The sequence below is a fragment of the Lactuca saligna genome, chromosome 6 (assembly GCF_052625555.1).
Source record: "Lactuca saligna cultivar CGN05327 chromosome 6, ASM5262555v1, whole genome shotgun sequence".
Taxonomy (NCBI): Eukaryota; Viridiplantae; Streptophyta; class Magnoliopsida; order Asterales; family Asteraceae; genus Lactuca; species Lactuca saligna.
Window position 1 is genome coordinate 157,237,345 of NC_136422.1, and position 72,089 is coordinate 157,309,433.

Here is a 72,089-nt window from a genome sequence, read left to right on the forward strand (position 1 = left end):
ACTCGGTACCCTTAATAAACTACCCCTCAATCGATGTGCCGGTTAACCACACACGCTCCATCGATACTATGATAAATATTAAGTCACCCTTTACCTACCTTGTTAAGTCCAAGTTAGTGTGCCGGTTAACCACACACGCTCCACTAACGACTTAGACAAAGTGTAAAGTGTAATTTCATGGATTAGCACCTTATTCACATTTTTCCTAAAGTAACTAAGATTGGGAATTTAATAAAACATTTAGTTACTTTATAATATTCATCATACTTTTAATGAGAATTTATAAGTCCTTATCTTACCCGTTCGGCTAACGACCCTCCACTAGTCAAGCAAGCGGTGGGTGAGAGTGGACACCCATTAAGTTGCCATTTTATAGGCAACAACCTTATACCCACCTTATAGACTAGCTTCGTGAATGAGGTGTACTAGCGGTAAGATGACTTTGATCTTATACATATACATATACATATATATATATATATATATATATATATATATATATATATATATATATATATAATTAACTTATAGTATTATAAGTATAAGGGTTGAGTTTTAATTTTTAAAATTCTAAGGGTTGGAACTAAAGTAGAATATGACTTTACTTGTTCCAAAACTTGAGGGCAAGTTTTGTAAACTTTCAAAACTTTTCATTTCTTGACACTTATGAGTTAAATAGAGTAATAAAAATGAAGACTCTTCATTTTTCTAACTCTTGTGTTCTTTTAATGGTTGTAATTCAAGTGTGACTCTTGGTTTTCCATAACTTGAGGACAAGTTATGGACTCCATTAAAACACATTATGATCAAGAATTAAACTACCACATAGGTTACAAATAATTCCTATGATCATCTAACATCATAAGATCAAGAACATGAATATGAACACTTTCATGAATCATAAATTACACATAAAACTTTGTAATTTTGATAACAAGTTGTTGTAAATGGATTAGCAAAGACATTACACCTTCTAAACAAGTTTTCAATTACCAAAACAGTTTAGGGTAATGTTTCTAGTCCATTTCCAGCAACTAAAGTCGAAAATCTGCACCCTGTCGCTCCTACTCGTCGAGTGCATAAACCTACTCGCCGAGTAGGTTGAAGATACACATGAACTCGGCGAGTCCCCCCATGGACTTGGCGAGTTCAACTGGCAGACAGAAAGTTTTTTCGACTTTTTCAACTATATTGCATCAAGTATCAAACAAACAAGCCTAGGCTCTGATACCACTGATGGGTTTTGAGCATTCTAACACTTCCTAAGTGTACATGCAACCCTAATAAACCTTGGATCTATGTTTGTCTAAGATACATGCAAATAGTTATTTTACCAAGGTTCATATCCTAACTAGCATGGCATGGGGAACATGAATCAAATAAAGCTAGTAGAAATACTTACCTTGTAGTAGTAGTTGATTGCTTCGAGTTTTAGAGCCTAGCACCAATAGTGTGAATGTCTCAAATGGAAATCACAAATCACCACAAACTTGGAACTTTGAGAGAATAGTCACTACTATCTTGAAATCGGCCCTCACCTTAACAAGTGTCAACAAGTGTGATTTCAAGAACCAAATCCTCCTTTATATAGTGTGGTGGATTAGGGTTACATCCATGTAAACCCTAATACCCATGTCTCTTCATTTCCATGGGATCCATGGGTTAAAGCTCCATGGAGTATCCATGGACTTTTCCATGCAAGCCTAGCCCATTCCAAATAAGCATTAGCCCACACTATATAAATATAGAAGCCCATATTTAATTAGTAATATCTTTGATCTCTAAATTAATCCTAGATTAATTATAGATCAATACTGATCAAATAATATGATCTTATATTAATATATTAGAGCTTATAATATATTAATAAATCATAACTTGTACTATTCTCAAATATTATCCATAAATTGTTCGGGTGAAGTGCAACCCAAATGGACCATGTCAGGTCGGGTCAAGTACATACCAAATATAGTTATGGACTTAGACACTATATCCAACAAAGTGAACCTGTTGTTCAGAAGCCGAAACAGAAGGAAAACATTCACAAACATCCTAGACAGGTGAAAAATCAGAAGCACCAAAGGAATCTGAGATACAAGAAAAATCTCTCAGAGCGAAACCAATTTTGGCGCTCCCAAAATCCTAACTACACACACTTTAACAGAAACTCCAAGCCAAAAGGAGAAGAAAATAAAGATAAAAGGAGCTTTGGTCGGTTTGATTAGAAGAACCAAAAGAAGACTTTTGGGCATACAGAAAGGACATGATCGAATGAATAGGTTCGGTTCTGATAGCAACAACAACCGAAAATCCAGTTTCGGTCCAGAGCCTCACAACAGCCGAACAGGTAGTTTCGGTCCAAAGCCTCACAATAGCCGAACATGTAGTTTCGGTTCAGAGCCTCACAACAGCCGAAAAGGTAGTTTCGGTCCAGGGACTCACAACAACCGAACAAGCAGTTTCGGTCCATCAGCAAATAGCAACCGAAGGTACAGCTTCGGTCCCTCAAATGATCAAATCCAAAAGGATCATTTCAAACCAGAAGTTAGGAAAGATTCTCATTCTAAACTCTATTCCTCTAATTCTTCTCTCTCTCTCTCTCTCTCATTCCTCTTCTAAGCCTAAATCGTATCCTACGCAAAGCTCTCAATCGACGAAGGATTCAAAAGGAAAAAAGCAAGATTTCTTCAGCTAATGAAGACAAAAAGCAAGCAAAAGTGCTCTCTTCTGAACCTCAATCCAAAACACTTGAAACTAACCCTAATAAAATCAAAGTGTTTACTATTAAGAGGAAAGATAAAACAACCTTAATAAAACAAACTTATCTTATTGATGCTTTTCTTGCTATTCCTGTTTCTGTGAAAGGCTCACAAGGACCCAAGAAACTTTGGGTTCCTAAATCTGCTTAATTCTTGCAGGTTATAAGTGACGAGCAGTTCAACGAAGAATGGTACATAGATAGTGGCTGCTCGCGTCACATGACAGGAAGAAAGGAAGAACTAAGGGAGTTTCGATCCCTTCAAAACGGTGGCAATGTCAAGTTTGGTAACAACTCCTATGGAACGATCAAGGGTTATCGGATGATAACAAATGGGGATTTTACAATCAGGAAGGTGGCTTATGTAGAGGGATTGCAGCATAACCTCATCATTGTGTCTCAACTGGTGGGAGGTACCGGACTTAAAGTTTCGTTCGATGACGAAGGTTCAGAAATAATAGAGAAGAGAACCAATAAAGTGATTCTAAAGTCAGAACGAAAATGTGAAATGTTCCCTCTGAACCTCAATCCAATCAAAGGCAAACCAGCCATATGTCTTTTGTCTAAAGCTCATTCAGACGAAAGCTGGTTGTGGCACCGAAGGCTCTCGCACCTCAACTTCAAAGACATCAACAAGCTTGTTATCGGTGATCATGTTTGGGGTCTTCCACTGCTCAAGTTCGATCGAGAACATTTATGTGCTGCTTGTGAAATGGGGCAACAAAGTCGCCAAAGTCACCCAACAATCATAAATACAAAAGTTGTTGAACTACTTGAGTTGCTTCACATCGACTTATGTGGTCCATCATCAATTGAGAGCATTGGCGGTAACAAATACATCCTTGTTATTGTTGATGACTTCTCAAGGTTTACTTGGCTGTTCTTTCTAAAACTCAAATCCGAGGCAACTCCCAAGCTGAAGATCTTTATCAAGCAGGTTGAAGTGCAACTGAGAAAAGTTGTTCGAAACATCAGAAGCGACAATGGACTAGAATTCAAGAACAAAGAATTAGAAGATTTCTTAGCAGACAAAGGCACGAGTCACAATTTCTCATCCCCCTATACTCCTTAACAGAATGGAATTGTCGAAAGGCGAAATCGGTCCCTGTGTGAGGCAGCCCGAACCATGCTAAGTTATGCCTCTCTTCCTCTATATTTCTGGGCAGACGCCATTGCTGCAGCTTGCTACACTCAAAACAGGTCTTATCTCAATAAGCGTTTTTCTCTTACTCCCTTTGAGATTCTTAATAACAGGAAACCGAATGTCAAGTTCTTCCATGTTTTCGGCTCTAGGTGCTTCATCTTCAATTCCAAAGTGCATCGCAACAAATTCGATGTCAAAGCTGATGAAGGCATCTTCCTGGGATACTCTCTTACTTCAAAAGAATAAAGGGTTCTGAATAAGCGCTCTAAACACATTGAAGAAACCTATTATGTGACGTTTGATGACATTTATGTCATGAAGATGAAGCCTACCGAAGGGACATTTGGAGAGATTTTCTCTCAAACCAGTCAGGTCAAAGCATCAATCGCCAATCTTTTTGACCAATTCATGGATTTATTTGATGAACCTGAGAAGGCAATTCATTCTGAAGCTAGAGCTGCAGACAACAAGGTAGATCACCTTAAGAAGATTGTTGAAGATGCAGCCAAACGAATGTCAGAAGAAGAACCGGTTGGAAACGAACCTCCTCAAAGCAACACTTCAGTCAAGGGGGAGAATCATGTTCCTTCAGATCGAGATGACTCACAAATCCAGGGGGAGAATCCATTCTTTGAAATACCCGAAAGTCCGGGTACACCCGGAAGTCCTGTAGCAACCAAAAGAAGAAACAGAAAGACCTACAACACCTGAAGGTCCGGTACAGCCCGCAAGCCAACAAGAAGACGGATTTTTTAGATCACAACCACAAGTCTCATCATCTGTTGAGTGGGAGCATTCTGATAAGCTTTATGATGATGATTTACAATCAGAGTTGGAAGAAGAAGTATATGTTGAGTTGGATCCCTCTTATGATCCAAATTATCCTCCTCTCATCAAATGGAACAGAGATCACCCAGTTTCTCAAATAGTAGGTGATGCCTCAGAAAAGGTTCTAACGCGATCACAACTAAAAGTGAAGCAAACAGCTCTGTTCTCCAAAGTAGAATTCATCATGTTTAACTCATTCATATCCAAAATAGAGCCGAAGACCATCAATAATGCTCTCGATCATTCAGATTGGGTTCAGGCAATGCAAGACAAACTCAATGAGTTCGAAAAAAATAAGGTCTAGCGACTTATTCCAACTCCTGAAGATGCCTCAGTTGTCGGTCTCAAATGGGTATTCAGAAACAAACTGGATAAGGAGGGCAATGTGATCTGGAATAAAGCTCGGCTAGTGGTGAAAGGATATTCCAGGAAGAAGGAATCGATTACGAAGAGACATTCGCTCCAGTTGCAAGACTGGAATCAGTTGAATTTTTCTTGCCTATGCCACAAACAAAAACTTTGAGGTCTTCCAAATGGATGTGAAGTGTGCCTTTCTGAATGGCGAACTTGAAGAAACTGTGTACGTGGAGCAACCTCCTGGCTTTATAAATAAAAAGCATCCAAATCACTGCTACATCTTGGATAAAGCTATTTATGGTCTGAAACAAGCTCCTAGGGCATGGTATGAAAGTTTAACTAAGTTTTTAAAGATGTCTAAATTCAAACAGGGTTCGGTTGACCCAACCTTCTTTCATAAAAAGGAACGTAACCACCTCATGATTGTTCAAATCTATGTCGATGATATCATCTTCGGCTCTACGAATCCCAGCCTAACAGCTGAATTCAGGAAGTTGATGGAGACTAAATTTGAAATGAGCTCAATGGGTCCAATTAACTTTTTCCTTGGCTTAAATATTAGACAGGGACCCGAAGGCATCTTTATCAACCAGGAAGCATACACAAAGACTCTCCTTGCAAATTCGGCATGATGGGAAATTCAGAGGTCAAAGTCCCTATGGCGTTCGGAACCAAACTCACACCATCTTTGGAAAAAACGGCAGTCGACATCACACTATATTGCCAAATGATTGGTTCCCTAATGTATCTCACAGCTAGCAGGCCCGATATAATGTTTTCAGTATGGTATTGTGTCAGGTTTCAAGCAAATCCTCGCGAACCACACATGCTGGCAGTGAAGAATATTTTTCGATATTTGAAGCGAATCACCTCTCTCGGTCTCTGGTATCCATCAAACTTAGGCTTCTTTGTCCAAGCCTACTCAGATGATGATTTAGGTGGATGCGGTCTCGACCGAAAAAGCACCACAGGAGGCTATCAATTTCTAGACGGAAAGTTAGTTAGCTGGCAATCGAAGAAACAAACTTGTGTTTCTCTATCTACAGCCGAAGTAGAGTATATTGCAGCTGCCTCCTGCACATCACAAGTAATTTGGATCCAAAGCCAACTCCGGGACTATGGACTCAGTATGAAAAAGATCCCACTATATTGTGACTGAGAAAGTGCAATTAGGATCTGTCATAACCCAGTGCAACACTCCAAGACCAAGCATATAGCACTAAGGTATCACTTTATTAAGGATCATGTGGAAGATGGAAACGTCGAAATACACTTTGTCCGAACCACTGATCAACTGGCCGACATCTTCACTAAAGCCCTTCCTGAAGCAAGTTTTCATAAGATCCTGCAAGGCCTAGGTATGATAGAATCGGAGTCAGTACCAAAAGCACCATTTCAAAACTAAAAGTTGAAAGTGAAATGAACCGAATGCTCGGTCTATTTCGGGTTCAATCCCACTATACTTGTATTCACTTATCTCAAAAAGGTGTTGTTTAAAGGTTGTACATTTTTGTTTTGTTTCTCTCTTTTTTAGAAAATTTCAAAAATCCAAAACTATTTTATCTTTCTGTTTTTATTTTTTTTCATAAAATTTCAAAAATCCAAAAATATTTTATCTTTCTATTTTTATTCTTTTTCAGAAAATTTCAAAAATCCAAAAACATTTTATATTTCAGTTTTTAGTGTTATTTTTCCAGAAAAATTCAAAACTTTCTCTAAGTTTTATCTGTCTCGAATGTGTGTCTGGTTTGTTTGGTGTATCTCTTTATTCTTCTTAGGTAATACGAATACAAGTATAACCGATTGTGGATCTAAGACATGTACGATTCAATTTCATAATGCACTAGTTAAGGGTACCTAGAAGCATGCCACTGCATGTTATCTTAAGCCTCTACGATCTTGAGTAGGCCTTAATGATTCGATCTATACCTATCGTTTCTTCCAAATCAGGCTAATTTATACCACTTGGTATAGAGCAACCTTACTCTCCTCATATGAGTTAAGAGTTTCTCTGCTCTGTCAGGATTATCTAGCAGAAGGTACATTCGGTCCTTAAGCCACCTCCTTATATTCTCCATCTACTTTCGATTCACCAACGTAACCCTTGAGACTCTCGGTATTTACCACTGAGGTTTATGGTTACACAATCTCTATGTTTATGATCTTCGCTTCGTGTCACTACATGCTAAGTGAAACCCACAATTCAATACCCACAATGCATTGACGGTGAACAATTAAAATTGCTCTAGCTTTCACAATAACATATATTAGGGAGATCATACGGCTGCATGGTATTCCCATATCTATTATCTCCGATAGGGATAGCAGATTCACTTCGAGATTTTGTCAGTCGCTGCAAAACTCCTTGGGAACGAGGTTGGACATGAGTACAGCCTACCACCCGCAAACTGATGGATAAAGTGAGAGAGCCATCCAAACCATGGAAGATATGCTACGAGCATGTGTGATTGACTTTGGTAAGGCATGGGATACCCACTTACCCCTTGTCGATTTTTGCTACAACAACAGTTATCACATGAGCATCAAGGTTGCTCCATTCGAAGCCCTATATGGCCGAAAGTGCAAGTCCCCTCTGTGTTGGGCTGAAGTGGGTGACACTCAATTAGCTAGTGGACGAGCTCCTGAAAGCACTCTCACAGGTACGGAGATCATTCGAGAAATGACATAGAAGATCATTCAGATTCGTGAATGATTGAAAGCCGCTAGAGACCGACAGAAAAGCTACGCAGACAAACAAAGAAAACCCTTGGAGTTCCAGGTGGGAGACCGAGTCCTTTTGAAAGTCTCACCCTAGAAGGGATTGATACGCTTTGGAAAGCGTGGAAAGCTGAATCCAAGATACATAGGGCCTTTTGATATTCTCGCTAGATGTCACACCCCCGAACCAGACGGCGGAAACGTCCGGGGGCTATCGTGACTCATTGAATACCATAACAATGCATACACATGAAACATAACATTATACATCACCAACATTTGGAAATGATACAACTGGTAACGTTTACGTTCATTACATTGTTCCAAAAATTACATTCAAAGAAATAACTGTTTGGTACTACTTAATTCACAGCAAAACGTCAGCGAGTACAAATCATCTTCACTTTATCTGTTACCTGAGAATACAAGTATTTTGAAAAACGTCAACATATGAAATGTTGGTGAGTTCATAAGTAGAGTTTGAAATCCAGTGTGTTGTTTGAAAACCTTTAGAAAATCCGATATTTTCTAGAAATTGAATGGTGTAATAAAAATAGGTAATGATCCATGAGTATGCTTGTTTGAATTCTATAGATGTAAGCGTAAGAGTTGTGAAATTCGACTGGAAATTCGTAATCGTTATTGAAATCCTAGGAAAACCCGACGTTTTCCTATCGTTGTATCGTTGTATTCCGGAGGCATCGAGAATACCGAGAGTGGTGAAGTGTTGGGACATGCGTTAGTGAAAACGTCAAGTCAACAACCTTACAAGTGATCCTTTTAGGCGTCACTCGTAAATCTTCACGCGACTCGATCCTCCCGGACTTGTAAAGTCCCACGACCGGAGGGAAGGGAGAAGGTACGAAACCTTCGGGGTTTCCCCGCGTCGTCCGAGACCAAATGCAATTGCGAAGGGCCCGAAGCCCAACTCGCAATCGTGAGTTACAGACTTTACTAGCAGCACTGAAGGACCCTTGGGGACCAGCAGCATGTTTGCCATTGAAAGTCCTTTTACGTTATGTCGAGTCAGTAAAACCCAACACTTCGTAAGAGAGAGAGACCTTCGGGCCTTAAGATCAGGTCGTTGGGCTAGCTAGGCTCAACAGACAAGATTTTACACTTTTGGGGCCCAAAGATGGTGCGTAGACGTCTGTGCACACTCGCATGTAATCGTAATCGTTATGGTTATGAATCGAAATGTCGTAGCTTCGTCGTGTTAATGATTTTGGATTTTTATTGGTTCGAGACCGAACCAATTCGTTTGACAACGACTTTTGGTATTGTAGTATATTGTATTTCGTCGACAAGCGTGTTACCATCAATTGGTCAAATTGCATATATTAACTAGCCTTGAAGATTTTCTGTTTTCAGCCCCTCCTTAATTGAAGAATTTACTCTTTTTACCCCTTTATTTAAAAACTTTCCGGTTTGGTCCTTAAATCAATTTTCTTGACATTTTTATACCAAAAATTATTGACATAAGTATTTTTCCAGCAAACTTATCATAGAAAACAGTTTAAGCCCTTGAAACTTCAGTTTTCTCGGTTATAGCCCCTATTTTTCGCAACTTTTACATTTTTGACCCAATTTGGAAAAATTTTACAATTTTGGTCCCTTTTAAATTTGGAAAGCATTTTAAACCTTTGAAAAGCATATGGAACACTTATAGCCCACTGTTTTACAGAAAAATGCAGTTTTGGTCCTCCAATTTAGAAAATTCCGCATATTGGGCCTTATTGGGCCGAAAATGTCATATTTAGCCCAATAAGCTTGGAATTTATGTTTTTAACCCTCTAAATAGTATATTTTCAGAAAAATACATTATGTAAACTGTTTTGGTTCATCTCACCCATCAGATTTCGAAATGTTTCATATTAGGCCCTTCAACTTTGTATTTTCAACATTTCTTGTCAAAAAAATGAGTTTGTAGCCCAAGTTAAGTGGTGTTAAGCTATTTAGCCATTTTCTTAGTATCCTTTGCATGTGATAGTCTATTTTGTGCTATGATAAAATATATGTCTCGGTTTTTAGCATATCACCCTAGATCTATCAATAAAATCATACAAAACATACATGTAAGCATAGAAATCAACCACAACATACACATAATGATGGATCTTCACATTTTCTTGTATTCTCCCCCATAAAAACTCATAAAAATTCGAAAATAAGGGGATATGAAACTCACCTTGGGTGTTGGTTCGGTTTTTGAAGAAAGAATAGAAGAAAGTTTGGTGATTTTTGGCCTTAGCACCCTTGATGAAGTTTTCGAGTGTATGAAGCTTTCTAAGGTGCAAAATCACGGTTTTTGCATGGATTAGAAAGGGATTTGATAACAAAAGAATATAAATCATAGATCCATGCATAATCTTACCTTAGATGATGTTAATCTTGCAAAAATCCCCTTGAAATCCTCTTGGAATTCTCGAAATTTTTGGAGAGGAAGGAGAGAGTTTCTTGAGAGGATTTTGAGAGAATTTGTGAGGTGTGTGTGTGTGTTGGTTAGCCTCGGCCGAAACAAGAAGAAGGGGGAGGGAGAGAGAGAGAAGGAAGAAAAGACCTTGAGGTGATGCTTGCATGGATGAATGAGATTTTGCATGGAGATCCTATGGGTAAAAATGAGGTGGCAACCCAAGGTCAACTCTCCCTTTTTCCTTGGGCTTGGGCCGAGAATGGGGAGAGAAGAAAGGATTTTTGGGCTTTTTGCCCCTAAGCCCAACATTAGAGGTAGTGTGGGGTGCTTATTGGCCTTATAAAATAAAATTGTGATTTTTATGCTTCATTAAGCTAGGTTAGGTTAAATTATGGATCAAAGCTTGTGATTTATTTCATTCTAGGTTCCACCTAGCCCAAAATATTGAAATAAATGAATGTGGGTCCAATTAGAGCCCAATTAAGTTTCTAAGCTCATGATAATCTAATTGGAAGCTTATTGGTCCATTTGGATCCAATAAGGAAGTTCTAGTCCAAAATGGACTTAACAAGAACTTCTAGGGTCTTCCAATTGTTTGATGACTATTTGTAGTATTTGTATAATGTATTTGATTGAAGTTTTTGATTCACATTAGTTTGAGTGTATGGATTACATGACACAAAATTTCCAGTTGTGACAATAGAATCGACCACGTAGCTTACAAACTTAATCTACCTCGCGAGCTCATCAATATACATCCTACCTTTCATGTTTCGAACTTGAAAAAGTGCCTATCCGACGAGACTCTCGTAATCCCACTCGAAGATATTGAGATCAACGATAGCCTCAACTTCGTGAAAAAACCTGTGGAGATTATGGACCGAGAGATTAAATGAACAAAACAAAGTCGCATCCCAATTGTGAAAGTGCGTTGGAATGCCAAACGAGGACCAGAGTTCATTTGGGAGCGTGAGGATCAGATGAAAATTAAATACCCTCATCTTTTTGCTTAAATATTGTGTAATAACTTAGTTTCTAGAACTCTAATTTCGGGACGAAATTCCCTTTAACGGGGGGATGATGTGACAACCCGAAATTTCTTTCTTGTACAAGATATCAATTGAATCCAAGTTAGACTCATTTGTTAGCTTTCAACATTATTTAGGGTCTATTGGAGCGTTCTAAACGTAATACAAATGAGGCTGGAACCTAGAAACCGGATAACACAATGCATATCAAGCAAAATCGAGCCAAGCACTCCAAAACATGGAGTGTGCGGCCACACACTTGAGTGTACGGCCCCACACAGGTGTGTGCGGCCGCACACCTGTTTCCAGCCACACACTCACCTCTATTTATAGGGGAGGACCCCCTTCATTCATTCTTTCCTTCTTTGGCTGCACTTTACTTCTCTCTCTAAAAATCTCGTTTAAGGAACACTCTAAGGGCCTCAAGAGCGTGAATCACCACATCAATCAGCTTGTTACTGGTAAACCATCTTAATCTAAGCTTAAAACTTATAGTGTTCTGCATGTGTTCTTCATCCTTTGAAGGAGTGCGGCTGCCCACCTTCATATGGTGGCCGCACACACCTTAAAAAAATCTCCAAAGTGAAGATTTTGGTCTTCATTTACTAATAAGACTTAAGAACACCTCAAAAATTGACATTTTCGGCACTAATTAGGAGTGTACGGCCGCACACTCATGTGTGCAACCGCACACACACATTTGTTGTGCATTTTGACATACACTCCCTTGTGTAGTCATATACCACTCATATACAACCTTATATGGTTGTAACCCTTCCTAATAAGTGTTTACTAGTCCCTAAAGAGGTCCCAATACAATAAATAGTCATTCCAAACACTAATTACACACACACACACACACACACATATATATATATATATATATATATATATATCATTATGGTTAATAGGATCCGTTTGTGCTCAAGTCCACAATTGACACTCAACCTCCTAAACTGATCTTGCCATCGCATCACTCACTACAGGTGAGTTCATACCCCTTAATCAACCTTGTAAATATTTTTATACGTTTTATGGGGGGGATACAAGTTGAACCAAACAAGCTATAGTTCTAATCATATGTGATTTACAACTTGTTATCAAAAGGATTTTCTATATTTTCAAATTACCATGCCAATAAAGTTGTTTTAAACGTTTATCAAAATTATTTTCATGTTTAATTATTCTAAAAACTATTTTCCAATGCTTTAAAAACTGTTTTTGTTTTCAAATCATATCTACACCAATATATTTATATAAGTGAGGATTTAAGGCCTTAGAACTGATAGCTCACCTTATTTTCTGTTCTTGTTTGATTGTGGACTTAGGGTATTCTGCTATCTGTCCGACTGTCGTTGAATTCTTAGTTATATATCATATATATTTGTGTTGAATATAAAAGTCTTCGCTTCATTTCAACACCTTTGTGTATCAAAGGCATTCAACTAACATCTCTATTTAACTATAATAGGTATAGTTAATATGACAACCCGATATTTCGAGACAATGAAATGTAACACCAGTAAAATATAGGTAAAAATTTAACTTTCCTAAAATCTTATTTGGGTTAAATAAAGTGCTAGGAATCATATCAAGGTTTTCGTGCATATAAAGAACACTAAAATCCAAGTTATAACGAAGAAGTTATGACCAATCTAAGATTCGCAGCGAAAATCGGCAACACAGATAGACGTAAAACGCGAAGTTTCAATACAACAATTTTTATCCTTAGGTATCTAAATGAAAGTTTTAGATATCATTAAACCGTAAACGTACATAAAAAGAACGTCCGAATCTGACTTCGTATGAGGAAGTTGCGATTTTTCGAAGTTTCAGACATAGCAGTAGACAGCTAAAAACTCGAAATCGAGATCGAGCGGATTTTTGCCAACATGACATAAACGAGAATCGAAGATCTCATCAATGGTATTACAACAGTAAAAAGTCTAGCGAAAACAGACAACAGATGAAGGAGTTATGAAATTTTAACGGACTTTTCCTGTCCCGGCCTATTAAAAATATAATATTAAAAATAAAATCAAAACTAGCCGATGGAGTCTAAACGAAAGTTGTAGATCATAGTCTCACCTACGTGTGGTTATAAAGAACGTCAAAAACGGAGTTCGTATGAAGAATATATGAATTTTTGAAGTTTATTAATAATTAAAATAGTTTTCTAATTAAAATCCGGTATTATCCGAAGGAGGAGTCATCGGACCAATCTAGGTTACGCCCAGCATACCCTCGTACGCCCAGAGTACTCGGATGCTAGGCTCCGCTTTGTCCACGTCGCTCCGATGCTTCGACCGAGGATGCGGTCATCCATGACGTCGCGTACACCCCGCGTACAAGCGTACGCCCAGCGTACGCGAGGCTTTCAGCCTCTATAAAAAGGATGCGAGGGTGCCGGCCATATTTGCTAATTTTCTTCCCTTCTCGCGCTGAAGCTCTGCGTTTCAACCCTCGGAGCCATCCCAAAGTCCCGGTTTCCATATCCAAGCTCGGAAGGAAGTTTTACGCTCCCGAGATTTCCGAGATTCCCGAGGATCTTGAGAGATCTGCTCTCTCGAGTAGAAGTTCTGCTCGGTTTTCGTCAAGCTTTCTTCAATTAATCAAGTGAGTTCATACCCCTATAAACTACACTTTTAAATGTTTTATAAATACTTTTATATGCTTTTAAGGGCGGGGGGATACAACTAAAATACTCGATTATTATCGTGTGTTATATAATAAAGTTTCATTATACGCTTTTTATCAACGGAATCATATGTGATTTATAACAATTATAGGGAAACTTTCGTATGAAAAATATATCACGATAACATCATAACTTTTGAAATGAAAAGTGTTGTTATATATATATAAATCAAACACTTTGCTTATACGGTATGTATATGTGTCCATCTTTGGTACTACAAACATACGACTATTTTGGCACGAAAAACATCAATCTTTTGCGATACTTGCTGTTAATAAATCAATCATATGGGATTTATAACTAGTATACAAATGGATTTATTACAGGTTTAGCAGTTTTACTAAACATATTACTTCAAATGACTTTCTTAAACGTTTTTACATGATTAAAGCTCTTTATCAAACTGTCTTACACACTGTAAGCTTCCTTTCAAACTCAGTTACAAAGGTGTTTTCAAACAGTGGTTTTCTGTATACTTAAATTGTCTTATCAAACAAAATACTTTCAATCGTTTTATAAACTGACATCAGGTCATCGTTTCTTATTATTAAACTTTTCAAAGGTTGTAGAAAACTTCTTTTACGCTTTTATATTGTCAAATGTATGCCCATCTATGTATAGTTGTATGAATAATGTTTAAAGGACTTAGGACGGTTAGCTTACTTTATTTCCTTTCCTCGTTGGGATGTGGCCTTAGGGCATCGGTTGTTCGTCCGAATGTCGTCTAAATATTATTTATATATCATGTATACATATATAGGTATAAAGATTACATTAATCAGTTCAGTACCTTTGAGTAACAAAGGTATACTTCCGGTTATACTCGTACATTACTAGTAACTATAATAGGTATAGTTAGAAGATACTACTTGCAATTCCAGGTACAAGGAATCACACAAGATTTAGTTCATTCATGAGTCTATACTAATACATTACATGTTACATGACTACGTTTACATATATAAGCTTACATGAGTACATTTTCATAAATACGCTTACATGAATACGTTTACATAGATACGTTTACATTGATACGTTTATAGAGATACACTTACATGAACACGTCTACATTAATACGTTTAATAGATACTATTACATAGGATTAGTTACAAACATTTCGGGACTTACCATTCCTATAACCTCTGTTAGCTACAGAGGTAAATGCACATCTACGGATGTCTACGGTTGATACCATTATAGGTATACTTTAAGGGACTAACTACTCCTACACCCAGCTATTAGCAACAGAGGTAAATGTACATTTTCGGATGCCTATGGTTAATACTATTCGGTAATTCCTATGTCGTGTTTATCCTAGTACCAAAGGATAATATTTAAGATATTAGTTCATTTCCTTTACCTTGTGATACATTCGCATAAACGTCGAGGCAGATTAATACTTATATAATTATATTACTACCTTTATAATGTGACTCATACACATAAATGATGAGATATACTATAGTTTTATACTAATAGTTAAAACAAGGAAAAACCGTCACATTTACAGTGATGCTTACTTTCAAAACAGTCGAGTCTTGGTAGAAGACTACTTTTATACTAGTAGGAAATATAGGATTTCATAGGGTTTTCAAACGTTTACAATTACTTACAAACATTTTCCAACTTTTCTCCAAATGTTTACAAGTCTTTACTTTACAGTTTTTACAAATCAAAGACACATTAATACTTATGAATTCACCAGCTTTATTGCTGATACTCTCTTTCAAAATAACTTGTATTCTCAGGTCACAAATAGACAGGTACGACGACCACATTTTGTGAAGACGGAGAAATCAAGACTCCGTTCTATATTGATTAGTTATTATGTTCTCTAGATACTATGAAAGAACACACTTGTAATTAAATTTATACTATTAATGCAATGGATGATGTTGCTGCTTGTTTACTACTTTACATTGTTGTGATATATTACATGACGTCCTCCGCCCCAGAACGTTTCCGCCGTTCTCGGTTTTAGGGTGTGACAGTTAAAGGTTTACACTCATTACTATTTCTACTATGATGCTCACTATGGTCAGTACAGTTATGAGTCTATACGTACTATACACTATAAGAAGAGAACACTAAACACTATAAGAAGAGAACACTATAAACTATACGAAGAGAACACTATATACTACATGAAGAGAATACTATATACTATACGAGAGATATACTAAAATAGAATGTGATGCACTACTTCTCGATACGACACTTCACTATGCGATCATCGTGTAACCAGAGCCTTCTGCAGGTAGAGCGGAGACTATGTTTATAGATCTATACGGGACGGACACTCCCACATCCTGACTGCTAGCTACAGTCCGAGCCGACTAGGCCCAGGGATGACAAAACATCACTACACTACATGTGACCTGGAGGGTCAAGTGTTACACTACTGTCATTCTGTATGGTTACATACGAGTTCACATTCAACCCTTAATTTATACATTAAGAATTAAAGGTAAAATAGACCTCCCGAGGTGCATATACATTTAATACTATCTGGAGTTTGTATCTATAATACATTTAGCTGGTAGTGACATTGCTGGGGTAAAACTCTATTTTCTCAATTTCTTTATATGAACAAAATTTAAAACTATATTTTCACACTGATAGTTTCACTGAGAACACTTTTACATTTTCAAAGAATCAAACTTACAAATAACCGAATCTTGGCAGAAGACTACTTTTGCTGGAAAATATAGGATTTTCTAAGGATCACAGTATCTTTAAAACTTGATAACAATTAATGTATTACTTGGTTTTAAATACTTTTATACAAGCAATGACACTAAATACTTATGAACTCACCAGCTTTATGTTGATACTCGTTTTCAAAATAACTTGTATTCTCAGGTCATCAGTAGACAGGTACATATGCAGCTTTTTGAGAAGATGGATCATATACAAGTCTCATGTTTTATTTTGATTATACTTTTGGTGTCTATCAAATTGTACAGAACACGCTTGTATTACAAATATTATACTAATGCAATGGATGTTATTTCTTGTCTTTACTATTATGCATTGTTATGTTACTGTACATGACGTCCTCCACCCCAGAACGTATTCCGTCGTTCTCGGTTTTGGGGTGTGACATGTCATAACATACATGATCAATCCAATAACCAAAGCATATGGCACTCGACACATGTCATTTATTTCTTCCTTAGTACTGGGACTTTGAGTCTTACTCAATTTTACAGTACAATGAGTGGGTAAATCCACTTTCTTAGAGTTCTCTATATTGAATCGCTATAATCTTGTGTCCAAGTATGTACTCTGAACAAGACCAATAATACGTCTGTTTCTGTCCTTATAAATCCTTATCCCAAGAATATAGGTTGTTTCTGATGGGTTTTATACAAACAATCCTAAGTGTGCATGCAACCCTAGATTTGGATCTATGTTTTCACTATTAGATACACAACATTATGAACACAAGAATAAAACCCTAATGTGCATTTCTATTTTCGAAATTAACATACAAAGGTTGGTTTAAATACCTCTTGTTGTTATATTGCAATAACAACTTAAATCTTCAAATCCTAAGTCTTGAAAGCAAGCACCACAAGTGTAGTGCCTCTAATGGCTCACAAACACCACAAGCAATTGGAGAGGCTTAAGATAGAGGACGGAGGAGTTGGAATTCGTCCTTGGGACCTCTGAGGAGCATGTACACGAATTCACAAGGCCTAGGGGTCTTTATATAGGGTTTAGATTAGGGTTTAAGTCCTTATCCTTATCCAGTTACTTGCCCACCAAGCAACCACAAGATAAGCCTTGAAAAACCCTTATCCTCTTATCCTTGGACGATTTTAAGGATATCCTTATCCTTAAATTCGTTCATCCTTTAACAAGGATAAATATTGCCCTATCTTGCAACTATCTTATAATTACAATTCAGCCCCTCTAGTTTAATTAATTACACTTGATCACAAAATTAATTCCTAATTAATTATTGACCAATATTAATTAAACAAATATGATTTTCCTTTAATATATTATTCTTATAACATATTAATAAATCACAATAACCTCTCTCTCTATTTAATTTCTCCAGTCAAGTTGCTTTGGTGAAGGCAACCCAAAAGGACCATGCACAACCGGGTCAAGTACTTACCAAATATGGTTACGGGCTTAGACACTAATCCAACAGTCTCCCACTTGGATAATTCTAGTAACCACAAATGTAACGTGCAACCCGATTAGCAATCGTAGCTCTCAAAGACGCTGTCAAACTTTGATCGTATCAGTAACCTGTCCTATAGATAAGGGATCGTACAGTCCTCTGTTAGATATCATGCTGCAAGTTCTATGGAATGATTAGTCAAGCATTTAGGTTTCTCGATCTCCAATTTATTTGATATAGAACTTAATCGAACACATCAATTTAGTTCTGATCGGGCTCGGCACATAAGTCAAATCAAATCATCGAGCGGCCGAGATATCTCTTCTACCCTCTTAGGATAAAATTTACAAATAAACTTCGACTTATATGCATTTACTTATTCAATAATCAACTATACACAACAATGTGTTTTATAACATTGAGTTACCAAAGCGTTTTCGCATTATCAATGTACAATCAATTAGCAAATAATAAACCATATATCTAGGTTTTAAAACTATATGATATTATCGTCTTACGATCACCTCTTATATATCATATTCCATACGGTGATTCCAGCAAGCGCGGGTTTGTTCCAATGCTCAAATCCAGTTCATAAGCACTCATGAACGTTGCAGCAATCTTTTGCTATGTCTAATACAATTTAGACAATCTACGCACCAATTCACGACAATATTCATTCATATCTACTTCCAACATATGAACGATTGTGGACAATTTGAATAATTCGATTATTCCTAATAAACTCAATTATTCTGGAAGTCAAAACATGCAAAGTGAAACAATAGTTAAACAATTAACATATGACAGTAACTTTACTTATAAATAAAACTCCTTTATTTAATCATCAAATGTCAATTACATTTATCTATTATACGTTTCTAAAGCTATCTAATCTATGTTAATACCATCCTTCAGCCCAATACTCCTAGCATGCTGCAAGTGCTTAACCCTACTCAGTCCCTTCGTAAGCGGATCTGCTGGGTTATCTTCTGATGATATCCTATTCACTATGAGTTGTCCTTCTTCTACACGATGTCTGATGAAATGATATTTTCTGTCGATATGTCGAGATCTACCATGATCCCTCGGTTCCTTGGTCAAGGCAACCGCTCCTTCATTATCACAGAAAATCTCCATGGGCTCCTTTATGGCGGGTACAACTCCAAGGTCACCAATGAAGTTCTTTAGCCATATTGCCTCCTTTGACGCTTCACTCGCTGCTATGTACTCTGATTCGCACGTTGAATCAGCTACTGTATCCTGTTTGGAACTCTTCCAAGTCACTGCTCCTCCATTTAGGGTAAAGACCCAGCCCGATTGTGAACGGTAGTTGTCCCTATCGGTTTGGAAGCTGGCGTCACTGTACCCTCGCACCTTCAAGTCATCACTCCCTCCGAGGACTAAAAACCATTCCTTCGTCCTCCGAAGGTACTTAAGGATATTCTTCACAGCAATCCAATGTGCTCTGCCAGGGTTCCCTTGATATCTACTAACCATGCTCAAAGCAAAGGCTACATCAGGGTGAGTACAAGTCATAGCGTACATGATTGAGCCAACTGCGGAAGCGTAAGGAACTCGGCTCATTTCAGCTATCTCAGCTTCGGTACTCGGACTTTGAGTCTTACTCAATCTGGCATTACTTTGTATCGGTAATTCTCCCTTCTTCGAGTTTTCCATACTAAAACGTTTTAGTACTTTCTCTTAGTAAGTGTTCTGACTAAGTCCAATTAGTCTCTTACTTCTTTCTCTTACTATCCTTATTCCCAAAATGTAAGAAGCTTCTCTGAGGTCCTTCATAGCGAAGCACTTCCCGAGCCAGGACTTAACCTCCTGCAAAGTCGGGATGTCGTTTCCTATGAGTAATATGTCATCGACATATAAAACTAGAAAGCTTACTATACTCCCACTGGCTTTAATATATACACACGACTCATCTTCGCTTCGTACAAATCCAAACTCTTTGACTTTCTCATCGAAGCAGAGATTCCTTCTGCGAGATGCTTGCTTAAGTCCATAAATGGACTTCTCAAGCTTACACACTCTATTCGGATGCTTCAGATCCACAAACCCTTCTGGCTGAGCCATGTAAACATCCTCAGCCAACTTTCCATTAAGGAAAGCGGTCTTGACATCCATTTGCCAAATCTCATAATCATGAAATATAGCAATAGCTAGCATTACCCTAATAGACTTTATCTTCGCAACTGGTGAGAAGGTCTCATCATAGTCAACTCTAGGAGTTTGAGTAAAGCCCTTCGCAACCAATCGCACTTTATATGTGTGTACCTTTCCATCCACGTCGGTCTTCTTCTTGAAGATCCATTTACACCCAACGGTCTTACGTCCGGGCACATGATCAACCAAATTCCAAACTTGGTTATCATACATGGATTGGATCTCGCTATCCATCGCCTCTTTCCATTTTGCAGACTCCAGGCCTGCCATGGCTTCCTTATAGCTATTAGGTTCATCAAGATTTACTAGTATACCATCACTAATATACGTGTCCCCTTCGGTAGTAATATGAAAACCATAAAACTGGGGTTGAACTCTAACTCTATCAGAATGTCTAAGAGGTAAGGACTCGTCAATTGGTTCAACCGGAGTTTCCTCCTCGGGTTGAGTGCCAGCGGTGGAGGTTCCTTCATCTATCGACTCTTGAATCTCTTCAAGCTCGATTTGCCTCCCACTATCCTCTTGGCCTATGAGTTCTCGCTCTCGGAAAACTCCTCTCCTCGCAACAAAGACAACATTATCCTTCGGTCTATAGAAGAGATATCCAAAGGATTTATGCGGGTAGCCGATGAAAATACATCGCTCACTTCGAGGTTTGAGTTTGTCGTGAGTATCTCGTCTTACGAAAGCCTCGCAACCCCAAACCTTGATATGTGCCAACGAAGGAGCTTTCCCCGTCCACATCTCGTGAGGTGTTTTGGCAACCTTCTTAGTAGGGACTCGGTTAAGGATATGGGCAACAGTCTCTAAGGCATACCCCCAAAAAGAGATTGATAGTGAAGCACGACTCATCATAGAGCGAACCATATCCAATAAGGTTCGATTACGCCTTTCTACCACACCATTCAATTGTGGTGTCCTAGGTGGCGTCAATTGTGAAACTATTCCACACTCCTTGAGATATTCGTGGAATTCAAGACTTAGGTACTCTCCTCCTCGATCGGATCGAAGCATCTTGATCTTCCTGCCCAATTGATTCTCCACTTCATTCTTAAACTCTTTGAACTTTTCAAAAGTTTCTGACTTTTGCTTGATTAAATAGATATACCCATATCTACTATAGTCATCGGTAAAAGTCACGTAGAAGTGGTTCCCATCCTTTGTGGTTGATCTAAACGGTCCACATACATCGGTATGTATTAGGTCCAATAAACCTTCACTCCTTTCGCACGTACCAGCGAAGGGTGACTTAGTCATTTTTCCAAGCAAACAAGATTTGCATGTGTCATCTTCCCTAAGGTCGAATGACTCCAACACTCCATCCTTTTGGAGTTGGGCTATGCGTTTCTTGTTGACATCTCCAAGACGACTATGCCACAAGGATGCTTTATCCAAACTATTGGAAGAATCTATATTCAAAACATCATTTCCTAAATTATCAACAATCATCACAGTTTCATAAATTCCATTACATGGTATAGCTTCAAAGTAAAAGACACCATTTAGATAAGCTAAAATAGAACCATTCTCATTATTAAAAAAAATCTAAAACCTTGTCTAAAAAAACCATGAAATGAAATGATGTTTCTAGCCATTTCTGGCAAATAGCAACAATTTTCTAAATCTAAGCATAAACTATTCCTAAGCACTAAAGAATATACTCCAATCTTGGTCACAAGCGACGATCTTCTGTTCCCCATGATTAGATTTATCCTTCCTTGCTTCACATCCCTACTTCCTTTTAGTCCCTGCACATTAGAACAAATGTGGTAACCACAACCGGTATCAATAACCCAAGAAGTAGCATGATTAGAATCGTTAGATTTAATTGTGTATATACCTGCGAAAGATGGCTTGATCTTTCCTTCCTTGACGACTTGCAGGCACTCTGGGCAGCTTCTCTTCCAATGTCCTATCTTGTGGCAGTGGTGACATTCAGCCTCCTTAGGGTTAGAGCAGGGCTTAGCGGGATCAACTTTGGTCCGACTAGAAGAGGCACCATCTTGGGCTTTCACCTTGCGTTGGTTTTTGGACGAAGCCTTCCTCTTCTTTCTCTTCCCTTGACCAATAGCCAAGACAGGAGCAACGGCTGGATTGGGAGTTGGTGCAACAGACTTGTCTTTGAAGTTGCTCTCAGCGACCCTCAAGAGACCTTGGAGTTTGCTTAGGGTGACCTCTTCTTTGTTCATGTGGTAGGTCATCCTAAATTGATTATAGCTTGGAGGCAAAGAGTGAAGCACCATGTCGATTGCCAAGTCTTCCCCAAAGTCAACATTCAACTTGCGAAGACGATCGACATACCTTTGCATCTTTTGCAGGTGCACGGTAAGAGACTCTCCATGACCCATCTTAGCGGAAATCATGTTAGTGAAGATCTCATAACGCTCTTGTCTTGCATTTTGGTGGTATCGCTCCAATAAGTCTTGATGCATCTCGTACGGGTACATGTCCTCATAGGACTTTTGGAATTCAGAGTTCATTGTGGCTATCATGATGCAGTGAACCTTCGTTGCACCACGCTCATGAGTCTCAAAAGCACTCATTTCAGCTGGAGTAGCAATTTCAGCATTGATCTTTTCAAGCTTTTCATCGAGGACATACTCCTTGTCTTCGTAGCGATCAATTGTGTGAATGTATCTTATCCATTTGCTAAAGTTCGTTCCATCGAAAGTAACCTTTTGGCAAAGGCTCATCAATGTGAAGGAACTATCGGCAACGTTGTTTGATTTCGACATCTCTAAAGAAAAAGGACAAAGATAGATTAGAATATGAATCCCTAATAATCACCCAATAAGAAAATTAGGGCTAGGATCCAACAACAATATTTACATCTTAGAAAAGGGATGCCGTAATCTAAATGCAAATAATTTGAAGGTAAGTGAATGACGATTCACTAATTCTCCATCATGAAAAACCTAACTCTAAGTTCTAAATGTATTGAGAATTCCTAGGTTCGGATGAGATTCATTGAAACTTTTCAATGGCATGTTTAAATCTCGATATGCCCCTCTCGTTTGTGATTAGGATATCGAGGATCACAAAGTGGGTGTGAATTACCATGCAAATTCACATGGTGCCTTCGTTGTAACGATCACCTATTCGATGTGCCAGTAAACCACACACGCTCCATCGAACTATGATAAACAATGAATCACCCTTTACCACCTTCGCTTAGAACCAATTAGTATGCCGGTAAACCACACACGCTCCACTAACTTCTTAGCAAGGTGCAAAGTGTAATTTCATGGGATTGCATCAATTCACTTTTCCTAAAGTAACTAAGATTGGGAAATTTTGGAAAACATGTAGTTACTTTGTATTTCTTATTATACTTTTAATGAGAGGATGAGGTTGCCCTATCCTACCCGTTTGGCTATCGACCCTCCACCGATCAAGCAAGCGGTGGGTGTGAGTGTACACCCATTAAGCACCATTTTATAGGCCGCAACCTTATACCCACCTTTTAGACCGGCTTCGTGAATGAGGCCTACTAACGGTAAGACTAGCATTTTAATTATACATATATATATATATATATATATATATATATATATATATATATATATATATATATATATATATATATATATTAAGCTTGTAATAATATAATAGTATATGGTGTATTTTAAACATTTCAAAAATACTAGGGTTTTAATCTTTAATTAAAATTTTCGAAATTTAATGTCACTTAAATTAAAATTTTAATTATTAAAACTCTTGATTTAATAATTATCTTAAATTAAACTATTAATTTGTATTATCAAATCATAAGGGATTATCTAGATCTAAAAGATAATTATCATTTAAACATTTAAATTATCCTAATCCCTTAAATCCCTCCATAAATTTCGAAAATAGGGATGGGATAATTCATGATCTTTAATTACCATATTTAACTATTAAAGGATAATTACAAGATATGGGATTATCCAAATCCCTAAAATTTAGGATCTTATCTTGGGGAAGGAGGCAAATCTCGAAATCTAAGGGTTTGCAAACCCTAGATTTCGAAATCTTGGATTGAAAGGAAAGGATTCAAAAACCCTTTCAAGATTTTCGCAAATTAGGGTTAGGAAACCCTAATCTCGAAATCTATGGCCTCCTAGGGTTTATTGGCTATAAACCCTAATTTGTCAAGTTCATACAATTGAATAAAACTAATTGAAAACATGTTAACCAAAGGCTCTAATACCACTGATGGGTTTTATACAAACAATGCTAAGTGTGCATGCAACCCTAGATTTGGATCTATGTTTTCACTATTAGATACACAACATTATGAACACAAGAATAAAACCCTAATGTGCATTGCTATTTTCAAAATTAACATACAAAGGTTGGTTTAAATACCTCTTGTTGTTATATTGCAATAACAACTTAAATCTTCAAATCCTAAGTCTTGAAAGCAAGCACCACAAGTGTAGTGCCTCTAATGGCTCACAAACACCACAAGCAATTGGAGAGGCTTAAGATAGAGGACGGAGGAGTTGGAATTCGTCCTTGGGACCTCTTAGGAGCATGTACACGAATTCACAAGGCCTAGGGGTCTTTATATAGGGTTTAGATTAGGGTTTAAGTCCTTATCCTTATCCACTTACTTGCCCACCAAGCAACCACAAGATAAGCCTTGAAAAACCCTTATCCTCTTATCCTTGGACAATTTTAAGGATATCCTTATCCTTAAATTCGTTCATCCTTTAACAAGGATAAATATTGCCTTATCTTGCAACTATCTTATAATTACAATTCTGCCCCTCTAGTTTAATTAATTACACTTGATCACAAAATTAATTCCTAATTAATTATTGACCAATATTAATTAAACAAATATGATTTTCCTTTAATATATTATTCTTATAACATATTAATAAATCACAATAACCTCTCTCTCTATTTAATTTCTCCAGTCAAGTTGCTTTGGTGAAGGCAACCCAAAAGGACCATGCACAACCGGGTCCAGTACTTACCAAATATGGTTACGGGCTTAGATACTAATCCAACAGTTTCCCTTAGATTCTTCATAGAAAAACACTTCCTCGGCCAAGATTTCACTTCTTACAAGGTTGGAATGTTGTTTCCTATAAGGAGTATGTCATCAACATACAACACTAGGAATGTTATTATACTCTCAATAGCTTTGACATACACGTGGGACCTATCCTCACTTCTAGAGATCCAAAGTATTTGACCTTCTCTTAGAAGCAAAGATTCCAACTGTGAGATGCTTGTTTCAATCCATAAATGCATTTCTCAAGCTTACACACTCTATCAAGATACTTGGCATGTAGAAAACCTTTTGGTTGACTCGTGTAGAGCTCCCCAGTTAACTTTCCATTTAGGAAAGTTGTTTAAACATCCATTTTCCATACCTCATAATAATAAAAGGCAGTTATGGAAAGCATAATCCCAATTGACTTGATCTTAGCCACTAGTGAGCAGGTTTCATCATAGTTAACCCCTTGAGTTTGAGTAAAGCCCTTCACAACCAGCCGATCGTTGAACATGTGTACTTTCCCATCCATATCAGTCTTCTTCTTGAAGATCCATCTTCAACCTACTGTCTTTCAACCAGGTTCCTGATCAACCAAGTTCCACACTTGGTTGTCATACATGGACTGAATTGTGTTGTCCATTTCCTCCTTTCATTCGAAAGCCTCGGGACTTGTCGTTGCTTCCTTGTAGTTAGCAGGCTCTTCTAAAATTACCAGTGTTCTATCACTGATAAATGTGTCCCTATCTACAGTAATATGGAAACCATAGAACTCAAGTGGCACGCTAACCCTATTGGACCGATGAAGAGGTAATAAATTGTCAATGGGATCAACATGAGTCTCATCCTCTGGTTGAGAGCTAGCGTCATCTAAGTTTCCTTCATTAGCTGACTCATGAACCTCTTCAAGGTCAATTGCACTCCCTCTTTTCTTTTTGAATATGAGTTTTCTCGTGAAAGGCCCCCCTTCGAGCTACAAAGACCCCGTTCTCACTAGGTCTGTAGAACAAGTATCCAAAAGACTTTTGTGGGTAGCCAATTAAAATACACCTCTCGACTCTAGGTTATAGTTTTTTATGAGTCTCTCATCTTACGAGAGCTTCACAACCCCATACCTTGATATATGCGAGCGAGGGTACTTTCCCTGTCCACATCTCATGCGGTGTTTTGGAAACTTTCTTAGTGGGAACAAGATTTAGGATATGGGCGTCTTTCAATACTAAGATACTCTCCATCTCTGCAGATCGAAGCATCTTTATCTTCCTACCCAATTGATTCTTGACCTCATGCTTAAACTCTTTGAACTTTTCAAAAGTTTTTGATTTATGTTTGATCAAGTAGATATACCCATATGTGCTATAATCATCTATAAACATCATGTAGTATTGATTGGTATCTCTTGTAGCATATCTGAAGGTCCCATACACATCCGTATGGATAAGGTCCAACAATACTTCACTTTTTTCACATGTTCCAATGAAAGTTGATTTTGTCATCTTGCCCAAAATACAAGATTCTCATTCATCATATGATCTTAGTCAAATGATTCCAACGGTCCATCCTTTTGGAGTTAGGAAATGTGTTCCTTGTTAATGTGCCCAAAACAACAATGTTACAAGCATTCCTTGTCACGAATCAATATGAAATGCCTAAGTTATTAACATAAATCATAGTTGCATACACACCATTACAAGGTAAATCTAAACATAAAAACACTGCTTTTATAATAGAACCATTCACGTCATTAAACAAATATTGAAAAACTTGTCTGAACAATGCATGAAAAGAAAAAAAATGTTTCTTGTCATTTCTGACAAATAATAGCAATTAATTAAATCTATCTCAACATCACCACTGAGCACTAAACCATAAGTTCCAATCTTGGTAACAGGTGAAGACCGCATATTCCCCATGATTAGATTTATTCTTCCATGCTCCACTTCCTTACTTTCTCTTAGCCCCCGCAAATCAAAATAAATGTGGAAACCACATGTTGTGGCAAGGACCCAAGATTGAGTAAGTTGTGATTTATTGAATTGAATAATGTGCATACCTGTCGAAGATGGCTTCACCTTGCCATCCTTTAAATCTGGAAAGTATTTTGGGCATCTTCGTTTCCAATGCCCTTTTTCGTTACAATAGTAGCAAGTGTCCTCCTCAGGATCACTAACAGCAGGAATATCAAAGTTTGGCTTTGTCTTCGGCCAACAGTCAGATGCTCTAGCATGGACCTTGCCCTTCCAGTTTGATTGAGGATCAACTTTCCCCTTCTTCCCTCTGTTTTGACCAATGGCCAGTACAGGAGCAATTTCCGCAAAAGGGACCTGAATTTTCTTTATCTCTGACTCGGCAGTTTGCGACAAGTTGTGGAGTTGGGTCAATGTGGTCTCTGTTTTGTTCAAATGATATGTCAAATGAACTGATCATAACTAAGAGGCAAAGAGTTAAGGACCATGTATATGCCCAACTCCTTGTCAAAAGTCACATTAAGCTTTTCCAACCGCTCTACATATCGCTACATTCTGTGCACATGGTTGCACACAGATTCTCCTTCCTTCAACTTGCATGCCATTAACGCCTTGACGACCTCATACCTTTTTTTTTGTCATGTTTTCTTGTAAAACTTTTCAGCAAGATCCAAGCACATCTTGTATGGCCAATAGTTCTCGTAGAACTTTTGCAACTCAGGTACCATGGTTGCAACCATTATGCAAGTAAACTTTGTTGTGTCGTCATAGTGTTGTTTGTAAGTGGCAAGCTCCTCTGGAGTAGCAGTTGACTCATCGACTTCAAGTAGAGGATTTTCGAGAACATGCTCTTTGCTCTGGTATCATAGAGTCGTTTTGAGAATTCGCATCCATTCCATGTAGTTTGGACCAGCTAGCTTATCTTTCGATAAGATCGTCAAAACGTTGAAGTTGGAGTTGTTGGTGGAGGTTTGAGCAATAGTAGTATCACCAGAAGTAGACATCTATTAAGAGTGAAAGTTTTAGTTAGTTGACACAAATTCTTAATATTTTAACCCACAATAAAATTTTAAGGTTAGGATCCAAAATACAATTCACAATCAAGAAGAGGTATGTAATAGTATTAATACATAAAGGTAGGTAAGACAATTCACCAATTTCAATCAAATATGAAATTCCTAAATCTTTTAAGATTCATTAAATCTTATCAATGTCATATTCAATCTCAGATTATGCTCTTTTAGTTGTGACTGGGATACCGATGATCACAAACAAGATGTGAATAACCGTACAAACTCACTTGACAACTTCGATGTCATTTATCATCTCAGATTACTGTGTCGATAAACCACACATGTTCCATCAATAATGATAATTTTTGAGTTGTGCTATCATGTCAACTTTATAGTCTCAAATTAGTGTTTCGGTTAGCCACACACACTCCGCTAACAATTAATAAAGAATGATATGCATTTTTCATGGATTGACATACTTTTCACATTTTTCTTAAAGTAACTAGATTGAGATTTTAAAAGAAGGTTATAGTACTTTTACAAATTATACACTTAATTTGATTATGTCCTATCAAACTCGTTCAACTAACGACCATCTACCACACAAAAGAGCGGTTAGTGAAGAGGACACACATTCAATGGTCATTCTATATGCAGTTTCCTTATATCCTCTAAAAGTATAATTAATATATATATATATATATATATATATATATATATATATATATATATATATATATATATATATATATATATATATATATATAGCCTTTTAAAACTCTAAGTTTAAATATTAATTATTCGAATTAAACTTTTAATTAATTAATATTAAACCAATTATGATTTATCTTTATATTTTAATTAAATTAAATCAAATCATTTAAAATTAAATAATTATTTTTAATTAAAAAATTAATAAAATAATTCAAATTTAATCCTAATTCAAAAACCTTCTAATTTTTGAAATTAAGGTTTAGGGTTATTATGTTTTAATTGCTCAAATTTTAAGGCAATTAAAATAATAATTAAGTAAAGTTGAAAACCTTAAGGGAACCTAATAATTTTCAAAAATAGGGTTACGGAGGCTAGGGTTTCAAGAATCCCTAGCAAATTTGAAATTCTCAAGGCAAAGGGTTTATTTTTTATAAACCCAAATTTGATTCATTTAATTTTATGCACAATCAATAGAAAACAATGGTTCTGATACCACTGATGGGTTTTATAGGCTATTAAAATACATATGAAGCAAAAATCTTAACCTTTAACTTCACATGCAACCTACAAATATCTATGTTTTCTCTGATTGATACCAATAAACAATTAATATCAAGAACCCTAAAAGAGCCCTATTGAAATTAAAATTTATAAGTTAAGGTTTACATACTTTTAATTTATCATTGCAACTAAATCCTTGATCCAGTTCTTGATTTCTTCAGAAAGTTTAGCACCAAAAGTTTGATGTCTCTAATGGTTTGTACCCGAACCCTAACAATTAGAATACTTGAGTAGAGAGGAGGAAAAGGAAGAAAATCGATTATTCTCTTGGGAATGAGTGGAAGAAATCCATAGGCCAAGGGGTCCTATTTATAGCTGATACAAGGAACCTTGGAAACCCTAATTTGAATATAATATTAATATTTCAACTAGCTAATTATCTAATCTATTAATTATCTATAAGGAATAATTTAAATCCTGTTAGGATCCTTCCCAGAACCATTCAAGCCTTGGATGGTTCTGAAATTCCTTCTTGTTCAACTATTAAACAGTTATAACTTAAGTCCTTACACTTTTAGTTAATCTAATTAATCTTAAAATTAATTTCAATTAATTTATTATTAGTTCTTAATAATACTATTTCTAATTAATATATTAATCATATAATATATAAACAAATCATTTATTACAATTTATTAATCAATCTCTCTCTCTCTCTCTCTCTCTCTCTCTCTCTCTCTCTCTCTCTCTCTCTCTCTCTCTCCAAATATCATTCTATATAGTATACTAGTTATGAGGGCAACCCAAAAAAAAACTTTGTTTCAATTCAAGTATATATTAATTTATTTATGATCTTAGACACTTTATTAATTTATTTATGATCTTAGACACTTTAATCCAACAGAATTTTTACAACTTCTTAAAGCTGCTTTAACTAAATATCATAGAATATATATTACAATAATGACCTTGCCTAGCAGCAAGAAAGATTTATTCTACAAGTAGATGTAGTAGCATTAAGTCCAAAACGTTATGTCTTGACGTCAACAATATTTCCGACTAAGGTGCATTATATGGGATTATCCCCGGCCTCCCAAACAAAAGGATGGAAGATGAAAGCACAAAAGAACAAATGATAGAAAAGTACAATATCTTCCATCATGCATAGTAACAAAGATCCAACAACAAGAATATATCTTATATTATACTACTTCCGTCCTAAATTGATAGTACACTTTTTATTTTTAAAATCTTTTTTTCTTACAACTTTGATCTTAAATATTTTTGTTTTTAATAGATAATACTTATTGCAAAATATATGAATATATTGTAATTTAAATGTTTTTTCAGTATTATAAGTTTTAGTAATATATAATACAAATAAAAATATTTAATGTCAAAATCAAAGAAAAAAAACTTTAAAAATCAAAACTGAACTATCAATTTGAAAAGGAGAAAGTATTAGTAGACTAGTAGATACCATCTAATATAATATTATCATGTCTTCTTTTTCTTCCTACTCTAAACATTCCACTCTCTTCTCTCCCTTAACATGCACTCTTCAAGTCGGCTCCTTCCCGCTAGGAAGAATCGACCCACTTCACATCACGATCTAACTTGACCATAACACACACTCACCGGACCATGAGCTAGAAGCAAGACCCGGATAACTGGCATACGTATGTATATATGTATGTATGTATGTATATATACATATAAACTTGCATTTTAACACTCGGTTGGGACTATTGTATAGTTTTGTAGTTTTAACTAATATCAACACAAGCAGATTAAGTATGGAAAAACAAAGACACATAACACAAATCATTGCTCAACAACACTGAAAACCAATTCTTGAGTATGAAAAAAACACAAATCTTTGGTGAACAACAGTGAAAAGCCATTCTTGGAGTATATGATTCTATTACACGCACGCTTTCTTTTAGTTGTCTCTTTTGTATTAAGAAAAACCCCCTCTCTCTATACACTCGTATTCATCTACATACTGTATTACGCAATTTTCCTATACTCAACTTTCACTTCGTGTCTCACCTTTCTCCTGTAAATTCTACACCACCCAAAAAACTCATTAATCAGTTAAATATATAAAAAAATAAAATTAAAATCATATAATAAGTATTATGTACCTGAAGTTCCTTTAGAAATGTTACTAATTCAACTTTGATTTCAGAGAAAGAAGGGCGGTTGACAGGATCAGTTTCCCAGCATCTTTGCATCAATTCCAAAAGCTTTGGGTGTGTATTTGTTGGAAGCTCCGGTCGACGCCCCTGATCACACATATAAAAATACAATTTTTTATTTTAAAATTTTATAAAGTAGCCGAGTTGTGTAATTTTAATTATTTATTATATTGATAAATGATAAGAAAAAAAAGATAATGGAAAGTAGAGAGCTACGCCTACCTGTCTTACTCCCAAGGCTGCTTGCAATGGCGTCATGTTATCGTAAGGAATCTACAAATAAACATTGGTAGTCAAATGACGTTTTTGCCCTTGTAAGAAGTGAAATTTTACCTTGGCTGTGACGAGCTCCCACAACACAATGGCGAAACTGAAAACGTCTGCTTTTTGATCATACGGTTGATGATTTATGACCTCGGGAGCCATCCATCGATATGTTCCAGTCTCAGCTGTCATAACTCCCTCTTGATTCTGAAAGCGCGCAACCCCAAAATCAGCCACCTTTACAACCTAAACAAAACATTCCAAATATGTGACAAAAACCAAAGTCATTAAAAAAATAATAATAATAATAAAGATTTACATTATTACTATCCATGAGCAAATTGGCAGTTTTGAGGTCCCTATGAATGATATTGCTCTTGTGTAGATACTCCATTCCTTTACAAACATCAATAGCAAACTGAACTAATTGGGGAAGGGCCAAGTTGTGGTGGTTTTTATGTAAATATTCATAAAGGCTGCCACCTGGCATGTATTCTGCAAACGTAAATTGTATATATTTTTATTAAATGCTTGGAAAAAACTTGGAATTTTATATAAACAATAATTTCTACTTCTAAAAGAAGTTGATACCTGTTATTATGCACAAGTTTGGCTGCTTTGTACAAGCACCAATAAAACGAACAACGTTTCTATGACGAACCTCCCTGTAAAAAGCAAACAATTATTAAAAAAAATAATAAACAATAAAACTTTTGCTTTTGGAGTATGAGATTTATTGCTTTGATAAAAAAAAAAATTTACCTAAGAATAGTAACTTCATGTGAAAATTCATGCTCCAATGCTTCATTCAGGTGCTCAGATCTAAGAATTTTCACAGCAACTTCTTGACCAACATACACACCACGATGCCTTGCCAAAATTTTTAAAAAAAAAAAGAGAGAGAGAGAGAGAGAGAGAGAGAGAGAGAGAGAGAATATTCAGAGTTAAATTAAATGAAAGCAATAATAATAATAATAATAAATAATGGACATACAGATCACCACAAGATCCAGATGCAACTTTTTCTCCTATTTTGAGTAATCTTATATCTATCTCTGTATCTATAAAGCTAGCTTCAGCAGCTACTGCTCTTTCTATTGCTGATTTTGAACGTTTAGAACCCGACCATGAACCCTAAAAAGTTAACAAAAGTAAATACATATTTCATAGAAATAAAGATATATGTATATAATAAAATAATAATAATAAGATGAAGTACCTCACTCCTAGCAATTGCTCTCTCCATTGCTACATGTAGAGCTTTTGTTTCCTGATTAGAACATAATAACATTCAGAAATAAGAGATGAAGAAAATAACAAAGAAAATTGATACAAATAGTACCTGAAGAGGCCACCCATCAACCACAAACACATCTAAAGAATAGCCATCAGTTGTTGAAAACACATGTGCTTCACGTATGTTGAGTCCTATGTCAGAAAGCAAAGCTGAAAGCTAAAGGAAAAGAAGAAAGATTAAAAATACAAGACTATGTCACAAAATAACAGCATAGATATATGAACTCAGTAACAAGAACTGATACCTGACTAAGGAGTTTAGGCTTATCAACAGCTGAAAATATCACTTCATGAATTGGGACATGGATGTCATCCTGCCTGAAAAACATTCACCACATGTCAACTTATTCCCTTCATCATAAAAAAGTTGACAAATTATGAGGAAGAGAGTATGTAGTGTATACACAAGATATCTCATATAATACAATACCTTCTGAAAGAGTCTTCATCAAGATTCTGTTTGACCTTGTCAAGAGAAGTTTTTTTGACCTCCAAGTTTAAGTCCTCAAGTTTAGAACAAGCTTCAAAATCCATCTCAGGCTTCATGTCATGTGATGACAACTCAGGTCCAACAGTTAATTCTTGTTCTTCATCTGCTTGAGTCCCAAAGTTCTGTAAACTCAATTGTGGAGTATAAAAAGGTAAGACATAATGTTGATTATGTTTAGAAAAGCCACAGTTATCTATAAAACATTACCTCTAAAAAGCGGACATGAAAAACAGGTCTATTCTCAGGGTCCTTTGCTAAAACAAGGAGCTTCTGATGTAACAATACATCTTCAACTCTATCCAAGTTGATATCAAGTGCATAACTGGGACATATAAAAACCAAATTTTATTAATAAATGAAAATGTTTCTCAATATGTATAGAATTTAATCGATACTCTGTTTTCACATCTGCTACAGAAAGTTTGATTGTGAATTGGCTTAGTATCCTGTTCATAATAGGAATTACAATAACACAAAGATTGAAAGGTGGAATAGAATCAGTAATATCAAAGAAACATATACTCATTTGGTATTTAAATAACAAATTATCCTAAACATATCTGGATATTAATAGATAAATAAATGTATATGCGTGTTTACTAAAAATAGAGTATACAATAGCCAAAACTACAGTGTCACTGGTTCACGGCATCTTCTTTTACACATGATAAATGATTCAATCTCCAAAGTAGATTGAAAAATCCACTAGGAATTATCAACAAAAACATAATAAAGTGGAACAAACGCATTAGAAACCTACACGCAAGCACTACTTTAGAGTAATATAAGTGATTAATCACCAAATTCTATTCCCTTCGATCCAAGAACAAGTGAACAACACATTGCGCACACTTTCCCCATATTTACATAGTTAAGCTACCTCCACAAAAAATTCCACGCTAAATAAATAAATGAAAACTACATGCGTAATCATATTCAATATAATAATGCGCTAAGCGCATTATTACACACTCAAGAACTCAAGAATCTGCAGATGAGAGATTATCTAAAAAGGAGATACGAATTGATAATCTAAATATACCTAGCAGGTAATCGATTGAAGTGAGCTTCCAATTGATCACGAAATTGAGGATGAGAGGTAGCCTCTTCGTTTCCAATCTCCAGTAACCGATTATACACATCATTCACTATCTCGTTGCCGCTGAAACCTCCAAAACTCCTCGGCGGTGAAGAGCTTTCACCAACTCCTTCAACTAAATCCATCACTCCACGAATTTTTTCAATGTACAACCTTACTCCATACGTAGAGGAATATCTATATCAAGTAAGATGAAAGAAAGTGATCGGAGAATATCTTCTCCGGCGAAAACGAGAGTAAGTCTTGTGGCGGTGGCGGTGGCGGTGGGGGATCTTTGACGGTGTGTTGACGGAATCTAGGAAAAAAGAGGGTAAGTTTGTACTTTTAGACGAGTCGCAAGGGCAATTTGGTCAGCCATTAGAGGTCTTTCGCCATTTGAAGAAAAAACTTTGAAAGGGGGTCAGGCTTTTTGAAGGAGGGGGGCTAATGGTTTTGTCACTGTGTGTTTTGGTGAAATGTGTGAGAGAGAAAGTGAAATAAAGGTGGAGTGGATAGGGTTGGGAAGTTTGTTGAGAAGTGAAAGGACGGAAAAGGGTAACGGATTGTTGAGATATTACGAAGAGTGGCAAAGATGTTGAGTCAAAGGATTTGAGAGTATAAATTGAGTGAGATTCGATGAATCCATGGGAAGGGCGATTTGGTAATTATGATGTGGAAAGAATTTTTGAAGCAATAGGAATTTAGAGGCGAATTAGATCATGCTTTATAGGAAGGTAACGCCAAACGGGGTGTGCATTTTCCAGAGGAATGATAGGGTGACAGTATGTTTCACAGGTTCGATCTTTTTAGTGGAAGATCTTTGAGTTGGCTTGCATTACTTTTGTTTTACTTCTAACAAAATATTTACTTTTATTTAAAAAATAAATTATTTTGTTTTTATAATTTATAATTCTGCTTTGATTAATCAAATTGCAATAGTTATAAGTTTATACAAAATTTAAAATATAATACATAATTATAATTATAAATTCCAAAAATAACTATATAATATAATCATAATAAATTATATATGGATGTCATTTTCCTCTTTGATGTTATTATTATCTTCTTCTCATAAAGTTTATTTATCATGTGCAATAAAAACAAAACATGATCAATAAAAAAAAATTATTGTTATCAACAATCATAAAACTATTGATTAAATAAATAACAATTCGCTAAGATATGAGGTGATATGTGTCTTCATGTGATACACAAGGTTTAGTTTTCGAGCTTTCGAGCTCACTGAACGAATTTTAGGCATGGTTTTGTGTAGAAATAACATATTTTTTAGGCTATATGTTGGGTTATTAAGGAAAAACTTTAGAGTTTATACTTTAGACTATGGTTGTTAAGATTCTAATCTTGATCTTAAGATCTTATGATTCTAAGATTCTACAGCGGAAAACGATATCGATTACATTAGGATCTAACAAGATCTATATTGGTCTCTTATGATCCATACTAGGATCTTTAGAACTTAATATGATCTGATCTCACCTATTTAGTTCTATTATATAGTCGAGTCTCAAAAATCGTCTATTCAACTTGAAATCGAACATTGTGAGTTGCAAAAAATCTTGTAGAATATCACCACTTCATCAATTTATCTTGAATTAGACGTAGCATATTGATGATATTACATTTGTGATCTTATGCATTTAGTTACATGATCACAATGATATTTTTTTTAATTAAGATGTTTTCTTCCTAATTCTTATGGTTTAAAACAACAAAAAACTATGATTTATGCTTAACAAGTTAATTTTATTCCACTATCAACATTTGAACCAACATCAAATTAATATAATGTTTTGTGAGTAAATTTAAATGTGTTCATTTTGTAGGATCTTCTGATCCCCATCCGATCTTACAGTCACAATTTTGCAAAACATAAAACACTCTTAGGTGAGATCTCGATATTGAGAACATTGCTTTAGACACTTAAGAGAAAAAAAATCTAAAAAATGTGGGCCACTTATTGTTATAGTGAATCTTTGTAATTATTGCATTTTGATTTATATATCAAGAAAGTTGTTATATTTTGTGATTTAAAGCATATTTTATATAACAAAAATACTAATGATTATTTAGGAAATATAATTTATAAATTTTTATATAAAAATATGTAATTATATATATATATATATATATATATATATATATATATATATATATAAAGACGGTGGACTTAGCTACAGTATTTAACTCCACCACTATTCATAGGGTTAGATTAATTATACCTTGGTTATGCCCCATTACATGTGTTATGTTCATGTGCGCTTTTGCATCATTGTCTCTCACCACCTCTTCTGCATCAGGTTCCTTCCACAGCTTCTGTAACACCCGGTTTTGAGTTGTTTTTATAATTCTGGGCCGCGGCCCGAAGATCAAGTATCAGAAGGCTTCGAGCTTTGGGAAAGAGAGGTTTAGACCCATTTTGATGTGGGTAATGTAGATTATGTGATCCAAGAGTTCGATTTGTGCTTTGGAGTCAAAGGGTATAATGGGAAAAGTGGTGTTTCTAACTTCTTTTATGAATTAAGGATTTTAGTTCGATGTGTTTTAAGTTAAAAGTAATTAGATAGGGTTGTAGAGCTCTTCATTACCTTTCCGTGGATATAAAGATCGTCAAAAACAAATTTAGAACAAAGAAGTTATGACCGTTAGAAGTTAGGAAGGTTTTGGACTTAGTTTAGTATGTTAGGCGTACAGGAAGTACGTTGGGCGTACTAGGGCATCCCTGGTAGGCTGGGTGTACGCGATCAGTGCCCAAACCCTATTTTCATGGTTTAAGCCCTATTTAAGATCCTTAACTTCCCCAAACTCCTTCCATTCTCAACCTCCCCCTCTCTAACACCCTCCCTTGAAAACCTTAACCCTAGTTTGAGCCTTTTGAGCAAAATAAGGTGACCTTGAGTGCTTTGGAGTGTTTTTAGTGATGGGTTTTTAGCCATAAGAACTTTCCTATGTGCGCATGCAAAACCCTAATGCTCGGATCTAGGCTTTCTAATTAAACATGCTTTGAATCCAAGACTTTTAATGGCTAATTAGAATAAATAATAACATTGAAACAGATCTAGAACCATACCTTTGAATTCCTTGTTGATCTTGTTGTCTTGGAGCTTCTAGAGTCACAAATGTCACTCCTCTAATGGCTTACAAACACCAATAGCAAAAAAGATGATTTAGGAGAGAGGAGAGGGGAGGAATTCGGCCAGAGTATCTCTGCTTTAGATGGTGTGTCGAATTCCCTCACCCCTAGGGTCTATTTATACTTGTAGACTCCTTAAGGATTACAGCTTTAACCCTAATTGGATAACTTAGACTTTAAGTTAATCCATATTCTTTCCTTGATAACCCTATGGATGATTTTGGCTTATCCAAGCCCTAGAAATTGTCCATCCTATCTTGGATAAGGATTTATAGTCTAAAGTGTAACTATCAAACAATTGACAGTTTATACCCTCTTATTTAATTAATCTCTTTAAGTCACCAAATTAATTCCAATTAATCTATGACTTATATTAATCAAATAACCATATATTATTCCTTATAATATTTACTCTCTCTTAACAAATCATCCATCAAGTTGCTATGGTGAAGGCAACCCAAAAGGATCATGCACAACTGGGTCAAATACTTGCCTAATATAGTTGCAGCCTTAGACACTATTCCAACAGCCTCCCACTTGGATAAGTCTAGTAACTATACAAGTACAATTCGGTTTGCAATCGTAGCTCTCAAAGACGCTATCAAACTCTGATCTAATCAATCTTGTCCTTTAGATAAGGGATCGTACAGTCCTCTATTAGATATCATGCTGACAATCCTATGGAATGGTTAGTCTAGCATTTGATTTCTCGATCTCCGATTTATTCGACATAGAACTTAATCAAACACATCAATTTAGTTCTGACCGGGCCCGTCACATAAGTCAAATCAAATCATCGAGTGGCCAAGATATCTCTTCTACCCTCTTAGGATAAAATTACAGATAAACTTCGACTTATATGCATTTACTTATTCATTAACCAACTATACACAACAATGCGTTTTATAACACCAAGTTACTGATGCGTTTTCGCATTATCAATGTACAATCAATTAAAAAATAATAAACCATATATCTAGGTTTTAAGACTATATGATATTATCGTCTTGCGATCACCTTTTATATCATATTCCATAAAGTGATTCCAGCAAGCGCGGGTTTGTTCCAATGCTCAAAACCAGTTCATAAGCACTCACAAACGTTGCAGCAACCCTTGCTATGTCTAACACCATTTAGACAATCTACACACCAATTCATGACAATCTTCATTCATATCTACTTCCAACATATGAATGATTGTGGACAATTTGAATAATTCGATTATTCCTAATAAATTCAATTATTCTGGAAGTCAAAACATGCAAAGTGAAACAATAGTTAAACAATTAACATATGACAGTAACTTTATTTATAAATAAAACTCTTTTATTTAATCATCAAATGTTAATTACATTTATCTATTATACGTTTCTAATACTATCTAATCTATACTAATATCATCCTTCAGCCCAATACTCCTAGCATGCTGCAAGTGCTTAACCCTACTCAGTCCCTTCATAAGCGGATCTGTTGGGTTATCTTCTGATGATATCCTCTTAACTATGAGTTGTCCTTCTTCTACACGATGTCTAATGAAGTGATATTTTCTGTCGATATGTCTTGATCTACCATGATCCCTCGGTTCCTTGGTCAAGGCAACCGCACCTTCGTTATCACAGAAAATCTCCATGGGCTCCTTTATGGCAGGCACAACTCAAAGATCACCAATGAAGTTCTTTAGCCATACTGCCTCCTTCGACGCTTCGCTCGCTGCGATGTACTCTGATTCGCACGTTGAATCAGCTACGGTCTCTTGCTTGGAACTCTTCCAAGTTACTGCTCCTCCATTTAGGGTAAAGACCCAGCCCGACTGCGAACGGCAGTTGTCCCTATCGGTCTGAAAACTGGCATCACTATACCCTCGCACCTTCAAGTCATCACTCCCTCCAAGGACTAAGAACCATTCTTTCGTCCTCCGAAGGTACTTAAGGATGTTCTTTACCGCAATCCAATGTGCTTTGCCAGGGTTCCCTTGATATATGCTAACCATGCTCAAAGCGAAGGCTACATCAGGGCGAGTACAAGTCATAACATACATGATTGAGCCAACTGCGGAAGCGTACGGTATTCGGCTTATTTCTGCTATTTCAGCTTCAGTACTCGGACTTTGAGTCTTACTCAACTTGGCATTTCCTTGTATCGGTAGTTCTCCCTTCTTTGAGTTTTCCATACTAAACCGTTTTAGTACCTTCTCTAAGTAAGTATTCTGACTAAGTCCAATTAGTCTCTTACTTCTTTCTCTTACTATCCTTATTCCCAAAATGTAAGAAGCCTCTCCGAGGTCCTTCATAGCGAAACACTTCCCGAGCCAGGACTTGACTTCCTGCAGAGTCGGGATGTCGTTTCCTATGAGTAATATGTCATCGACATATAGAACGAGGAAGCTTACTATACTCCTACTAGCTTTGACATATACACAAGATTCGTCTTCGCTTCGTACAAATCCAAACTCTTTGACTTTCTCATCGAAGCAAAGATTCCATCTGCGAGACGCTTGCTTAAGTCCATAAATGGACTTCTCAAGCTTACACACTCTACTTGGATGCTTCGGATTCACAAACCCCTCTGGCTGATCCATGTAAACATCCTCAGCCAACCTTCCGTTAAGGAAGGTGGTCTTGACATCCATTTGCCAAATTTCATAATCATGAAAGGCGACAATTGCTAGCATCACTCTAATAGATTTAATCTTCGCAACTGGTGAGAAGGTCTCATCATAGTCAACTCCTGGAGTTTGAGTAAAGCCCTTCGCAACCAATCGTGCTTTATACGTGTGTACGTTCCCATCCACGTCGGTCTTCTTCTTGAAGATCCACTTGCACCCAACGGTCTTACGTCCGGGCACATAATCAACCAAATTCCAAACTTGGTTATCGTACATGGATTGGATCTCACTATCCATTGCCTCTTTCCATTTCACAGACTCCGGGCCTGCCATGGCTTCCTTATAGCTATTAGGTTTATCAAGATTTACTAGTGTACCATCACTAATATACGTGTCCCCTTCGGTAGTAATATGAAAACCATAAAACTGGGGATGAACTCTAACTCTATCAGAACATCTAAGAGGTAAGGACTCGTCAATCGGTTCAACCGGAGTTTCCTCCTCGGGTTGAATGCCAGTGGTAGAGGTTCCTTCATCTATCGACTCTTGAATCTCTTCAAGTTCGATTTGCCTCCCACTGTCTCCTTGGCTTATGAGTTCTCGCTCTCGGAAAACTCCTCTCCTCGCAAGGAAGACAACGTTGTCCTTCGGTCTATAGAAGAGATATCCAAAGGATGTCTGCGGGTAGCCGATGAAAATACATCGCTCACTTCAAGGTTCAAGATTGTCGTGAGTATCTCGTCTTACGAAAGCCTCGCAACCCCAAACCTTGATGTGTGCCAACAAGGGAGCTTTCCCCGTCCACATCTCGTGAGGTGTTTTGGCAACCTTCTTAGTAGGGACTCGGTTAAGGATATGGGCGGCAGTCTCTAAGGCATACCCCCAAAAGAAGATAGGTAGTGAAGCACGACTCATCATAGAGCGAACCATATCCAATAAGGTTCGATTACGCCTTTCTGCCACACCATTCAACTGCGGTGTCCTAGGAGGCATCAATTGCGAAACTATTCCACACTCCTTGAGATAATCGTGGAATTCAAGACTTAGGTACTCTCTTCCTCGATCGGATCGAAGCATCTTGATTTTCCTGCCCAATTGATTCTCCACTTCATTCTTGAACTCTTTGAACTTTTCAAAGGTTTCTGACTTTTGTTTGATTAAATAGATATACCCATATCTACTATAATCATCGGTAAAAGTCACATAGAAGCGGTTCCCATCCTTCTTGGTTGATCTAAAGGGTCCACATACATCGGTATGTATTAGGTCCAATAGCCCCTCACCCCTTTCACAAGTATTTGTGAAGGGTGACTTAGTCATCTTTCCAAGTAAACAAGACTCGCATGTGTCATCTTCCCTAAGGTCGAATGACTCCAACACTCCATCCTTTTGGAGTTGGGCTATGCGTTTCTTGTTGACATGTCCAAGACGGCAATGCCACAAGGATGCTTTATCCATACTAGTGGAAGAATCAATATTCAAAACATCATTTCCTAAGTTATCAACAATCATAATAGTTTCGTATATTCCATTACATGGTATAGCTTCAAAGTAAAAGACACTATTTAGATAAGCCAAAATAGAACCATTCTCATTATTAAAAGAAAATCTAAATCCTTGTCTATATAAACCATGAAATGAAATGATGTTTCTAGCCATTTCTGGCGAATAGCAACAATTGTTCAAATCTAAACATAAATTATTCCTAAGCACTAAAGAATACACTCCAATCTTGGTAACATGCGACGATCTTCTGTTCCCCATGATTAGATTGATCCTTCCTTGCTCCACATCCCTACTTCTTCTTAGTCCCTGCACATTTGAACAAATGTGATAACCACAACCGGTGTCAAGAACCCAAGAAATAGCATGATTAGAATCGTTAGATTTAATTGTGTATATAGCTGCGAAAGATGGCTTGATCTTTCCTTCTTTGATTGCTTGCAGGTATTTTGGGCAGCTTCTCTTCCAATGTCCTATCTTGTGGTAGTGGTGGCACTCTGCCTCCTTCGGGTTAGGATAGGGCTTAGAGGGATCAACTTTGGTCCCACTAGAAGAGGCACCATCTGGGGCTTTAACCTTGCGATAGTTCTTTGATGAAGCCTTCCTCTTCTTTCCCTTTCCTTGACCAATTTCCAAGACAGGAGCAGCAGACGGATTGGGAGTAGGTGCAACAGACTTGTCTTTGAAGTTGCTCTCAGCAACTCTCAAAAGACCTTGGAGTTTGCTTAGGGTGACCTCCTCTTTGTTCATGTGGTAGGTGTGACAACCCGATATTTCGAGACAATGTAATGTAAAACCAATCAAATTTAGGTCAAAATATAACTTTCCTAAAATCTTATTTGGGTTATATAAAGTAGTAGGAATCGTATCAAGGTTTTCGTACATATAAAGAACCCTAAAATCCGAGTTATAACGAAGAAGTTATGACCAACTGAAGATTCTCGGCAAAACCGGCAACACCGATTAAATGAAAAATGCGAAGTTTCGATACAATAGTTTTTAGCCTTAAGTATCTAAATGAAAGTTATAGATAACCTCAAACCGTGAGAGTACATAAAAAGAACGTCCAAATCTGACTTCGTATGAGAAAGTTATGATTTTTCCAAGATTCGGGTATAGCAGTAGACAGCTAAAAACTCGAAATAGAGCTCGAGATACTTTTGACCAAAACAACCTAAATGAGACTCTAAGGTCTCAACATTAGTAGCGCAACGGCGAAAAGTCTGAAGAAAACGGACATCGGATGAAGAAGTTATGGATTTTTAATGGAATTTTATTGCCCCGGCCCGTTAAAAATAAATAATTAAAAATAAAGTTAAAATTAGCCAATGAAGTCTAAACGAGAGTTGTAGATCATGTTTTTAGCTACGCGTGCAAATAAAGAACGTCGAAAACGGAGGGCGTACGCGGAAGTTATGGATTTTACAAGTTCGGGGTCCAAAATCCGAGGCTGTCAGGCTTGCCACGACGTGGTACAAGCTTACCGCGACCCGGCAAGTGACTGAGGGCGTCCAATCAATGGAAGAGGATAATTTTGACTCCCCACGATGTGGCCATCACTTGCCACAACGTGGCACACCCCAAAACGCCCCTATAAGTAGATTGCAAGGGTTCCGAGCTCCATTGCTCAGTTCCTTTCTTTCTCGCGCCGAAACTTTGCGTTTAAGCCCCCGAGACCCTCCCAAAGCCCCGATTTTCACCTTCAAGTCCCGAAGGGAGGTTTTGTGTTCCCGAGATTCCCGAGAATCCCGAGATTTTCCCGCGTTTTCAACTCTTCCTGTCGAAGTTCTGCTCGATTCTTCTCTCGGCTACTTCAAATCAACCACTTCAATCAAGTGAGTTCATACCCCTTAACTAATGTTTTAAACTACTTTTAAATGTTTAATGGGGGGGGATACAAGTAGAATCATGCTAGTATTATATCAATCACATGCGATTAATAAGTAGAATTACGCTAGTTATTACATCAATCACATGTGATTAATAAACAGCATTCAAAAGATTTGGCTACTCATTAGCCGTTTTACCAAACAGTTTCCTTCAAATGACTTTTTATAAACATTTTATATGTTTTAAACTCCTTTTTACACTGTACAGCTTACTCCGTACATTACCTTTCAAACTTATTTACAACTGTGTTTCAATCAAATGTTTCCTTATACTCAAAACTGTTTTATCATACTTATGCCTTCAAATTGTGTTATAGATCGACATCAAGTCGATCTTTTCTTAAAATAATATTTATGTTTCAAATGTCTTACAAAATTTATTTATGCTTTTATATTATAAATTGCATGCCTCTATATGTATAGTTATATAAGAAATGTTTAAAAGACTTAGGAAGGCTATCCACCCTATTTCCTTTTCGCGCCTTGAGATGTGGTCTGGTGGGATATTGGGTATTCGTCCGAAAGTCATTCAAATATTAGTTATATATCATGTGTACATATAAAGTCATAAAAGGTCTTTCCAGTTCATCCCATGCCCTTAGTTAGTAAGGGTATACATCCATGACCATACGTACCAGTTAGACTGCTAGTAAACTACCATATGGGTAGTTTAGGAAGATACTAGAACCGATACTAGAACGCGATATCATACAATAAGTCAGTTCATTCATGAGTCAATACTTTCTAGAACATTACATATACAACTATACTAGAACGAGAAACATTACCCTTACATTAATACATTAACAATTGTGATCCACTGTATCGGAGCATGCCTTAAATGTCATGGCCCGAGTTGTAGCCAGAATTCTCTTGGAGGGAGAGCGTTGAGTTTGCGTATAGATCTATACTGGATTGACAATCCTACACCTTGCTGCTAGCTATAGCCGGACCTGCAGGTCTGCGGGTGCCAAACGTCATTCCGTTATTTACGACCGTTCTTTATGTCGTTGTTATCAATCGATAGTATGGTGCAATTATCACATTATACCTTAATATAAATCCGGTTTAAGGTAGTTAGTACAACAGTAGTTCCTATAATACAAAACTACAGTACTACAATGATTTACCCATTACATTTTTAGTGATACCCTCACTTAAACTTTAATGTACAAACTATATTTTGATAATGATAGTTACACTTGGGAAAATTACACACTTTTACAAGAAACGAACATTTAGAACAGTTAGGTCTTGGTAGAAGACGCACTTTATATAATAGTAGGAATCATAGGGATTTCTAAGGTTTTTCAAACGTTTATAGTTGTTTTACAAACATTTTCATACTTACAGTTCACTTACAAATTCTTACATGCAAATTAAGACACTAAATACTTATGATCTCACCAGCTTCAAAGCTGATACTCGCTTTCAAAATTACTTGTATCCTCAGGTCATCATAGACAGGTACCGATGCAAGGAGAAAGGAAGATGGAGCTTGTTCAAGACTTATCTTTCATTTTGATTTATGCTTTATTGTTTATCAAAATTTGATAGAATAGAATTGTATAATAATTATTTTATTAATGCAATGGACGATGTTGTTGCTTGTTTACTACTTTACATTGTTGTTGATATTATACATGACGTCCTCCGCCCCAGAACGTTTCCGCCGTTCTCGGTTTTGGGGTGTGACAGATTGGTATCAGAGCATTGGTTATAGTGAATTAAGTATATCAACCATAAAAGATATACTAACTATAAATACATAAGGGATTAAAAATACTCTGACCAAGAGTTTATACTTTAAATAGTAAAATATTTAAGTAAGTATACGTGCTGCATTCATACTAAAATCAGTGTCACTAGGACAGTACAAAAGAATTACGATTGTTGGACAACACAAGTGGGCTTAGAGACATATGGTCAAAACTGGGAAGATATAGCCTGATCACCTATATTATCCGAGGGTTGACTAGCATGTGCCTAAGCTTAAGTGTGTGGTTGCAACAATGCTAAAATCTTACCATCCCTACCACAATGAGAACAATAGAACATAACATTAAATTTTAAAATACTATAGGAGTATTTGGTGTTACTAGAAGTACTTTATACTTGAGAACTAAAACGGGATCTTCATTTCTAAGTTGATAGTTGCTAAGTGGATACACAAAGGCTATATGTAATTAGGATGTTATAGACTTAGAATCTGTGATAAGTTTGCCTTACCCCTATTCTGTGTGAATTTGGAAATTAAGGTCACTTATTCGAAGGTCTATCCTGTTTAGATTACACATAGCTGGTATGCACTTCACAAATAGCGATGTAACTAATGAAGGTTTTCTAAATAATTATCTAGATAGCTCGTCTAATAATTATTCTCTTACCCTTAAATTCTCGCATAGAAAACATAACTGGACTCCATCCCCTCGACAACCAGTACCTCGATAACCAGAGAATGATCATCCTTTTCCTCTTGAATGATCACCATGACGAAGACTTTTTCGTATGATGCTAACTCCGAAGCAGAGGTTGAAAACCTACCCCGAGCAGCTCCCTTTCCAAATTCCTAACCCTCGTCCGACTTTTTCATGGACCGACCCTGAGTGAGTGGAATGCTTGGAAATATGGAGCCAAGGACAAGATCAATCTATGCTATTTGATGGCGACCGAAGCTTTTCTGACTTGAGCAATGGGGGCTCAGCAGATAGAGTCTTGCCAATCTTGGTCCGCAAAATGGCTCGAAAGGAGATTCAAGGCAGGACAACCCTAAATCAGATTACAGAAGTAGTTGCCTATGCTAGAATGCATACCCTCCGCACCGTTCGTCTAGAAGATGCTCACGAGAGGTCAGAGAGAAACCATGAAGCCCTGCTGCAAGCACTGGCTGAATCACGAGCTGAAGTCATAGGGCTCCGAGTACGCCAGATGGTGTACGAAAGACACCTACTTGACATGGAACGTCAATTGGCTGAACTGAGAGTTCACCAGAGTGATGACCGTCGCTAGTAGTAGACGCTTTACTTTATTTCCTTATAAAGAAGAATCGTAATTTTCTGTCTATACCTGATGTGGCATTTTCTAGGAAATTTTCTTGTTCCGTAAGTACTTTAGCTAGGTCTTTAGGCTGTCAGGAACTATCTTCTGCGGATATGATGTAAGACCTTTACAAGGTCATTTTCCAGAATCCTTACATCGTGAATATCAAAGATATTGACAGTCGGCTAACTTCTGTGTCATTCTTCATTCAAGTACTCTTATCATACTTTCATTGGAGTCTATATGAAACATGATTTAGTCAAGTCATTGGACTATAGCGATTTATCTCCGGAGACAATTCCAAGCCTCTTTCCGTGGTTGGATCTTGTTATTCACCAACCCATGATACCTCAGCTCGAACGACAAACGTCTTGCAACCATTCTACAAACATACTCCCATTCCGTACTAGGATTGCATCATAGGGATGTAGGTCAAACCTTCGCGAACATATTTTCATTCTTTACTAGGACTGCATCATAGGGATGTAGGTCAAACTTTCGAGATCATACTCTTACTCTTTTCAAAATCCATCTAAGTACATCAAGGGTCAACCAGAATCGCACACACAATCTTTATTCTTTCGTGTTAACAAAATCATGTCGTCGTCCGGAAACAACCAGCCAAGCAATGAGACCTCTACTTTTCCTATGGACGCCGCTACCTTTCAAATGGCAGTTATAGTTGCCGCAGTGGCTGCTGTAACCCTGGTTCTTGCGCACCGTAGCGCTAACAGCACAGTCAATGCTACTGATGGGAATGAAGTTTTCAATCGTGGTATCCATCTAGGAAGTCACCAAACGGTAACGGCCTCAGACCCGCAAAGCCAAAAACCAAAGAACAAGAAACGGAAGCGTCAAACTCAGAAAGAACGCGAGAAACCCCGAAAACTTTCCATGCAACAACAGCAAGCGAAAACCTCTGCCATCCCAGTAACGAGCAGACCATACAAAGGAACACTCCCGAAGTACGACCGGTGCAATTACCACCACGAGTGAATCTGCCGAGCCTTGCAATGCAAAAACTGCAACAAAAAGGGGCACACCAAACGTTACTACAAGAGCCTATCAAAACCGATCAACAATTCGCCCAACGCCAATGGGAACCAGAATTGCTATCATTGTGGAGAGTTTGGGCACTATAAAAGAGATTGCCCGAAAAAGGAAAGAACCCGCGTCCCCATAACTCCTACTCAACGTTTCACTTCCACCACCAATGTGGGTGCTGTCCATACATGTTACCAATGCGGTGAAATTGGACACCTCCAGAAGGATTGCCCGATAACACAAAACTCTGGCGCAGATGGGAAGATTCTCAGGATCACAGCCGCATGAGAGCCTGCTCCGGAACCACGTTAAATGTAATTTAGGCGTTTCGTTGTAATATACTTATAAACTATCTAAAGCTAGTGCAACTAGAGTCTTACCTTTTGCGAGATCCTGTCTGTATAGGAATTCTCGTGCTGCGTATACTTGTCTTTTGTAGTATATCTTATTCGCAGCAATAGTCTTATGGTAAATCTAAAGTACTGTAACTCTGTTCATGGTTGCACGGTTGTGCTTTGTCTGTAAGCATCTTATGTTCAAATCCAATGTCTTTAAGTTTCAGTATGATTTCGACATTATCATACGAATTGATTCAGTTTGATCCGCACGAAAACAGCTTCATACGTACGTCTCTTTCTTCTAGATCACTTTTCCAGCGAAACCGTCACATCAGAACGCCGAAGTACTCATTCCAGGAGTACCTATTAGTTATTTTCTTTCCGAAGAAATCCCCGAAGTACCACTCGTGCAGTACGTCAAGTTTAATCCAGGGATTCATGCGGTTGATCTATCACTGAAGAATGTATGCATAAGAGTGATATATAATCAAGGTTCTACAAGTTTAGAATTGATGATTCCACTTTAAATTCTTTTTCCCCGATGGGATGTGAACTTAAAGAAGAAGCAGTTATTCGACTACCTTTTCAACCTTAATTATATATGACTCGTATACACGAAAGGGTAATTGTGAAACTAGGTATGAATTTTAATATGAACTTCAGGACGGAGAACTGCCTAAGTACGAGTAATCACATCGTCATGAGAACAAGCATAGAACCCAGTATGACTCCCGTAAACAGATCACCTTATAGTTTAAACACCCACGGAGATACAAGAACAGTTTGGACAACTTAGCGAACTACACATAAATAGAATTAGAAGACTAGGTTTCTCACCCTAGAGAACCTCGGTCATATTCTTCCAGAGATCGACGGATCGCATTGCATGTACCATGGTTATCGAAGACTCCGTCGAGATTTTTCATTAGAAATCATTATCTCTGCCGCGCGTAGACAAAATTATTGAGCAAACGCAAAGAAAGAAACTACTTCCAGGAATGGATCCGAGATCCGAATATAACCAGTTTGAGTGTTAGGGAAAGATGTCCGGAAGACTATCTCCTAAACTCGATGCGGACACTTCGAGTCTGTAGTGATACCCTTCGGATAGGACCAATACGCCCATAGCTTTTATGAGCTAAACGAGTAGGGTACGTCTTTCTTACCTGGATCAGTTCGTCATTGCTCCATGTAATGACTTACTTATCTACCCTTGTAGTAAGAAGGAACCCATAGGAAAACATTTCCTTCAGAGGAACTTTTAGCGATGTTCTCAAAGCACGAGTTTTGAAATTCAAGAGTCAAATTTCCAAAGACACACTGTTAGTAATGTGAGAAATTATGAGCACTCTTGCAATTTGTCAAAACCGTTGAGCATTTATTAACATCAGAGACGCCGACAGTCTTTCGCCAGATTCTAGGTCCTACCGACCTACCGCCTTAGTTCATTCAGAACTCCTCGCAAGCTACAGAAACTCGTACGACTTTGACCCAACAAGGGATGGCCTTTGACTGGGAGGTTACGCAAGAAAAGGAACCTTTGAGATTCCAAGTGAGTGACTAAGTTCTTTAGGATAACTCACTCTGGGAATGGCTTAATACGCTTCGTAAAGCGTGGAAAGCTAAATCCAAGGTAGACAGGACCTCCGAGATTCTTATCAGAATCGGTCCTGTGCCTCACACAAACTAGACCTACTCCGCGAACTCAGTAACATACTTTCTACTCTTCGCATCTTGATCGTGAAACCATACCTTTCTGTTAGGACTCTTGCAAGTCCACTCGTCGAGATCCTCTCCTTCGTATTAGAACCGTCGTGACCCTCGACCGAGAGGTCAAGCAGACGAAGAAACGCCATCGCCAGTTAGTGAAGGTTCGTTGGAATGCCAACCGAGAACCCGTTATCACTTAGGTGCACTAGAACCAACCAATTAGGAAGTTTCCTCCTCATGACTCAATCATTCGTGCATACTTCCTTACTTAAATTCTAATTTCGGGACGAAATTCGTTCTAACGGGGGGATAATGTGACAACCCGATATTTCGAGATAATGTAATGTAAAACCAATCAAATTTAGGTCAAAATATAACTTTCCTAAAATCTTATTTGGGTTAAATAAAGTAGTAGGAATCGTATCAAGGTTTTCGTACATATAAAGAACCCTAAAATCCGAGTTATAACGAAGAAGTTATGACCAACCGAAGATTCTCGGCAAAACCGGCAACACCGATTAAATGAAAAATGTGAAGTTTCAATACAATAGTTTTTAGCCTTAAGTATCTAAATGAAAGTTATAGATAACCTCAAACCGTGAGAGTACATAAAAAGAATGTCCAAATCTGACTTCGTATGAGAAAGTTATGATTTTTCCAAGATTCGGGTATAGCAGTAGACAGCTAAAAACTCGAAATAGAGCTCGAGATACTTTTGACCAAAACAACCTAAATGAGACTCTAAGGTCTCAACATTAGTAGCGCAACGGCGAAAAGTCTGACGAAAACGGACATCGGATGAAGAAGTTATGGATTTTTAACGGAATTTTCGTGCCCCGGCCCGTTAAAAATAAATAACTAAAAATAAAGTCAAAATTAGCCAATGAAGTCTAAACGAGAGTTGTAGATAATGTTTTTAGCTACGCGTGCAAATAAAGAACGTCGAAAACGGAGGTCGTACGCGGAAGTTATGGATTTTACAAGTTTGGGGTCCAAAATCCGAGGCTGTCAGGCTTGCCACGACGTGGCACAAGCTTGCCGCGACCCGGCAAGTGACTGAGGGCGTCCAATCAATGGAAGAGGATAATTTTGACTCCCCACGATGTGGCCATCACTTGCCACGACGTGGCACACCCCAAAACGCCCCTATAAGTAGATTTCAAGGGTTCCGAGCTCCATTGCTCAGTTCATTTCTTTCTCGCGCCGAAACTTTGCGTTTAAGCCCCCGAGACCCTCCCAAAGCCCCGATTTTCACCTTCAATTCCCGAAGGGAGGTTTTGTGTTCCCGAGATTCCCGAGAATCCCGAGATTTTCCCGTGTTTTCAACTCTTCCTGTCGAAGTTCTGCTCGATTCTTCTCTCGGCTACTTCAAATCAACCACTTCAATCAAGTGAGTTCATACCCCTTAACTAATGTTTTAAACTACTTTTAAATGTTTAATGGGGGGGGGGATACAAGTAGAATCATGCTAGTATTATATCAATCACATGCGATTAATAAGTAGAATTACGCTAGTTATTACATCAATCACATGTGATTAATAAACAGCATTCAAAAGATTTGGCTACTCATTAGCCGTTTTACCAAACAGTTTCCTTCAAATGACTTTTTATAAACATTTTATATGTTTTAAACTCCTTTTTACACTGTACAGCTTACTCCGTACATTACCTTTCAAACTTATTTACAACTGTGTTTCAATCAAATGTTTCCTTATACTCAAAACTGTTTTATCATACTTATGCCTTCAAATTGTGTTATAGATCGACATCAAGTCGATCTTTTCTTAAAATAATATTTATGTTTCAAATGTCTTACAAAATTTATTTATGCTTTTATATTATAAATTGCATGCCTCTATATGTATAGTTATATAAGAAATGTTTAAAAGACTTAGGAAGGCTATCCACCCTATTTCCTTTTCGCGCCTTGAGATGTGGTCTGGTGGGATATTGGGTATTCGTCCGAAAGTCATTCAAATATTAGTTATATATCATGTGTACATATAAAGTCATAAAAGGTCTTTCCAGTTCATCCCATGCCCTTAGTTAGTAAGGGTATACATCCATGACCATACGTACCAGTTAGACTGCTAGTAAACTACCATATGGGTAGTTTAGGAAGATACTAGAACCGATACTAGAACGCGATATCATACAATAAGTCAGTTCATTCATGAGTCAATACTTTCTAGAACATTACATATACAACTATACTAGAACGAGAAACATTACCCTTACATTAATACATTAACAATTGTGATCCACTGTATCGGAGCATGCCTTAAATGTCATGGCCCGAGTTGTAGCCAGAATTCTCTTGGAGGGAGAGCGTTGAGTTTGCGTATAGATCTATACTGGATTGACAATCCTACACCTTGCTGCTAGCTACAGCCGGACCTGCAGGTCTGCGGGTGCCAAACGTCATTCCGTTATTTACGACCGTTCTTTATGTCGTTGTTATCAATCGATAGTATGGTGCAATTATCACATTATACCTTAATATAAATCCGGTTTAAGGTAGTTAGTACAACAGTAGTTCCTATAATACAAAACTACAGTACTACAATGATTTACCCATTACATTTTTAGTGATACCCTCACTTAAACTTTAATGTACAAACTATATTTTGATAATGATAGTTACACTTGGGAAAATTACACACTTTTACAAGAAACGAACATTTAGAACAGTTAGGTCTTGGTAGAAGACGCACTTTATATAATAGTAGGAATCATAGGGATTTCTAAGGTTTTTCAAACGTTTATAGTTGTTTTACAAACATTTTCATACTTACAGTTCACTTACAAATTCTTACATGCAAATTAAGACACTAAATACTTATGATCTCACCAGCTTCAAAGCTGATACTCGCTTTCAAAATTACTTGTATCCTCAGGTCATCATAGACAGGTACCGATGCAAGGAGAAAGGAAGATGGAGCTTGTTCAAGACTTATCTTTCATTTTGATTTATGCTTTATTGTTTATCAAAATTTGACAGAATACAATTGTATAATAATTATTTTATTAATGCAATGGACGATGTTGTTGCTTGTTTACTACTTTACATTGTTGTTGATATTATACATGACGTCCTCCGCCCCAGAACGTTTCCGCCGTTCTCGGTTTTGGGGTGTGACAGTAGGTCATCCTAAATTGGTTGTACATCGGAGGCAAAGAGTGAAGCACCATGTCGATCGCCAAGTCTTCCCCAAAGTCAACATTTAACTTGCGAAGGCGATCGACATACCTTTGCATCTTTTGCAGGTGCACGGTAAGAGATTCTCCATGACCCATCTTAGCGGAGATCATGTTAGTGAAAATCTCATAATGCTCTTGTCTTGCGTTTTGGTGGTATCTCTCCAATAAGTCTTGATGCATCTCGTATGGATACATGTCCTCGTAGGACTTTTGGAATTCGGAGTTCATGGTGGCAATCATGATGCAATGTACCTTCGTTGCATCTCGCTCATGAGTCTCAAAAGCGGTGATTTCGGCCGGAGTAGCGATTTCGGGGTTGATCTTCTCAAGCTTTTCATCGAGGACATACTCCTTATCCTCATAGCGAGCAATGGTGCGAATGTATCTTATCCATTCGCTAAAGTTCGTTCCATCGAAGGTGACCTTTTGGCAAAGGCTCATCAACGTGAAAGAACTCGTAGCAGCGTTGTTTGCGTTCGACATCTATACAAAGGACAAAGATAGATTAGAATAAGAATCCCTAATTATCACCCAATAAGAAAAATTAGGGTTAGGATCCAACAATAACATTTACATATTAGAAAAGGGATGCCGTAATCTAACATGAAAATAAATTGAAGGTAAGTGAATGACGATTCACTAATTCTCCATCACAAAAACCTAGACTATTAGTCCTAAGTGTATTGAGAATTCCTAGGTTCAGATGAGATTCATTGAAACTATTCAATGGCATGTTTAAATCTCGATATGCCCCTCTTGTTTGTGACTGGGATGCCGAGGATCACAAAGCGGGTGTGAATTACCATTCAAATTCACATGGTGCCTTCATTATAACGATCACCTATTCGATGTGCCGGTAAACCACACACGCTCCATCGAACTATGATAAACAATGAATCACCCTTTGCCACCTTTGCTTAGAACCAATTAGTGTGCCGGTAAACCACACACGCTCCACTAACTTATTAGCAAGGGTGCAAAGTGTAATTTCATGGGATTGCATCAATTCACTTTTCCTAAAGTAACTAAGATTGGGAAATTTTTTAAAACGTGTAGTTACTTTGTATTACTTATTATACTTTTAATGAGAGGATGAGGTTGCCCTATCCTACCCGTTCGGCTAACGACCCTCCACCAATCAAGCAAGCGGTGGGTGTGAGTGTACACCCATTAAGCGCCATTTTATAGGCCGCAACCTTATACTCACCTTATAGATCGGCTTCGTGAATGAGGTCTACTAACGGTAAGACTAGCATTTAGTTATACATATATATATATATATATATATATATATATATATATATATATATATATATATATATATATATATATATATATATATATATTATTCTAGTAATATCATATTAGTATAAGGTTGTGTTTTAAACCTTTTAAAACGTAGGGTTTGAAATTTAAGTTGTCTAAATTAAAACTTTTTAATCACAAATATAAATTTCAAAACTTGATGGCAAGTTTTAAACATTTAAAACATGGAGGATCAAATAACCAATAATTCCAATTAACAATTAATATCCTAATTATCTTTATTTGATTTATCCAAGATTTCTTTTAAGATAATTATCAAAATAAGTAATCAATTATCATATAAGGAAATTAAATATTTTATTAGATGATAAATATCTTTAATTAGATCAAGATTATAGTCATATATATCAAAAAATCGGATTAGGGTTGATCTAATATGATTAAGGTAAGTTTCCATAAGATAAACATGAAAAAATCCCGGTTTTGCCTAATCCTGACGCCCGAACTCGCCGAGTACACAAAGGGACTCGCCGAGTCAGGCCTACTCGCCGAGTCCACTTTGGAACTCGCCACCGGGTATGAGTGGTTTTGTTGCAGAAGTGATAGTCTTTTTAGGAATAATTACCAGCCAAAAATATCTTTTAATGCCTAAAATTGCCATAACTTTTGTAATGGCAATTGGAATGATATTAACTCCGAAGAGATTATGGCAGATCATGTTCACCAAGAAATGACCGTACAATCAAAATAATGGAAATTGAATTCAGTGATTGAGATAGCGACAAGTTAAAGCTGAGAGGACGCACCCATTCCCGAAATCCACTTTAATTAAAGCCTTTTCGAAGGCGCGAAAGTTCGCATTTTATCCATGACTCAGAATCCAAAAAATCGAATTTTGCAGGTTTGTTTCAGTTAATCAAGCAACAATTTAAAGAAAACCAAGCTAGGCTCTGATACCACTGATGGGTTTTTAGCCATAAGAACTTTCCTATGTGTGCATGCAAAACCGTAATGCTCGGATCTAGGCTTTCTAATTAAGCATGCTTTGAATCCAAGACTTCTAATGGCTAATTAGAATAAATAATAACATTGAAACAGATCTAGAACCATACTTTTGAATTCCTTGTTGATATTGTTGTCTTGGAGCTTCTAGAGTCACAAATGTCACTCCTCTAATGGCTTACAAACACCAATAGCAAGAAAGATGATTTAGGAGAGAGGAGAGGGGAGGAATTCGGCCAGAGTATCTCTACTTTAGATGGTGTGTCGAATTCCCTCACCCCTAGGGTCTATTTATACTTGTAGACTCCTTAAGGATTACAGCTTTAACCCTAATTGGATAACTTAGACTTTAAGTTAATCCATATCCTTTCCTTGATAACCCTATGGACGATTTTGGCTTATCCAAGCCCTAGAAATTGTCCATCCTATCTTGGATAAGGATTTATAGTCTAAAGTGTAACTATCAAACAATTGACAGTTTATACCCTCTTATTTAATTAATCTCTTTAAGTCACCAAATTAATTCCAATTAATCTATGACTTATATTAATCAAATAACCATATATTATTCCTTATAATATTTACTCTCTCTTAACAAATCATCCATCAAGTTGCTATGGTGAGAAGAAAGCCCCAGAGCACCCAAAGTCTCCGAGAAAAAGAGTTTTTTGATTCGGAACTCTGCCCGCACAAAACCCAATTTTCAAGCAAGCCTCTCGGTTTCATCAAAGAAGGTTGTTTTAAGAAGCGAAGTGTTATCTGAATCATCACCTTATCAAGTGAGTGTATAGTCACTTTCATCTTACATATATATATATATATATATATATATATATATATATATATATATATATATATGAAGTATTTTATAAAAATTACATGTTATGTGTATATATATTTTATGTTTTCCTGAGATATATGTTGGATGAAAGATTTAAACTTCATTTTCAGTCTGAACTGTATATGTATTTTATATCTACAAATATGTTGGGTAAAACATGTGTAGATGAAATAGATGATGTGTGATGAAATAAAATGATGAGAGGCCTCGACGTTGATGATGTTTCAGTCATCTAGCGAAGTATAGATGACGACCACAGACTTTTCTAGATAGTCAAGTGGAACGCTAGCAGGCTCGCAACTTGTGGGTGTTTTGTGAACGATGTGTTCACCGGTGTACTCCATCCCCATCATAGTTGCCTTATGGACATTTATGGCCGAGGAATCCCCTTAGCATTAGAGTCCATCCCAATAATGATCCTTAGGATAGGTCCCTTTTAGTAGATACCTTAGGGACGTAAAGTGAGGATAACGGGAACAGTTAATCGGGTTTGTTTGGTTTGATGAAATTAATAAACTTATTTACTGTGGGTTGAAAACACTATATGCTCACCATGCTCCCAAGCCTGATCCACTCAGTTTCTTGTATTACAGGTAGTGGCAAGAGCATAGTTTGATGATCTAATGAGAGATTATGGATTTATAAGTCAGTAGAAAATATATAGAATGATGTAAAGGCCTATATTGTATTCAAGGCCAATTTTGTCTTATGGCTTATGATGCTTATAATCTGTATCGATGTTGACATCCCGAGTTTATAATATAATAAAAATACATTTCTTTAAGAAATGATTTGATAAATTTCATATTTTGTTTTTGGAGCAAATTCCGCAACATTTTTCTTTGAAAGATTACTCTAAATTTATTATAAAAGCATAAACAAAATCGGCCTTTTCTGGCCGTGAAATTGGGAATGTCACATATAGCATGCAACTTTATATAAATATGTTGGAATGAAATTAGTTACAATAGTTCTGGTGAACTGAAGTATGTTTCCATTGAATTTAACCTTACTATTTGTTTTGAAAATATGCTTTAGAAGATAGCATTTGACTTTCATTATATAAAGATATCCTCCTATTTTCATTTGTTCTGACACCAATACAGATGATGTTAGGTTTAAGAAGGTGGGATTTTTGCTATTTTTGTTTTGGTACCGACTTCTGCAAAACCACCATGAAGTGAGTGATAATTGATTTCTATCCAAAAAAAATATTATTCATTACTTTCCTTTTGTTATTTATTATTTTCTAAAAAATTGCAATTATTACATGAAAAGACCTATCAGGAACAAGTCGATTAAGAATCAGTTAAAGTTTTGTTGTCTCCCGATTTCTATTTATTAAGAAGTAATACAGTGTATTGTATATAATTTGTGTAGTATTCTTTCTTCTGTCTAATCTGTGTATGTTGGTTGGATTTGCAAGTAAAGTTTTGGGTGTATGACTGAAAGCATTCTGATTTGTTTATATGTTAGATTGTAAAGAACTAATGAAGAAGATGATGGAATGATCGATGATCCATATCCCATAAAAGCATTTATGTAACATCCTGTTTCAGATCCGTCTGTGATTTAAGGCTCATGGGCCATAATCCTAGTATGAGAAGGTTTTGGAGGATATAAAGGAGAAATGTTTAGGCCCTTTTGGATATGGAAAAGGTAAGTTGTGTGATAAAAGGGTTTGGGTTGTGCTTTAGAGCCCAAGGAGTTGGTGAAGACATTGGCTTGGTCTTTTAAGGATTTTGGGTTTTTTTCGAGAAGTTTTAAGGTTATGGTGTGTCATTAGAAGGGTAGGGCTTCTTGCCACTATTCCATGGATATAAGGTTCGTTGGAAGCGGACCTAAGATGAGAGATTTAAGGTATTTTGAAGATATTGGAAAAATTAGCCCCTAATGGAAATAGTTTGCAAAACGGTCCTATGTATGCAAGGAGGGCATGCACGTGATTGGCTGAGTACACCCAACATAAGCTGGGGGTACGCCCAACATACATGTGGAAAAGGGACATGGTTGTTTGAGCGGTACGCCCAACGTACAAACACTATGCCCAACATAGTGTGCAGGATCCGAAAACCCTAAATTTTAGGGTTGGCTCACTATTTAAACACCTTAAGTCCCTGGTGTGATCCTTTCTTTCATCCTCCTCTTTCATAAACCCTAATCTCGAGATGTAGCCCCATCCAAGAGTGCTGTGAGCCTTTTTATGTGCATCTTTGGTGGGTTTTAGTGTATCTTCAAGAGTGGAAGCTTAGTGCAAAGTGGTGAATCAAGGGGAAGACTTGTGGTCTCGACTTTTGCTCCCTTTTTAGCTCATAAAAGGTAAAAAGTTTTAACATTGCTCATTAGAAGTTTAGATCTAAGATTACGTGAGTTTTTGGTCCCATTTTGACCTCATAGGTGAGATCTAGTGGTTGGACACCACTATAGGGGCTTTGAGTTGCCACTCTTAGCATTTTTGAGGTTATAATTTCATAAAGTTGCCACCTATAAGATTAAATATCATCCATACATGTTCTATATGGATTAAGTTGGGTATTATTAATGAATTAAGATGGTCATTGGGTCCCTTTGAGTCATGCAAATGCATAAAGGTGCCGACATTATGCATTAAGAGCTTTATTTTGAGGTTCCCTAAAGGTTGGGTGTAAAGTGCTTAAGTGGTTAAGTCAACAAATCAGTTTTGGATTAAGTTGAGTTACGCCCTGCGTAAGTGATGGTATGCCCAACGTACCGTGTTTGGGTCACGATCTGGTTCATCGAGTACACCCAGTGTAGCTGAACGTACGCCCATGACATGACGTTCAGCTGGGCTCTTGCTTGTGATGTTTGTGTTGGATTAGGTGTCTAAGCCCATAACTATATTTGGTATGTACTTTACCCGATTGTAGCATGGTCCTTTTGGGTTGCCTTCACCAAAGCAACTTGACTGGAAGAATAATGGAGAAATATGATGAATGTGATTTATTAATATATTATGTAAATAATATATTAAAAGAGAAATCATGTTATTTAATTAAAATTGGTCAAAATTTAATTTAGAATTAATTTTATGGCCAAAAGAGGTTAATTGAATTTAGGGGACTAATATTGTAATTATAAGATAGTTGCATAATGGGCTGAGGACCTCTTGGGTAAGAGGTGGACGGAATCTTATGGAAGCACATAAGGATTTCATCCAAGGCTAGGGTTTCGGAATGTTCCTATGGACTGCTTAGGGCTTAAGCAACTAGATTAGATATTTAACTGAAACTCTAATCCCTCACCTATATAAAGAACCCATTGACATCATATTTTCGGCTACTAGACACGCTAAAAGGATCCTTAGAGCTGAAATCATCCCTCCTCTCTCTCTCTCTCTCTCTCTCTATAACATTCTCCAATTGCTTTTGGTGTTTGTGATCGATTAGAGGTATTACATTTGTGATACTAAGCTCTTAAAGTCAAGGATCTTCAAGCTTCAATTGACAGGTAACATTCTTACTTGTTTATTTATGTTGATTTCGATTTTCATATGCTTGAATTTGGGTTTATAAGTATTGGATGATTATTGCATGTACAATTAGAAAAACCTAGATCCAAAGCTTTTAGGTTTGCATGTGCACCATATGATTGTTGCTTTGCTCATAATCCAACAGTGGTATCAGAGCCTAGGTTATTTTTCTATTGTATTTGATGCATAGTTAATTTGTTCAAAGATGAAAAAGTCATAAAAAATTGCTTCTGAATGATGAACTCGTCGAGTCACCTGATGAACTCGACAAGTCAGGACTACTCGACGAGTCCAGTTTTTGACTCGGTGATTCGGCTCGTCTGTTAGCAGATTTTTCGGGATTTTGACTAGAATTGGGTTAGGATAATTACCATAAATGATTTTTTACTAATAAAATACGATTTTTCAATACTATGTTCATTATCCTCATCCAATTAGAAGATAACTGTTAAATAATTAGATAATCACTTGTTTATATGATAAAATAGATTATTTGTATTATTTAATATGAATTATCTTGGCATAAATTGAATTCGGTCAAATTTAGTTAATCGCAAATTATTTGATTAATTAAATTATTTGAAATTTGATCTAGAAAGTTTTTGAAAAGTTTCAAAACTTGCCCTCAAGTTTTGGAATTTAAATATTTGATTAATAGTTTTAATTTTGAAATATTTAAATTTTAAACCCTAGAATTTTAAAAGTTTAAAATTCAACTCTTATACTATTATAATATTATAAGATTAATAATTATATATATATATATATATATATATATATATATATATGTGTGTGTGTGTGTGTGTGTGTGTATAAGATAAGCTAGTCTTACCATTAGTAGGCCTCATTCACGAAGTTGATCTATAATGGGTGTTTAAGGAAGTCAGCTATATAATGACCGCTATTAGGAATCCACTCTTACCCACCGCACTCTTGACTAGTGGAGGGTCGTTAATAAGTATAATGATCTATAAAGTAACTAAATGTTTTTATAAATTCTCAATCTTAGTTAGTTTAGGAAAAATGTGAAAATAATGTTATTCCATGAAATTACATTTTGCACCCTGCCAAGTTGTTAGTGGAGCGTGCGTGGATAACCGACACATTAATTTAGGACTAGCAATCGTGGCAAAGGGTAGCTCGATGTTTATCATAGATCAATGGAGCATGTGTGGTTAACCGACACATTGAATAGGTGATAAATGACATCGAGAGTATCAAGTACATTTGCATGATTATTCACACCTTGTTTGCGATCCTCGCTATCCCAGTCACAAACTTGAAGGGTATATCGAGATTTAAAAATGCCAGTGAAAAGTTCAATGAATCTCAAAAGAATCCAAGAATTTCAATTCATTTAAAACTTAATTGTTTTTTCGTTTTTCATGGTGGAAATTGGTAAATCGTTATTTACATACCTTCAAATTATTTGCAATTAGATTACAACATCCCTCTTCTGAATTGTATATAATTGTGTTGGGTACTAGCCCTAATCTTTCATTTGGGTGTTAAATTAGGGATTCTTATCTAAACTTTGTCTCTTTTCTTTTTCAGATGCCTACTCTAAACAACAACGCTTCTGGCTCAACCCCTTCTGGCTCATTCTCACTCATGAACTTGTGTGTGAGGGTGATATTTGATGGTCCAACTTTAACCATTGGATCCGCAACATTCACATGGTCACCCGCTATGAGGACAAAGAGTATGTTCTCAATAGGGAGCTGAAGGAGATTGATACCAACACTGCTACTCCCAAGGAAATTGCTTCTTATGAGACTCATGAGAGAGATGCTATGAAGGTTCATTGAATCATGCTCGCAACAATGACTATTGAACTCCAAATATCCTATGAGGACTACTACCCATTCGAGATGCACCAAGATTTGATGGAAAGGTACCATCAAAGTGCTAGGAAAGAAAGATATGAGATCATTGTTGTAGTGATCACTACCATAATGAAGGATGGAGAGTCCATCACGGCCTACTTGCAGAAAATGAAAAGATATGTGGACCACTTGCTAAAGTTGAATGTCAACTTCGATGAGGAGCTGGAAATAGATATCATTCTACACTCATTGTCTCCTTGTTACGACCAGTTTCGTATGACCTACCATATGAACAACGAGGAGGTCACTCTAAGCAAGCTTCAAGGCCTGCTAAGGACTCTTGAGAGTAGACTAAAAGTCAAATCTATTGCATCTACTCCTACTACTGTTGCCCCCGTCTTGGATATTGGGCAAGGAAAAGGAAAGAAGAGGAAGGCTCCTTTTAAGAGCCACAAGCGAAAGTCCCATGATGGCACCTCTTCTAGTTGAACCAAGGTTGGTCCTGCTGCTCCTTCTTCCAACCCGAAGGATGCAAAGTGCTTCTACTGCCACGAAAAAGGGCATTATAAATGAAGCTACCCGAAGTATTTGTAAGATATCAAGGATGGGAAGATAAAGCCCACCTTCGTAGGTATTTATACTATTCATTCTAATAACTCATCACATGCTATGTCTTGGGTCCTCGATACAGGATGTGGTTTTCATATTTGTTCTGATTTGCAGGGTCTAAGAAGAAGTAGGGATGTGGAGCATGGGAATATAAAATTGATCATGGGAAATAGGAAAGTGTCGCATGTTAGGTGCTGTTTGTTTTTTGAAAAAAAAACCTCTTCAAACCTCTTACTACTGCGCGGCGCAGCACACGCACAACAGTTTTCATATCGCAGCTGTTTGTTTTTTAGAAGTCTTCTGAGTCAAAAACCTCTGCGCAGGCTCTATTTGGCGCAACACTTGTACTGCCTCTTCTAACCTCTTCCAACATCTTCTTCTTCTTTTTTTATTGCTGAAATTTTGATTATATGTTATTAAAATTTTATTTCACATTTTTTTTTCGTTTATTCTGATTGAATTTATTTTTCATTTTTTATATTCAATAATGATAATTTGTTGATGAAATATCATTATTTTTTACTAAAATATCTGTATTTTTTGTTGAAATATCATTCTTTTTTACTGAAATAACATTAATTTTTACCGAAATGTTATACATTATTAAATTTTACGTATTAAAAAGTTATTTTCGGTTTATAAAATTAGTTTATTTTAATTTTTTAATATCTGCAGCAGTATGCAGATGTTAAAAAAACAAACACGCTTTTTATTATAGTCTGCAGCCGTTTGGTCTACCTCTTCTACTGCAGAGGGTTGCAGAGGTGGTCTGTAGACTTCATGAATTTTTGCTTCAAAAAATCAAACAACACCTTACCAAGATTGGAGTTTACTCTTTAGTGCTTATTAGTGAGTTAGGTTTAGATTTGAATAATTGATGCTATTCGTCAGAAATGACATGAAACATTATTTCTTTTAATGTTCTGTATAGACAAGGTTTTAGATTTTCATTTTATAATGAAATTGGTTCTATTAATGCTTTCTATAGTAGTACTTTCTATTTTGAAGCATTGCCTTGTAATGGAATATATGAAATTGTGATGGTTGTAGGCAACTTAGGAAATGATGTGTTGCATATCGATTCTTCCAATGGTATGAATAAATCATGCTTGTGGCATTGTTGTCTTGGACATATCAACAAGAAGCGCATATCCCAACTTTAAAAGGATGGAGTGTTGGAGTCATTCGACCTTATGGACGATGCCACGTGTGAGTCTTGTTTACTTGGAAAGATGACCAAGTCACCCTTCTCTAACATCCCGAAATATCAAGAGTAGAATTGAAGGGCTAAAAGTGTAAATTTTGAAGGGCAACTCGGCGAGTCCATGGATGGACTCGGTGAGTAGGGTTGCGACTTTGGTCGCGTCTCAAGTGGCCTACTCGGCGAGTCCAAAGATGGACTCGGCGAGTAGGTGCTGAGTGGGGAAAACCCTAATTCTCGGGGTTGAGCCTTATATAAAGAACTTAACATCCATTCCCCTAGCCTCTTTACTCATCCTCAAGTCCAGAAACCCTTAGCATTCGTGTGTGAGTGGATCAAAGTGCATTTGGGAGCTTGAAGGGTATTTGTTGAAGGAATCTTGGGAGTTTGGAGGCTTGGAGTAAGGGGCTTTGCGTGGATTCGAGTTTCATTGCAGTTGGGGCGTTCTTTTGAGTTAATATCTCGTTCTTGGGCTGTTACTCATATGAATTCATCATTTTGGGGTTTATGGGGAGCTTATCTTGGTGTGTTTTGGAGTTGGAGGTTAGATCTGAGGTTGCAACCTCATATCTGGAAGGGGGAAGGTCTAGAGAGCAGTAAAGTCCCTGTTTTTGAGTGCTTAGTGAAGCCATCATGTCCCAAACCCTAGCTCTAAAGTGTATAAGGCCTAGATCTCCTTGGATTCACGTAAAGTTTGCCACTTTACGTGATGGATGGGTTGTAGGAGGCTAGATCTATGTTTTGGATCAATTGCATGGCCTGGAATGCTTCTGTATGGATTCAGACCAGTGGTACACGGTGAGTCACATGGGTGGACTCGACGAGTTGCTTGAAGATGAGCTGGAACTCGACGATTTGGATGAACAACTCGGCGAGTAGGTTGAAGATAGCCTTAGACTCGACGAGTTTGCTCTTGGACTCGGCAAGTCTTGTCGAAGAGTCCTAATATTTTCTTGTTGAGTCGAGAATCGGTGAGTCAAGGGATGACTCGGTGAGTTGGGTGCGAGTGGACTCAGAGTTGTTGGAATCAGCAAGTCTCGGGGTGACTCAGCGAGTTAGGTCGCGGATTGAGGGAAGTTCTGAGCTTGGGGACTCGGTGAGTTATCGGGTTGACTCGGTGATTAGAGTCAGTCAGGGGTTGACTTTGACCGTGTCCATGGGTTGACCAGTTGTCTTCCAGGGGTATTTTGGTAATTAAGGGTATTTATTGAGTTGAGTGTTTTGGTGTTCAGTGGAGGAGTTCGTGTCGGAGTTGGAGCAGCAGGATCTTATCCTTTCAGCCGGCAGATTTGAGGTGAGTTATCCTCACTATATCAACAGGGTCTAAGGCACCAAGGCCGACCCTTTTATCGGATTGAGATCCGGGTATCTGTTGTTATGTTATTGCTTTGATATGTTTGCATCCTGGTAGTTAGGATGGTATTCGTTAGAGACCTGGTTAAGGTCGGTATCCTGGTATGTAGGGTGAGGCTATGCTAGTGACCGGTTAGGTCGGTATCCTGTTAGAGTATGTTGTGTTATGTGATCTGCTAGATCGGTTTTCCTGAATATGAATTGTTATGTGATTGTATGTTTATGTGCACATGGTTGTTTGGACTGGAGTTGGGTTGAGGCGGGTCCTGCTTCGTGCTGTAGGCCAAGATACCCAGGGCGGACCGGTTATTCCAAAGGCCCAGCGAGCGGTTCGGACAGGTTGTAGGCCCCACGAGGGCGAACCAGACGTGCCAAGGCTCGGAGAGTGGACCAGGCCGACTGAAGGCCCGATGCGGGTGGACCAGTCATACTGTAGATTCAGAGAGTGGACCAGGTGAGTTGAAGGCCAAGTGCTGGCGGACCAACCACACTGCAGACTCAAGGGACATGATTGGACTCAGAGAGTGGACCAGGTGAGTTGAAGGCCCGGTGCGGGCGGACCAACCATACTGCAGACTCGAGGGATATGAATGGACTCGGAGGGTGGACCAGGTGGACTGAAGGCCCGACAAGGCGGATCAGTCCCACAGTAGACCCGATATGCATGGATGTTCTGTGATTCGTTACGAGATAGCATGATATGTGCATGGTATATGTGGTTGGTATTTTGGGGGTATCTCACTAAGCTTTCGGGATTACAGTTGTGGTTTAATGTTTTTCAGGTTCTTCAGGAGACCGTGGCGAGGCAAAGGCGTGATCGTACCGCTCCTCATGATTTTGTAGTAATGTGATTCTAGGAATACTCTAAATGATTTTTATTGAAAACCTTTTCGTAATAATTTAATGAAATCGGGTTGTTTTTGAAAAATTTAAATTAGTTGGATTTTTCGGATGTTACAACTTGGTATCAGAGCCTTGGTTTGAGTGAATTGGAGGAACACTCGTGTAACTCCAGTCTCAAATCGAGGAGGGTTTTCGAAATAGAATTTAAAATGGTTTTCAAAAAAATATAAGTAAAGGAGGACGCGGAGGAACGATCAGCCGGAGCCAGTAAGTAACCCCAAAATACCATACATGATATTTGTTTTATTGATCTTTGATACAACAGCATGCTAGAGTTAGGCTAGGGATCTTCAGGATTTCATGACGTGTTGCCTGATTTATGATGCCTGCTAGCCTAGGGTTTCCTTGTGAGAGATTTCTAGTGTTCCTCTAGTAGTGAGGATAGAGCGTTGTTATGTGTGTTTTCTCTAGGGTGTTGTGGTAGTACTTCATACAAATATGGGTAGGTGTGGAAGGTAGTATGGTCCCGTACTATTGAAAGCACAGGACCCATACGCGTATCAGGGAAACCATGACCTCTGGGGTTGGGTTGAGAGTTGGTTCCCAGGATAGTGGGAAGTATCTGAGATTTTGGTGGTTTATTTTCAGTATGGAGATTTCAGGGCATGCTGGAAGTGGATCTGGGGCAGGATCAGGAGCAGGAGAGGGAGTTCCGGGGGGGTCCGTACCGCCCGAGGGTGTTGGTCAGATGAGTACGCACAAGTTGGATGCGAGGATTCGTGAGATCCTGCATGATGAGGTTGCTGCATTGTTCCGGGCCAAGCTGCCAGAACTTTTTGGATCGATCAAGACCGCCATGGTGGAGTATTTTGATGAACGCTATGCAGCTCTCACGGAGACGGCGGCCGCGGCAGCTACAACGGCAGGGGGAGGAGCGAGTAGAGGTTTTCAGTATCGGGACTTCGATAATACGAAGCCTCCCACCTTTGATGGAGTTCAGGATCTGATCGTTGCTATGAGATGGTTATTAGACGTGGAGGGGTGTTTCTTCACGTGTTCATGCCCTGCTGATCAAAGGGTGAGGTGTGCTCAATACCTGTTAAGGCTCGGGGCAAAGGATTGGTGGAGGTTGACCACGGGGTCATATTTGGATGCGCAGAGGGCTGCGGTTTCATGGGATCAGTTCAGAGAGATGTTCAACACTCGTTATGTTCCGCAGGTCGAGAGGGAGAGGTTGGCTCAGAAGTTCCTTGAGCTGAAGCAGGATTCGGAGTCGATGACGAAAATCACCAGGATGTTTACTGAGAGGGCGATGTTTTGCCCTGAGTTCGCTTCGGAGCAGGCTCAGATGTCCCGATATCTGAGTATGCTAAAGAGAGACATCAGACAGTTTGTGTCCATGCAGAGGTGCGAGACTTTGTTGGAGTTGCAAGAGACCACCAGGCGGCGTGAGTTAAAGATTGAGTTGCAGTTGCGTGAGCTGAGGCAAGCTCCAGCGTAGTAGCAGCCGGAGACGAAACGGTCTAAGACCATTGATTCCAGGGTAGGAGAGCAGAGTAGTCACACTTGTGGGAAGTGTGGGAAGGGTCACAGTGGAGTTTGTAGGTCCGGTGGTACGTGCCGTAAGTGCGGAAAGGAGGGGCACTATGCGAGGGATTGTCGGCAGTCAGTGCCGGTTCGGGATTTGAGGATATGTTATCATTGTCATCAGGTTGGGCACTTGAGGGTCAAATGTCCACAAATTGCTGCAGGACCGGTGTAGGCTCCAGCACCAACCACTTTGAGGATCACAGGAGGAGGTCAGGGTGGAGCGGATCCCCCAAGGGCTTAGGGTCGCGCTTTTCAGCTTTCAGCAGAGGAGGTCAGAGCAGTGCCGGATGTAGTTGCGGGTATGTTTCTTTCTTGTTGTCTTGATTATTTATGATTATTGTGGAGTATCGTTTATCTGCTAGTCTTGTTGGGTGGTTTTCGTTTTGGTATCCGTTGTTCCTTGAGGGTTTGGCATGGTTATGGGTTAGTATTTCGGGTTTTCGCTGGTTATCTTTTGTGAGGATTATTGGTGGATGCGGTGTTGGTTTGAATGTCGGGTAGCATCTGCAGTCTAAGGAATGGATATTTGAAGATTGGGTTCCTTTCGAGTGGAATGATCGGCGTGGAAATGTGTTTTTGCGAAGGTTGCTAGTGCTAGTGGGAATCAGTCTGAGTGTAAGTGTTGGGTTTTGTGCAAGGTTATCTTGGGAGGTCGGTGATAGCGACCGGTGGTTGGTAGTCAGTGCCCTAAGTGGGGGAGAATTGGAGAATTCTCCAGAGGATCGACGAGTATGAAAGTTTGTTTACCTGCATGGGATTCAGTAGTGTCTCGGTCAGCTAAGGGCATTGGCTGGTATGAGTAAATGGCAGGCGTGCGGGGCGGGATACAGACCAAGAGCTTGATTGTTCAGGGCCTGGGAGCAGGCCGGGATCGAGTATGTATGATGGAGATAGATTTCGGAACCCCTAGGGGGCTAGAACAGTATGCATGGGAGGATTTCCCGGAGAGGTAACTCGGAATGTTGATTGCTAGTTGAGCGGTCCGGATAGACTAAAGGCCAATAGGCGTACCAGTTGGGCCGAAGGCTCGGTGAACGGTCCAGCTAGACTGAAGGCCCTGGAGGGTGGTCCAGGTCTGCTGAAGGTTATGAGAGTGGTCCAGTTTGGCTGAAGGCCTGGTAAGGCGGCCCAGTCATGCTGAAGACTCTGTAGGTGTCGTTAGATCGGTGCGAGGTAATGGATTGAGTATGTTGCAATGTGTTAGCATCAGAAGGTCGGGGCCCGGGTATTGATCTTGATTAGTGGAGGGTCGTTAGCCGAACGGGTAGGGTAGGGCAACCTCGTCCTCTTATTAAAAGTATAATAAGTAATACAAAGTAACTACACGTTTTAAAAAATTTCGCAATCTTAGTTACTTTAGGAAAAGTGAATTGATGCAATCCCATGAAATTACACTTTGCACCCTTGCTAAGAAGTTAGTGGAGCGTGTGTGGTTTACCTGCACACTAATTGGTTCTAAGCAAAGGTGGCAAAGGGTGATTCATTGTTTATCATAGTTCGATGGAGCGTGTGTGGTTTACCGGCACATCGAATAGGTGATCGTTACAATGAAGGCACCATGTGAATTTGCATGGTAATTCACACCCGCTTTGTGATCCTCGGCATCCCAGTCACAAACAAGAGGGGCATATCGAGATTTAAACATGCCATTGAATAGTTTCAATGAATCTCATTCGAACCTAGGAATTCTCAATACACTTAGGACTAATAGTCTAGGTTTTTGTGATGGAGAATTAGTGAATCGTCATTCACTTACCTTCAATTTATTTTCATGTTAGATTACGGCATCCCTTTTCTAATATGTAAATGTTATTGTTGGATCCTAACCCTCATTTTTCTTATTGGGTGATAATTAGGGATTCTTATTCTAATCTATCTTTGTCCTTTCTATAGATGTCGAACGCAAACAACGCTGCTGCGAGTTCTTTCACATTGATGAGCCTTTGCCAAAAGGTCACCTTCGATGGAACGAACTTTAGCGAATGGATAAGATACATTCGCACCATTTCTCGCTATGAGGATAAGGAGTATGTCCTCGATGAAAAGCTTGAGAAGATCAACCCCGAAATCGCTACTCCGGCCGAAATCACCACTTTTGAGACTCATGAGCGAGATGCAACGAAGGTACATTGCATCATGATTGCCACCATGAACTCCGAATTCCAAAAGTCCTACGAGGACATGTATCCATACGAGATGCATCAAGACTTATTGGAGAGATACCACCAAAACGCGAGACAAGAGCGTTATGAGATTTTCACTAACATGATCTCCGCTAAGATGGGTCATGGAGAATCTCTTACCGTGCACCTGCAAAAGATGCAAAGGTATGTCGATCGCCTTCGCAAGTTAAATGTTGACTTTGGGGAAGACTTGGCGATCGACATGGTGCTTCACTCTTTGCCTCCGATGTACAACCAATTTAGGATGACCTACCACATGAACAAAGAGGACGTCACCCTAAGCAAACTCCAAGGTCTTTTGAGAGTCGCTGAGAGCAACTTCAAAGACAAGTCTGTTGCACCTACTCCTAATCCGTCTGCTACTCCTGTCTTGGCAATTGGTCAAGGAAAGGGAAGGAAGAGGAAGGCTTCATCAAAGAACTATCGCAAGGTTAAAGCCCGAGATGGTGCCTCTTCTAGTGGGACCAAAGTTGATCCCTCTAAGCCCTATCCTAACCCGAAGGAGGCAGAGTGCCACCACTGCCACAAGATAGGACATTGGAAGAGAAGCTGCCCAGAATACCTGCAAGCAATCAAAGAAGTAAAGATCAAGCCATCTTTCGCAGGTATATACACAATTAAATCTAACGATTCTAATCATGCTATTTCTTGGGTTCTTGACACCAGTTGTGGTTATCACATTTGTTCAAATGTGCAGGGACTAAGAAAAAGTAGGGATATGGAGCAAGGAAGGATCAATCTAATCATGGGGAATAGAAGATCGTCCCCTGTTACCAAGATTGGAGTGTATTCTTTAGTGCTTAGGAATAATTTATGTTTAGATTTGAACAATTGTTGCTATTCACCAGAAATGGCTAGAAACATCATTTCATTTCATGGTTTATATAGACAAGGATTTAGATTTTCTTTTAATAATGAGAATGGTTCTATTTTGGCTTATCTAAATAGTGTCTTTTACTTTGAAGCTATACCATGTAATGGAATATATGAAACTGTTATGATTGTTGATAACTTAGGAAATGATGTTTTGAATATTGATTCTTCCACTAGTATGGATAAATCATCCTTGTGGCATTGCTATCTTGGACATGTCAACAAGAAATGCATAGCCCAACTCCAAAAGGATGGAGTGTTGGAGTCATTCGACCTTAGGAAAGATGACACATGCGAGTCTTGTTTACTTGGAAAGATGACTAAGTCACCCTTCACAAATACTTGTGAAAGGGGTGAGGGGCTATTGGACCTAATACATACCGATGTATGTGGACCCTTTAGATCAACCACGAAGGATGGGAACCGCTTCTATGTGACTTTTACCGATGATTATAGTAGATATGGGTATATCTATTTAATCAAGCAAAAGTCAGAAACCTTTGAAAAGTTCAAAGAGTTCAAGAATCAAGTGGAGAATCAATTGGGCAGGAAAATCAAGATGCTTCGATCCGATCGAGGAGGAGAGTACCTAAGTCTTGAATTCCACGATTATCTCAAGGAGTGTGGAATAGTTTCGCAATTGACACCTCCTAGGACACCGTAGTTGAATGGTGTGGCAGAAAGGCGTAATCGAACCTTATTGGATATGGTTCGCTCTATGATGAGTCGTGCTTCACTACCTATCTTCTTTTGGGGGTATGCCTTAGAGACTACCACCCATATCCTTAACCGAGTCCCTACTAAGAAGGTTGCCAAAACACCTCACGAGATGTGGACGGGGAAAGCTCCCTTGTTGGCACACATCAAGGTTTGGGGTTGCGAGGCTTTCGTAAGACGAGATACTTACGACAAGCTTGAACCTCGAAGTGAGCGATGTATTTTCATCGGCTACCCGCAGACATCCTTTGGATATCTCTTCTATAGACCGAAGGACAATGTTGACTTTGTTGCGAGGAGAGGAGTTTTCTGAGAGCGAGAACTCATAAGCCAAGGAGACAGTGGGAGGCAAATCGAACTTGAAGAGATTCAAGAGTCGATAGATGAAGGAACCTCTACCGCTGGCATTCAACCCGAGGAGGAAACTCCGGTTGAACCGATTGACGAGTCCTTACCTCTTAGACGTTCCGATAGAGTTAGAGTTCATCCCCAGTTTTATGGTTTTCATATTACTACCTGTAACAACCCGAAATTCATATCCTTGATTGTAACCCTTTTCGCGACTCGTTCCGATCATCAAATCGCCGTTTCCGATTTTGTTTCCGTTTCCGACCTTTTATTAAGTCGTTAATTTGAATTTTATTTTATGACTTAATAAGTGTCTTAATACCCTTAGAACTCATTCTAACGTCTCATATTAATGATCGGAACATTTTTAGAACCAACCATATCGGGTTACGACAATTTGGCCGGGTACGACCAAAAGCCTCGTCTAACTCCGGTATCGGGTAGAATTCTACCATGTCCCAAACTTGGACACTATTTAAAGTGATTCAAGTCTCCATTTTGAAGCTTTTGCTCCATGCTACAACTATTACTCCAACCTCTCTACTCAAACTAGATTTTAGGGTCAAAATCTCAAGTTTAAGGCTTCAAATCACCAAGGTACCTTCCCTAACTTGTTATGCAACATCTTTAGCCCTCAAATTCGAGTTCAAACCATGGAATAGGACCATTAACATGAGTTTACGACCCT

At 37.9% G+C, this 72,089-nt stretch overlaps 1 protein-coding gene across 1 annotated transcript; it reads right to left on the reverse strand.

Annotated features, from left to right (window-relative positions):
* Window positions 1–31,235: 31,235 nt before the first annotated feature.
* Window positions 31,236–35,463, reverse strand: LOC145000941 (serine/threonine-protein kinase STY46-like). The gene is made up of 14 exons (XM_078960243.1): window positions 34,739–35,463; window positions 33,904–34,018; window positions 33,637–33,818; window positions 33,452–33,524; window positions 33,253–33,363; window positions 33,130–33,180; window positions 32,905–33,044; window positions 32,673–32,780; window positions 32,502–32,575; window positions 32,230–32,405; window positions 31,980–32,156; window positions 31,869–31,919; window positions 31,593–31,733; window positions 31,236–31,513 (listed from the first exon to the last, which is right to left on the reverse strand). The coding sequence occupies exons 1-14, from the start codon at window positions 34,918–34,920 to the stop codon at window positions 31,475–31,477; spliced, it is 1,620 nt and encodes a 539-aa protein (XP_078816369.1). The 5' UTR covers window positions 34,921–35,463; the 3' UTR covers window positions 31,236–31,474.
* Window positions 35,464–72,089: the final 36,626 nt, after the last annotated feature.

Coding starts and splice junctions, on each gene's coding strand:
- LOC145000941 (XM_078960243.1), bottom strand. CDS start 34,920: ATGGATTTAGTTGAAGGAGTTGGTGAAAGCTCTTCACCGCCGAGGAGT. Junction 33,045..33,129: donor GAGCAATTGCTAGGAGTGAG/GTACTTCATCTT, acceptor TTAACTTTTTAG/GGTTCATGGTCGGGTTCTAA. Junction 32,406..32,501: donor AAACTTGTGCATAATAACAG/GTATCAACTTCT, acceptor TTACGTTTGCAG/AATACATGCCAGGTGGCAGC.